The sequence below is a fragment of the Papaver somniferum genome, chromosome 2, assembly GCF_003573695.1.
Source record: "Papaver somniferum cultivar HN1 chromosome 2, ASM357369v1, whole genome shotgun sequence".
Lineage (NCBI taxonomy): Eukaryota > Viridiplantae > Streptophyta > Magnoliopsida > Ranunculales > Papaveraceae > Papaver > Papaver somniferum.
The window spans coordinates 88,241,248-88,313,336 of NC_039359.1; the positions used below are offsets into that span (position 1 = coordinate 88,241,248).

The window sequence follows — 72,089 nt, forward strand, 5'->3', positions numbered from 1 at the left end:
ATCCTATAAACACACAAGCCAGTGACCGTGGTTCTAGCTTGTTAGAGACATAGGGATGAAGAAATGGATAGCAAAGACATCTGAAAACCTTTAAAAACGAACAATCAGGGGTTTTGTTATATACTATCTCTAATTTTGACTTTGATTCATTTTGATATGCAGGGAGTCTATTAATAAGGTAACATGAAGTTGTAAAAGCCTCCACCCAGTAGGATTTTGGCATTGAAGCATGAAAAATGAGAGCTAGGCCTGACTTTGTGATGTGTCTGATGTGCCTTTCAACAATACCATTTTGTGCAGATGTGTGAGGACAAGAGAACCTATGTAAAACTCCTGAACTATTAAGAAAGGAAGTGAACTTTTTGAATTCTCCAGCATTATCTGATTGAACCACTTTCATCTTGTGATTTGTTTGATTTTCTCTTAACTTCTTGAACTGGATAAAAACATATAGAGCATCTTACTTTTTAACAAGAGGATAAATCCATGTATAATGGGAGTAAACATCTAGGAGAAGAAGATAATAACGATAACCATTTTTTGAAACATGTGGTGAAACCCACAAATCAGACGCAACTAAGCTCAAAGGCTTATCAAATGTAGTACTGCTAATAGGAAATGAAAGTTTATGACTCTTTCTTATACGACAAGAATGACAGAAATCGAACTTCTTATTCGAAATAGGAAGGGAAAGATTTTTAATAACACGAAAAACAGTGCGTAGCATTGGATGACCTAATCGTTGATGCCATAATGGTACTGTATTTGACATTAGAGCAGCTGGTGTTGTACGTTTAATCTCTCGGACATCATCAAACACGTAGAGCCCATTCCTAATTATGCCTTGCAACAGAGTTGTCCCTGTGTGGATTTCCTTCACAACAAAATAGGTTGAATGAAATTCAAAGAATACGTTATTATCTTTACAGAATTTAGATACTGAAAGTAAATTAGTTTGTATTCTTAAAACATGAAGGATATTATTAAGATGAAAGGACTAATTGTTGTGAATAAAAGAGGCATTACCAACGTTTTCGATGTGAAGTGCCAAACCATTGCCTATACGCACTTGTTCAGTGCCATCATACTCATGCCGAATACTGAGATTATTTAGATTGGCAGTAAAGTGATGAGTTTCACCTGTGTCAGTCACCTAATTATTGTCAACAGGACCACCAGGTAAGGTAAGATATTCAGATGGTTGTCTTCTTTGTGTTGTATTATCTTCTTTGTTACGAAACCAGCAGTATTGTGCATCATGGTTTTTGCGTTTGCAAATCTGACAGGGGCCTTCACCTTGTTGGTTGTTTCTAGGCTGACGATTGTTCTGATTTTGCTGACGATTGTTTTGGTTTGTTCTCTGATCTTTCCTTTGAAATGGCCTTGCACTTGATGAAGTAACAACATTATCCAATGGTTGTTGAAGCGCAACTAACTGTTGTTCAAGCCGCATATCATAAGTAAGGAGGTGTTCTTGTAAATTATCCATATTTATCTTTTCTACCGTGCTTAGAGTTGTGACAATGGAATCATAAGCCTGATCCAAGCCATCTAGAATGGCCTGTTACATATTATCTTCAGAGAGAGGATTTCTGATGCTACAAGTGCATCAAACAATCGCTTATTTTTCGAAAAATAATCTTGCATTGAACTGTTACCTTTGAGAAGACTGTGTAGTTGTGTTTCTAGATTCATTTGATGAGCCTTGGTTTTGGGTGAATATCTCTTTTGAAGAGCTTCCTATACTTCTTGTGATATAGATAGGCCTGATACACAACCTAATACACCTTCAGATAAAGAGAAAATAATCCATCCGAAGAGTATTTGGTCTTGTTCCTCATATTTTGCATATGCGGGGTTAGCAACTGGAGGCGCACCTACTTGAGTATCATGTATTGTTTGTGGCGGTTATCTAATGCACCATGAACATAACCTTGTAGTTTGTACCCTTTGAGAATCAGTTTACACTGAGTTGTCCACAACAGATATGTTGTGTTATTAAGTTTAACACTAATCAGATGGTTTATATGGATTTGATGAAGGGTTGAGGTTTCAGCAATGGTGAAAAGGTAGAAGAAAAGAGAAAAGCATGGGTTGTGGATCTTCTGACTCGATACAAAGAGAAAGCTAGAAGATTTGGTGAAATGTTTCACACTTCATTTGGTGGAAGATAAGCTCTTTGTATACAGATTATTGTACCCTAAAATAGGGTTTGATTTGGATTAAAAGAAAATAACAATTATGCGAAAATTGAGCCATTGACATAGGCATGGAAGTGATTGAATCTTGAAAGATGTATCATTGAAGGATCAGCGACAATTAAGCCATTGACATAGGATTGGCAGCTGTATCCTTAACAGGGAGAGTTTAGAACACTGTGCCTATGATGAATATTACTTAGGGTGACCAATCTATTCTTAGAGTGGCCAGGCCCTAGACCATAGTTTATATTTCATAAAATAAATAGCAGGGTTAGCACCTTGAGAAAGATTAACATACGCCGCCTTGACTATAAAGATCCCTTTCTTGTCTCCTAATCGAGATAGTTGATCCTCTTGATTGGGAATGAAAACAAACGATTCCAACAAAGGTAACATAACTGAAAGTTCAAAAATATATGTATCTTAAATCCATCTTCTATGATTAAAACCCAGGTCCAAATTAAATCCATTTTCAATAGCACGACGATCTGCGAGAATTTAAGTATTTTTGGTGCTGGAACATCGGTAAAGGTCAGGGCATTGGGAAGAAGGGGATCTTGAATGCACCATTTATCTTCCTATAGACAAACTATATCACCTTTACGATGTTGAATTGACAGAGGTTGCTAAAAAATTCTTCAGCAGTTGAGTAGATATTCCTCCACGGGCTAACACCATGATTCCTCTTAGGCTTTTCTCTAATCAAATCAACCACACCTCATGCTTGTCTTTAATCACTCTAGACCATAGCGTTGTGGGTTTATTACCAAGTCTGCACCACCATTTTTGGAGAAGAGAGCAATTTAAATGCTTTAAACTTCTAATACCCTAATTCACCAACCTTTAGAGGTTTACAAACATTTATCCATCCTACCTAATGATATTCTTAGATTCAACAAATTCATCTCATAAAAGATTTCTAATAACCTTCTCAATATAGGTTATGACTTTAGCCTGAGCCATGAACAATTCAAATAATAGATTGGGATATTTTGAAGAACATTTTTTATAAGAGTAAGCTTACCGTCTCTAAGGAGAGTTTTTCGCTTCCAGGAGGATGATATAGCCTTACAAAGTTTCACAATTTTGTCTCATTTTATAGCAGAATTGGCTTATATCCTAATGGAATGCCAAGGTACTATGTATGAAAAATATCACAAGAACAACCCATTATATCAGCCATCCCCTCAAGATCCTAAAAATTGCCAACACCAAACAGGTTACACTTAGTAAAATTAGTCTTAAGACCTGAGATACACTGAAACTAGTGAAGGATATACTTCAAATTCCTAACTTGCTTAATATTGTCATCTAGGAAGATCAATGTCTTTTCAGCAAATTAGAGATGATTGACTTCGATAGCATTAGCAGATGAAGAATATAGAAAACTCCCCAGCAAACAAATCATTTTATCTTTGGAAAACATCATCATCAACACTTTAGAACAATCTGGACAAAGAGAAACAAAGATAAGGGGTCACCTTAGCGTAACTCTTTCTCCGAAGTAAACTTACCAAGTGCAGAGCCACACGGAAAGAGGAACCTTAGCAATACACCCATAAATCCATTTTTTTATACGACCAAAACCCAATTTTTGAAGAACCTCTATAAGGAAAGAATTGTTAACATTATCAAAGGCCTTTTGTAGATCTATTTTACACACAATCCCAGGTGAACCAAGTTTAAGTTTAATCGAGACATTCGTTAGAAACCAGAATGCTATCTAGGATTTGTCTATCTTTAATAAAAGTCGATTTCTGATTAGAGATAAGTTTAGGGAGCATTACTTAGATACGTTCTTCTAATTTTTTTTGATATGCCTTTGTAAATATTTTTAGTCAAACTGATAGGCTTCAAGTCTTTAATCTCCTCGACCACTTTGTTATTTGGGACTTACGCAAGATAGGTGGACTTTAAGAACCAATAAATCTTCTCTGAGTTCTCTAAATTTTTCACTTATCTCATGATATCATCCTTCATAAAGCTCCAACATTTTAAGATAACACCAACTTGAAAACCATCAGGCCCCGAGGCCCTATTCTGACCCAGTAGGGATGATACAATTTCATCTTCAAGAACAGGTTTTTCTAGAGATTGGAATCCTCTAAAGAAAAGCACTTGAAATTCGTATCCCAACAGAAGTGTTAGAAGTATCAGATATCTTGAATCTAGACCTAAAATGATCAAAGATACAATTTTTAATTAATTAGGAGCGTATCCTCCACCCAAACAGAATCAACTTTTAGGATGTTGAAGGTATTTGTTCTTCTTCTTCTAATCTTAGCAATTTTATTTTCATATCATCCAATTTTCCACTTTCAAGCATCAAATTATCATGAGTAATAATTTCTGAATCAGTAATTTATTCATCACCAATTTACTGGTCTAACCATTGAACTATGAGGTAATTTTTGCTCAAAATTCTTGTAATAACGTCTTAGCTAAGATAATATCCTAAGAACCTAAAAAACATTAGCCAAAGAGATCCACCATTTTTTGAGGAGATCAATGAAGCATGGTTCCAACAACCGCATACTCTTACAGGCGCTCCTCGATCCTCTAAATCACAAGTCAAACTGATAGGATTATGTTCGGAGAAAAGCCATCCTAAATTTTCTAGAATAATACCTGGAAAGTGATCATCCTACAGGTTTTCTTAATACATCCGTGCATGAGTGCTAAGATATCGGTTTATATTGGTTACTCATTAGTAGGGCTGGAAACGGACTTCCGAAATCCGACATCCGTTTCCGAAAATTCGACTTCCTATAGGATTTAATCGGATATATCAAAACCGGATATATTATCGGATATTCCCTCTTAACCCTATCGGAATTGGATGAGGGTCATTCCGTTAGGTTAATATTTGACATCTGATAGCCTAGAGGTGTACTTGTAATTTCCAACCCCCAAGTATTAGATGTCGAGATTCAACCTGATTCTATCAGTTCGGTAACTTCTATTCATTAGTCTTAGCAGGAGAGGGAGAAATAAAAATAGATCGAGAGAGTCAGTTCAATTAAATCGAGAGAGAGGGAGTTAGTGATAGATAGAGAAAAGATGAGATCGTTTAGGTTTTGATTCTTAGCAGGGGTGTCAACGAATTTTGGTATCTACTGTAAGTTATTGGTCTCAAGCAATAAGTAACTGGAAGGGCAAAATCTAGGTCTGGGAGTTGGCTGAAATTGAAGTGGTGATTAAATTCAGGTGTTGTTGGCTAGGGCATGAAGAAGATTGGGTTTTCGTCAGTGGTGGTGGATGGTTTGAATTAATGGTTATATACAGGGAAATGAAGCAACGACAATGGTGGTTGTACAAATTGGAAGTGAATGAAGATGGGTTAAATTAGGGATTCTAAACATAAATTCGAATTGGGTTCTAGTCGAATTTGTGTATGAGCTCGTTGATTCATGTTGAGTGTTGGCTTAATTGGTCTTATATGGAGATGTTTGATTCAAGATGATGCAATGATAATAGATTTATGGTGTTGGTTCATCTTGATGTTTGAATTGTGCATAACCCATTTGCAGAACTGGTGTGGAGGAGATAATTGAATTAAGGGTTTAATGTTGTTGTTGAGGTTGAGTTCTTGTGTGGGGTTTTGGATGTTGAATGCTCGATCGAATTTGGGGTTAACTGAAAGTTAGATTAAGATATGTGCTTCAATTATTCTTGGTGGTTGAAATCTACAACAACTTTTTGTAAGAGTGGTTCAAACTCATTTTGATTAGAAGTTCAAAATCGAGACGAAGAAGGGTTCCATATGTTGGCTGATTTCATACACTTTTTTTTTTCTAGTTATTTTTTACGAGAAACAAACCGGATTTTATTGGAATAATATTTGATACGATAGCTTATACTTAAACTTATCGATATGGAATTTTTGTATTCCGCCGAATATTATAGGATACCGGATATCCGATAACTCTTAACCTTAACGTCATCGGTATTGCCAATATCCGGCGAATATTTATCTGTTGCCAACCCTACTCATCAGATTATCCTTGTGGTTATGTTAATTTGTATTTTGGTTCTTACATATGCGGTGGGATTCTTCCGGACGGTTACACATCTGATTCTTATGCTGAAAGGGGAAGATTATTTGACAGTTGAGGCTGCTAGGAACTTAATTAATTGGTGAGTGCAACAGTAATCCTTGACCTGCTCACTATTGTGGGGAACGAGCATATCCAATCTCTAATTCAGGATGGCAACCCAATCTCTCACTTTTTTTTTCTCTCTCAGTCGAGTGCCGGTAATTCTAAACCTAATCCCATTTTTTTCTCCTACTAGGTAATTTTTTATGTAAACATTTTATGATCCTAAAAAAGATGTTATGGTGATTTCTTACCTTGGTTCTAACTGTCATGCTTCTTTTGAATTCATCAAAAAGTTCAGTATGTCTATGCAATTGGGTCTTCCACGGTTTGGTTCGAGTGTATGGAGGTGGAGTCTCTCTGGCTCTTGAGAATTGATTGTTTGTTCTTGGTTGAGTATTATTTTTATTTGTTAATCATGTTAAACATCATTTCTTGGAATGTTAAGAGTTTGAAAAACTCTAAAAGAACAGGGGTTGTGAAAAGATGGATTTGTGTGCATAATCCAAACCTTATCGTGTTTCAGGAGAATCTCCTAGAATCTTGTTCTGATTATCTAGTTAGCCGAATTTGAGTGTTGGATCTCATAAATGGTTGGCCCTACACTCTATTGGGTGTTTAGGAGGTTTTCCAGTCATTTGGAATTCAAACAAGCTTATAATGGAGACTCATATAATAGGTACTTTCAGTGTTAGTATTCAATTTAAAAATCTAATTGATAATTTTGTATGGTTATTTTATGGGGTTTATGGTTATTCTGATGTTCCTGAAAGGAAAAGACTTTGGAAGGAGTTGAGTCTTATGAATACGATTTGGAACCTTCCTTGGTGCATATGGGAGATTTCAATGAAGTGAGGTTGACGGATGAAAGAAAATGATGCACTAATATTTCTTCAGGTGTGAATGATTTTGGTGCTTCTATGATTCCAATAAATTGATTGATATCCCTATTTATGGCGCTAAACATACTTGGATTAAGAATGGCTCTCTTTCCTGTTGAACTAAACATACATTCGAACCAAACCGTGGAAGACCCAATTGCATAGACATACCGACCTTTTTGATGAATTCAAAAGAAGCATGACATTTAGAATCAAGGTAAGAAATCACCACAACATCTTTTTCAGGATCAGAAAATGTTTACATACAAAATTACCTAGTAGGAGAAAAAAAAAAGGGGGATTAGGTCTAGAATTACCGGCACTCGACTGGGAGAAAAAGTAGAAGTGATAATTGAGATCATCAGACTGGGTTGCCATCCCGAATTAGAGATTGGATATGACCTTTCTCCACAACAGTGAGCAGAGAAAGTATCATTGTTGTACTCACCAATTAAGTTCCTAGCAGCCTCAACTGTCAAATAATCTTCCCCTTTCAGCAGAAGAATCGGATGTGCAACCGTCCGGAAGAATCCCACCACATATGTAAGAACCAAAATACAAATTAACAGAACCACAAGGAGAATCTAATGAGTAACCATTATAAACCGATATCTTAGCACTCATGCACGGATGCATTAAGAAAACCTGTAGGAATTCAACCTAGCCCCAATAAATTAAAGATAAGCCAATTTCGATACTGCTTAAGTTGAAATCTATGATTTTTCCTTCTATTATGACTTCATTCTATTCTAAGGGTCTAGTTTTAGCTTTATAAATAAAACTTGAGCTAATCGAGTCAGATTAACCCCGTGACTGAATAGGTTTATACTGCAGATTAGCTTTATCAGAAACCACGTATGAATTTGACATCCTTTATCAATGACTGAGTCCTCAAGTGAATTAGCAGAATTCCCAAAAATGACAAAGTTATTATGAAATTCCCGGAGTACTCATTATTCCTGATCATCGACATCTAAATCAAGTTTCCAATATTTTATCCGATGAAGCCCATTCCAGATAGAAGAAATTGTTCCTACGTTCTCTCAAATAAACACTGAACAGAAGCAATTTAAAATTAACTCCAACAACTTTAAAAACCGAGTCGACGGGTTCATGAAAGTTAAGCTTCATAACACAAAGGTGATTTCCATTTTTAGTGTCCTCTAATACCTCCAACAGACTCTCACATTTTTCAACAACAGTTTCAAAGGTATTTTGGTTCCACAGAGAAAAACGAACTCCTCTCACCATAATCCAGCAAGATTGAACCTTTATTACATCCTCATCAGAAAGAAAATTAATCTTAAATGACCAAGGCAGAAAGATAAAAGTAATACCATTACCCAAACAACTTTTGAAAATATCTCATTTCCCATCTCAGTGTTCTGAACTTTGAACATTTCTTTTGAATTGGGGAATGACTGAAGAAAGAATTCCTCATTTTTCTCTAAACTCCTACCGGGATGTTTCCCCACAAGCTCACATGGAACCAATTCAAAATCAGCTGATAATACCACCATAAGGTCCAAGTTTCTTTCTCAGTAGGAATGTAACCCAACTCCACTTGGTATAGTTTCGTATTAGGCCACAAAAACTGGAGGTTTGGTCCAAAAATAGGAGAAGGTGACGATTGAGACTTAATCTGAGAAATGCCTTAGACCGGAAAAAGTTGATTGATAATTGAAGTAAATTGATTTCATCCCTCACCATGGTTTCTCGATAAAAAATAAATTTCCACAATATTTCCCCTTGAATTAGGACCTAATAATTTCATGTATTCATCATTATTATTTCTCCCTCTTGTAACGGTTAGCCACTCATTCACATATGAAAATTGCCAAACTTGTGATTTCTATTAGAGCACCGCTCGGTCGAATTCGAAAGCGTTGGTATCTCAAGCTTGTTGTCAAGTTTAGTTGCCAAAACTATAAGTATTGATTTCTAGTCGACTTATATCTAAGTCTCGGATTAGGATAGTAAGTGTAGTTGAGCATTAGACTTCACGGCATTCATCGACTGAAGACGAAGAGCTACTAAGGGGAGCTTGTGGAACTTCAGCAACAAAAGGTATGTGGAGACTTGAACTCATCTATCACTCAAAATTATATCTACTCTATCTCATATTTGAGACAAGATTCGTATAGCTATATAGACTTCGATTATATACATTTGATATTTCGAGATGAGTTTAACTCGCTTACATATTCCTCGAAATATGTGTTGGTAAGCTTTTGCTTCAACCAAGTTCATTTATATTCTTGACGAAAGTCAAAAGTTGATCATGTGAAAATTCCCTGGTAACATCTTACATGATTTGTGTGAGACAGTCATTTGATGTAGACTCGGAATATTTCGTATTTATCATTCGATCACTTGAAAATTGCTTTGAAGCTAATAGTTTATTGGAGACAACTATTTTCAATGATTGAAATGGTAGTTTAGAACAAATAAACATGATTGGATATAGCACAATATGCGTACTTGTTTGCTAAACTGTTGCATGTTATTCCAAGTCCGAGAACCATAGTATGCATACCCATTTTCGTACTGGTTGGTTGATGAAAGTCCGGGAACTTAGTATGCATACTCGTATGTGTACTGGCGTAAAGTTCATGTCCGTAAATTCAACTGAGTTTGGAGGTATGCGTACCAGTTCGCATACTGGCGCACCCAAACTAAGTACGGCTACTTAGGTATGCTTACCCGTTTGCATACTTGAGTAGTTTATGTTCTAAAATCGGTTTTTTCATGAACCAATACATTTATATATTAAGGAATGCAATCTTTTTCAAACCGTGGCTATAATATTCATGAATTGATTCGAGTGAATGAAAATCGATTTTGCTTCAATTATGTCTTGTATACTTCTATGAGAATATAATCAATTGAAAAACTCTAGAACTAGTTTCATTTGAGTCATTTGAACTAGTTATGGTTAAGATGAATAAGGTTGATATGAAAGTGTTCATATGGCTAACTTCGTTTAACTATTGTTGATCCAGCAAGGTTAACATGTTTAGGTACGGTTACTCATATCTAAATGAAGTCACTTTTGATTTGTGTGTAACAAGCTAAGTTCGATCTAACGGTTGAAAGATATTAGCTTGAGTCTAATCAGGTTTTCATCTAACAGTGAATATTGGATGCTTTGTTACCAAGGTAGCATTCATAACAAACCCTGATTTGAAGACTATATAAGGGAGAAATCTAGCAACTGGGAAATCTAATCCCCACACCTCCTGTGTGATACTAGTTGCGACTAGAGTCGATTCTCCTTTAACCTTAGGTTTTTCCAAAACCCTGTAGTTTAACGACTTGAAGACTTTATTGGGATTGTGAAGCCAGACCCAACTATTCTCTCTGTAGTTGCGTGTTCTGATCTTGTTGTATTCTATCATATTGAGTGCTATCTTCTCTAAGAGTTGCTCGAAATTTAATCTCCAATAGGAAAGATAAAAAGTAGTTACAAACATCTTCGTCTCATCGTTTGTGATTCCACAATATCTTGTTTCGCTACCATACGATTAAGATTATTGTGAGGTGAATGATGTTACTAGGCTGTTCTTCGGGAATATTAGTCTGGTGTATCAATTGGTTCATGTTCACCTTGATTTATCAAAAGACGGAACAAAACTCATAGGTATTTCTGTGGGAGACAGATTTATCTATTCAATGTACTTTTTTGTGTGAGACAGATTGGTTTATCAAGTCTTCGACTTTGGCCCGTAGCAACTCTTAGTTGTGGGTGAGATCATCTAAGGGAATCAAGTGCGCAGAGTCCTGCTGGGATTCAGAGGCGTAAGGAACGCGACTATACCTTGATCAGTGTGAGATTGGTTAGGGCTCAACAAGTTTGGAGTTAACTTGGAATAGGATAGTGTCTGTAGTGGCTTAATACAGTGTGGTGTTCAAATCTGGACTAGGTCCCGGGGTTTTTCTGCATTTGCGGTTTCCTCGTTAACAAAATTTCTGGTGTCTGTGTTATTTCTTTTCCGCATTATATTTGTTTATATAATAAAAATATCAGAGGGTGTGCGTAAGTTCAATCAATTGTGAATCCAACCTTTGGTTGTTGATTAAATTGATTGACACTTGGATATTGGTTTTTGATACTGCCCAAGTTGTTTCTTGTAATAATCAAGCTCACGGATTTCTATCTATTTGATTTGCTGATTACATTAAGAAACAAAGATATAACTCTTGGATATATTTCTTGATTGAGCTTGCTTTATTAGTTGGTTCTCTCAGAATTATATTGGAGTTTTCCCATACAGATTGCCTAAACGAAATATTGGGTGATGTTGTTAGACTCCCGCTTTTTCAATTTCGACCTTGTTTTTAAAATGTCCGATAACAATCCCCTTTGAAACCAAGACGAAAACTTATGATTGATTCATAAGGTACATAATCTATCTCCCTTTGCTTCAGTAATTTGAAACTTTCTAGACTTACTTCCATAACCCTTTGAAAACGAAAAACTCTTGGCTTCGATCCAACAACACAACCCCATTTTTGTTTAATAAGGAACTAGAATTACTTGAACACACAAACTTCTTGCTCTTAATCGTCTTCCATCCATCAAAATCCTCCTGAGAAATCGAACTGCTCTTCATCTTCGATGAAAAAAAAAACAAATTGAGTTGACACCTAGTTGATCGCTCGATTCATGCTCCTTCTCTCTCCTCTCATGTATAAGCGCCGAGTTGAAGGGTCCTTTTACTTCTTTAAAAAAACATCATTCTTTTTCTATATTAAAAATATGAAAAGCAAAATATTACTCTACATAATTTTCCATTACGGTATCAAATTAACTAATATTGCTTTCGAGGCAAAGAGTTCTACACTTATTAGGCCAAATTACACGAAAAGAATGAATTAAAATACATTTGATCTGGTTCCTATTGTTGCCCAAGTAAATTAAAGGAAAACATGACATTTTAATAAAATAAAGGAAAAGATGATTCAATATGACAATAGTACCTTTCTTTACGGAGGCAGATAAAATTAAGATACTGGAGATTCCAATTGCCTACCATTTTATCGTGCATGCCCCTTCTCTCAGGTGAAGGTGCAAACATATTTTTATCGATTCTGCTACAAGTTGGATGCGATTTTGTACTTGACAGTGCAGATGCACTGTACACTTTAGACAAATGTTATCTCACACGACTTTGCGAGATGGCTTTCCGCAAAAGCGGCTTCTTTACTGTTGAATGATTTAATCAACGGTTAGATTTACGTACAGAAAAGGACTCATCATTTTCAAAAAAGGACCCACCACTTTCAGAATATGACCCATTCTTTCTCCTAAAGAATTCAAAACTGTTAGATCTGAGTTTTAACATGATCTAACGAAAAGAAGCCGCTTGAACGGGATAGCTTCCCGCAAGGTCATGCGGAATAGCACTGCTATACACTTTATACCACGCAATACTTAGATGTATACGAGAAATAATGCAAAGGAATGGGATCCACAAATTAGTGATAAAAATTTTCTTCTATTTTATTCTCCAAAAGTTTGTACCATCCCTCCGGAACTCCCTTAAAACCGCATTGACACTAAAACACCCAAAAATGAGACCCCTTATTTTTCCCAGTGGGGCGGTCCGGCATTTGTTGCGTCTATGCGGTTTTAAAATTGAACCAAATGTTTATTCTCTACAAGAAAGTTGTTAAAATGATCTTGGTGCACATGTCAGATACAAAGATTTCGAGTAAAAGAAAAGGCATTTGAGGTTATAATCCAATTCCTAGGATAATATTTCCATTGGCTCACGAAACAGATTTTGGTTACCTGATAATTTTAATTGATTTTGAGTCCCCGAAAAAAATATGAGGGTCACTTGGCAGATTTTGTGTCATAGCAGGATACTTTCGGTTGCCCGGTAAAATCTAGATCGCACACCATGCTTTGATCATGATGGCTTATCTTTTTATCATTGTGCATACTTTGGGATGAAAAACCAAGATTTAAGTTTTGCACTTAGGAATTTTGGCCAGATTGGGATATACCTAATGAGACAAGATATGATCATTTTGAAATAAAACACAAAACCCCTTAGCCACATATTTTTAAAAATGGCTAAAATGCCCTTGTTTAATTAGCACAAACAAACTTGTTTAAATTAAGTAATTTAGTTAGATTAATTAGTTGAATTAAAAGTTATGAAATCTAGTTTTGGTTGGATTGAACTCATGGATTTTGACGGAAGATTTTTGAAAAACAAATTTTTGGTTTTGATATTTTTTTTGTATCGGAAATGAAACCACACTAGCCAAACACTTCTAAGAAGAAGATTGCACATCTGCAAATTACAGAAGAAATCAACACTTTCAGAAACAGAGATATGAAAAGTCAGCATGCTCGATCAACCTAGAAGATAACGACTTTCCCTAGACGGCAAGGTATTAATTCCATAACCTGTCGGCTACTCTCTAGTCGTCAAGGTCGAAAATGGCCAAACACTGACGACTAAAAATCTTACACACATAGAGAAATGTTTATTTTAACTATCATTAGTCGTCATGGTCGCTATTGCACAAAGAGACGACCAACACAAAGTTGTAAAGGTAGTTTCCCCAACCATGCCGACTAATAGCTCAAATGTACATATAAAAACTGTTTATGCTAGTTATTGGTCGGCAAGGTTCAAGTTTTCAAAACATGATGACCTTAATTACTACAACACTAGTCGGCAAAGTATATAGATGAATACCGTGACGACCCTATAAATGTATTTTCAGAGATGAAAATTCGTCACGATATTCATCCCAAAAAGATGACGATCAAAACAAAACTTGAAATCGTCAAGGTCGATGAAGAAATACCTTAACGACTATATAACTGCAAATCAACAATTCCAATTTTTCTGACCTTATTTTGACAATCAAACAACAATATAAAGTATTGGTCCTTAGGTTGGGAAGGAGAATGCACTCATTTGAGTTCGATAAAAATAAGGGGCTACGTTTTAATCGACGAGTTTTTCTTGAGATGAAATGATGGAAAAGGAAAAGAAAATGATGGAAGATTAGAAGTATTGGTTTTTAGGTTGGGAAGGTGAGTAAATTGTATTTCTTAAGTTGGGAAGACAAAGAATTTGGTGAAGGTATTTAGGTAAATTTATCCCATTTGGACACCCCTTAACTCTACAAAAAAGTCCATTTAAAATTGGATATACTCCAATCCGATCAGGTTAGGAATGAGGGAGTGCTTGCATTTTTACTTTATTTTTGAAGCATAGAGTGCTTGCATTTAATATTAAGTCAAAATAATCACCTCCCAGTTGGATGATAATTTACAAAATTGAAAAGTCCCCTAAATGTGTCTTTGCTTGAGCCAAGAGAATAATCGTTTGTTTAATCTTTAAATCTACCTCCTCTACGGTGTACGGACCTTTATACATGAAAGCGACCACTTCGCTCCTTCCACAACTTCCAAATTACTGCTTTCGGGACGTTTGAACTGATATTTTTTCTGTGTTCCACTATGGTTCCAGGCCCAGCCATTCAATTAAAGCTTTCACATCACATGGAGCTACCTAACTTGGACCATAGTGTCAATGAAATGGAATATACTGTTGGGCTTGTTTTTCTTTGTCTATTGTTGTACTTTCTTTATATCAGTAAGTTTCTATTAGGCGTGTGCAACGGACGGACGGTTGCGGATTAGGGGTCACCCGCAACCAAACCGTCAAAGTTACGGATTTGGAAAATTGAATCGTAACCGATCCAATCACCCGCTGATTTGACATCCACGGATTAGCGGGTGATGCGGACCGGATACGGATTAACCGTGGATTTAGAAATTTTTTTAAAAAAAGTCTGTCTATCTGTCAAAATCCCTTCGTATGGGTAATTGATCTCTCTATTTATGTTAACTCACTGTCTCACTCCCATGATAATAAATTAATAACAATGAAGCAAATACCAAAGTTTTGTTGCACAACATTATGAGTACAATATATACTTACTAGGTAGTAATCTTAATTAACACTGCAACTGATAAGCGTAGTGATCTTTAATTATTTGATGTAGCACCTTGTTTTTGAAAACGAATTTAATTTCCTCTATGAATTGACAAACAACAGGATAAATTTCCTGGATTAGTGCTTTAGCAGGATTCTTGTCCACATTAGACCACCTTTGGCGGATAATTAACAACTATCTTGTTTTGTGTTTATATTCAGTATCAAGAGGAGGGCACAACTTCTTTTTCCAGTAGTTCTCACAACGCGCGGAGTGGATCACATGCAAGCATCGAGAAGCTTCAAAACCTTCAGTTTCTTCAAGAAGATTATGCAGATCTTGAAATGTTCTCTGAAGAGGACGAACCTCTTATTCCTAGTAAATTAAATTAGAGATATCGAATCTAATCTAAAATCTAAAACTCAATTTTTGCGGGTGCGGGTGAATCCGCGGATTTCAAAGTCCAACCGCAACCAAACCGCTAAACCTTGCGGATTTGAAAACTCAACCGTGTCCGATCCATAAACTCTTGTGAATTGGTTTTCACCCGTAATTTTGCGGACGGTTACGGATGAAAACCGCGGTTTCGGTTTTTCTGCACACCCCTAGTTTCTACCCATTGAGAGGATATACATACCATGGCCTCAAAACTCCAATTTAGTGGCAAAAGATGCTTATTTAGAAACCTGTTTTGAGGCATACTCAAATGTTTTAAGACATACATCTGTCTAAATTCGGCTGAAAAATTATCAGCCAAACCTTGAGTTATCAGCCGAACTTAGATAAAAACATAGGTTATCAGCCGAATCTTGAGTATGCCTCAAAATATGTTTCCTTATCTAGCCGTTGTTGATTTTCTAGCTAGTAAGTCAAAATTTATCTGCATCAAGAAAAACACCATTACAGTACATATACCAGAAAGTGTGGCGTTTCAAGTAGCAGAACCTAAGAGAATATCGCATAACTGATGAGCTGCAATATTGCTGTAGTTTAATTCACTGAAATGAAAAATTACTAAATCTGTGGCTGCTGCATACACTTGATTAGTTGGATTTATATGCATGTTGAGATAAGTTCGATAAGAAAAGACAATATCAACTTGGACCATGTACTGTACATTACTCCGATCCAGACACATTATTGTGCTAAGTGGGGACTGGGGTCGTAACTGTTGAAGGTTCTCTGGTTGCCCTTGACGACATCATTGCAGTACTTGAATTTGAATTTTCTTCTTCTTTGCTCTATAAATTGAGCCTAAAATCACACACTTAATTTCCTCATTCTTCTCTTGTTGAGTGAGCTTAGTGAGTTAAATTACTACGCAGACACTTTGAAATGGGTGCGAGTAACAGGAAATTCATTTTGCTGGGATTTCTTTTTGCTGTTGTTCTTCTCGTCTCTTCGGAGGTCTTGGCTGTGAAGGACTTGCCTGAAAAAGCACGTAAGTTTTTCTGCAATTGAATTTTTTTATATCATTTTAAGCTCGACTAATAATAATAATACCCTTTATATGCAAAATTGTTATTAGTGTCAGAGGAAAAAATATTAGGTACCAGTAGTGGTGGAGGACTCGACGTTGAGCTTCAGGTTGGCGGGAACGAGGTTGAGGTTGAGCTTGGCAAGGATGGAGCTGAGGTTGAGGTTGAGGCCGGTGGGCAAGATGTAGTTGAGATTGAGGTTGGCGGGTAAAGTGGAGGAAATGATCAAGGTCCCAATCCATAAATATTGTATCTATTAAAAAAATAACAAAGAAATCACTCTGCTGTGTATCAAGTCCTTCGATTTCTTATCGTATTCCAGTGTTAATTTGTTTGATATTTCTTATGTACTTACTGTGCACTCGAAAAATTTCGAGATAATTATTGTAAGAGTATCCTCATTTGAATCTTTTGTACTCAGTCTTTCCGGTGCGAAACAATGAACCGGCAAACAAATTGTTGTTACTACTGGGTGACTAGACTTATATAACCACTCTAGGAGACGGGTAGATGTCTTTTCTTCCATATAAAGTCTTACTTCCGATCACTTCCCTCTTGCAGCAGAAGCCAGCAACAACTGATTTAATTTCCGACATAATTTCACTCGGTAGATGATGGGTAAAGGCCTTGCTTTCTGTTTTTGGTAGAAATTAAAGCCACCACAAAGATCTTTTTTCTCTGAAGTGAGAGAGAGAGAGTTGTTGAGATGCAAACCAAAACCACATGATCCTTATCTGCAAGACTTGTACCCAGCTATGACCATATCTATAAGTATTTCAATTTACCAACTGAACTATCCAAGAAAAAGATGTATGTGGGCATTATGCACGTTGAATATTTTACTCCATCGAATTAAAATTACATGAAACCACATGTAAAGATTTCTGTTCTCACCATTTTGCGGCATTTAATCCTCGTTTTATAAATACACTATAACCTCTGTGTAACAATAGTCTGTAAAGGAATAACCTCCATATAAAAATAAAAAATAATGGCTTCGACTCGGTTTAATTTTTGTGAAAATCACCTCTATGTAAGAATAAGCTTTATATAAGAATAATTTTATATGGTCCTAATAATATTCTGAAATAGAGGTTTTACTGTTGTTGATGGAAGATTTTTGACAAGGGAGAAAATTGTAATATTGCCTCTGCCCAGCTGCAGAAACATAAAGCAAAATATGCATAAATTCCTGACCCGGCATTGAAATTATAGATTCGTACTTCTACGTTATATTCCGCAAGAGAATTGAGAATGTGTATCCATCTAATGTCTATATTGGCCTTGAATATACCTGCAATATTTTAGAGGTTCACTCGGCTGAAGTCTCATTATTTTATGCACGGCCCATATGAATTGTCATGTATTAATCAGTGTATACTAATAGTACAAATTATAAATATTCAGAATGAGCTACTATAACATTTTGAATAAAAGTCCTATTAGAAGCATACCGTATTAGGATATGTTCTATACGATGCAAACAAAGTGTTAATGCCAATTTCACTTGCCATGGCCAAGCTGTCAGGCCAAATAGCTAAGATAAGTTGTTTAATCAACATGGCCAACGTCACGGGATAACACGGGCCGTGTCCCATAACCAGGCCAACATGGCCAACGTTCTGGGACATGGGCCGCATCCCATAGCCAGGCCAACATGGCCAACGACCAACTTGGCCCGCGTCCCAAGCCACCAACTTGGATGTCCCGTGCCATAACTTGGCTAGCTATCAACATGGCCGTCCCACGCCACAACTTGGCTAGCTATCAACTTGGCCGTGCTCCGCGCCACGACTTGACTAGCTATCAACTTGGCTGTGCCCCACACCACGACTTGACTAGCTATCAACTTGGTCATGTCATGTGCCACGACTTGACTAGCTATCAACTTGGTCGTGCCCCCACGCTACAACTTCACTAAATATCAACTTGGTCGTGCCGCGTGCCACAACTTGGCTAGCTATCAAAAATGGATAGTGTCCCATGCCACCAAATGCCACAAGACAACGTTAGATGGTGTCTCGCGCCACCAAACGTCCCAATCCACCTTAGCCAACTGTTGATGGTGGATTTTTGACAAACGCTAAAATCGTAAAATCATAATTTTATACAAAGATTCTGATATAAAAATATATGAAAAACAGAGGTAGGTTTACGACAAGGTTTTCCCATCCATGTATAGTATTTTCGGCTGGGAGTTCATCATTTCTCAGCTGAATAAGTGTCGGTTGCGACTAGGATGCGATGTTTTCCAAAACAAAACTGCATAAAGATCCCATATTTTTAATGGATGCCTTCTAAATTTAATCAACAAAATCCTTTAAAGAAAAGGTTATCATGAGTTCATCATTTCTCAGCCGAATAATGTCGGTTGTGGCTGAGATGTAATGTTTTCCCAACCAAAACTGCTAAAAAAACCTAGATTTTTAATGGATGTTTTTCAAATTGATTCAACAAAATCCTCTAAATATAAGGTTATTCTGAGTTTAAGGATATGCTTCATTATATTTGGTGGTTGATTTTCAAAAAGGTAAAAAGAAAAAAAAATCCCCAAAAATGGCCAAACACTGAGGTGTAAAGATATATAACTGTCGTTTTAGAGCTAATCTGATCAAGTGAGTTAATGTCTGCTAATGTTGCAGTCACGACCATGTCGGCTGGCACATCATAGAAATCTAGAGGTGTAAAGATTATCATTCTAGCCGTGTATTGTTTATCTACACTTACACCTCCGTAGCTTGCCTATTACGAAATTCCTTTAGCTAAAAATAACTAAACACTTCCACCCAAAAAAAAAATGCTAAAAATAAATAAACACAGGTGCATATTCAATCGGTATCTCAGTCTGTAATCTAATCCCAGCAACACCGCAATGAAACATGTATGTACTTCTAATCTCCAAAATCAGTAATATACCAAAAATCCGGGTGTACTGTATTACAAAATCAATGCAAGACCAACCAAATCAAAAGGGAATACAATGGTAGACAAACCTTGATCATGAATCTTGCTCTCTGATTTTTCTTCTCACCCACGAGACGTTCGACTACAAACCTAGTAGAATTGTAAGCTTTCCGATGACAGCCACCAAAAAAAAAAAATACAATTTATATTATCTATTAATTACGTTCTTTTTTTCTAAGAAAAACTAATTAATGCAACAACCGCATACAGAGCAATTCGAATATGGGTATGTAAAATTCATATTTTAGAGCAAGCCTTACGGTGGAACCCATCCATTTTCCATATTCCACGCCACCTCAACATTTGGAATCGTGGATGGAAGCACAAGTGTAATGGTGGAATTGTAAAAACGCTATTCTTAATTGAACTAAAAAACGCAATTAAGAATTGAGCTTTTTTTTTTCAGCCGTTAGATTTCAACAACTCATTTTAAATCTACGGATAAAAAAAAACGTAATTTTTAATTGCGTTTTTTAGCTCCATTCTTAATTGCGTTTAACGCTATTCTTATTGGCGTTCAGATGGATTCCACGAAACCGTGAAACCTTGCTTGATTTTCTGTGGAAGACCCCAACTTGGAAGCCAATAGACTTGACATTCCATGGTTTTTCCACACTTGGAATAGTTTGGATTCCACCATAAGACTTGCTCTTAGGATTTAGGCATGAAAGTTCGTGCCACGATAATCTCTAACTGAGTGTATAGCCTTTCAGAATACGTATATGGAATCATTAAAGCCTCTTAGCTTAGTTTTTAATATTATACATATTTCATCATTTATACAAAGCAATTCTAGTATTCACTTCTGTATATAATCGAGAATGATTGGACGGCTCCTAGATAGATTTACCCCTAGTATATAGCAATAATACACTTATTAGGCCAAATTACACGAAAATAATGAAATAAAATACACTTTATTTGGCTACTGTTGTTGCTCGAGTAAAATTAAATGAAAACATGATTCAATACGACAACAAAACCTTTCTTAATGATGGCGGATAAAATGCAACGCTGGGGCCCTAGAAAATAATTAGGGGTCTCAGCCATTTTATTCCCACCCCAAAAATCTATTTCCATCCCAAAATATAGTGATAATACTATTTTACCCTTCACTAAACCTAAAACTCAAAATTCTATTAACCCTTAACTCTAAACCCCTACTCATTTTCATTTTTAAACCCAAAATTTTGTTAATCTCCCTTAATTTGATTTTAACTTTTTTTTCTTTCCAAATTTCTTGTTTGCATTTTTTTTTTTGAGACTCGCATGAAAAGTCATTAGGTAGTGACTTTTTCAATAACGACTCTTAACAGTCGTTAAACTTTCAAAAACGACCCTAAGAGTCGTTACTTTTTAAAAGTTGTTTCTTGACGACTCTAAACAGTCGTTAATGCTTATAAAAGAGTCGTTATCTTCTTCAAAGAGCCATTAATGGCGGAAATACATTAAAGAAGTTAACGACTCTTTTATAAACATTAACGACAGTTTAGAGTCGTCAAGAAAAACTTTTAAAAAGTAACGACTCTTCGAGTCGTTTTTGAAAGTTTAACGACTGTTAAGAGTCATTATTAAAAAACGTCACTAACTTAACGACATTGCTTGCCAGTCTCAGAAAAATTGCAAACAAAAATTTTGAAGACAAAAAAAAGGTAAAATCAAATTAAGTGAGATTAACACTAATTAAATAAGGATAAATTAACGGTTACCTAAAATATTTGGATAACGCATATTAAAATTAAGTTTGTGTGACCTTTTTCATCTTCTAGTGTGAGCCCCTAATTAGTTTTCAGGGCCCCAATTAAGCTTTCACATTAAATGAAGAAACTGGAACTCCAATTGCCTCACCCTTCTACCGTGCATTCCCCTTCTCTCAAGAAGAACGTGAAGGTATAAACTTGCTATTCCCGATTCTGTTTCAAGTGGGATGTGATTACTTTTGTACTATTTAGTGGGATATGCACTGTACATTTTCCATTCAACATTATACCATGCAATCCTTGAATGTATATGGGAAATGATGTCAAGGAGCGGGATCCACAAAATAGTGACAAAATCTTCTTTCTATTTTATCTCTACTAGAAAATTGTTAAAATGGTCTTGGTGCACATGTAAGATACAAAGATTCTGAGTCATACAACACATTTGGTATTATATTTCAATTCTTTGGATAATATTCACAAAATTGGTTAAAAAGATCAAAATTAATAATTCCCTGATGAAAATGACATTTAGATTTTAATATTTTTTAAATGGACAAAAATATAAAAATAACAATGATGTAAACAGTTTCATCCTACCCATTTTTAAATACTCTTTCTTATTTTTAATTTACATCGGGATGCATCCAGTTTTATCATTGCTATTTTTTTAAGTTTAAGTCCGGATGAATCCAATTTCATCCTTGCTATCTTTTTGGTGTCCATTTCACCCATAATAATTTTTACTCGTCCATTTGAACCATGTTTTGAAAATATTTGGACAAATAACTCATTTTGCGGATAAATTTAGATTGGCTCACGAAACATATTTTTGTTACATGGTAACTTTTATTGATTTTGAGTCCCAGAAAATAATATGAGGGTCACTCTACAGATTTTGTGTCATTATAGTATATTTTTAGTCACGTACCCAATGAAATCTGGATCACAAAGCATGTCTTAACCAGGATGGTTTATCTTTTTATCACTTTGCTTACTTTCGGATGCAAACTAAGATTTAGGTTTTTTGCACTTAGGGATGGAAGAAGGCTTGTTTGTTTTTTTTATATTTTATTTTGAAGCATAGAGTGATTGCATTTATTATTACATCAAGATAATCACCTGAATGATAGTTCAAAAAATTGGAAAGTCCCCTAAGCGCTAAATGTATTTTTGCTTGGGCCCCAGAGAATAATCGTTTAATCTTCAAAATTAGCTCCTCTGCCGACCTTTATACATGAAAGCGACTATTCCGCTCCTTCCACAACTTCCAAATTACTGCTTATAGGACCTTTGGACCGATATTTATCCTGTCTTCCACTACGGTTCCGGCCATTAAATTGAAGCTTTCACTTCACATGGAGCTACCCAACTTAGACTGATACTGATGGTGTGACAGAAGATACTATGAGTTTGTTGGACTTGTTATACTTTCTTTGCATCAGTAAGTTTCTCCGATGAAAGTTATCTTCTTTGCAGATTAAAAATGAAAATGAACCCATGAAGACGGTATATATACCGTGTCTTAAAAAGAAATCTATTACTAGGGTTTCAACTTTTGGGTTCTGGGGCTTCAAAGGATTATACTATCCAAAATTTGGATATGAGAAGACCTTATCCGTTCGAAAAGTCAAAAATACCCTTAATAATAAGAAAAATCTTAAATCAATTATCTTCTCGTTCTCTTCTCTTCTCGTTTATCAATCATGATGAAGATGATGATCATAATTTCATCATGATGATCATAACAAAAATCTAAAACTATTATCTTATCCTTCGCCTTCTCTTCTCGTTCACAAATCATGATGAAGATGACGACCATAATTCCATCATGGTGATGATGATCATAAAAAACGAAAAACTTTAAACTATTATCTTCTCCTTCTTTTCTCATTCATAAATTATGATGAAGATGATGATTATAATTTCATCATGATGAAAATGATTATAAAAAAAAAACCACTTTTTGTTTTTCCTTTTGGTTGGCTAAAAAATCCGATTCGAGCAATTTCGGATAAAAAAGAACAGTTTCTGAAGTTGTTTACGGCTGGGAATTCTTATATTTCCAACCGTGAATCTAAATTACTGCTAATTTTTCCCAACCAAAAAGAATTACGGCTAGGTTTTCCAAGTCGTAAGTACCTCAAATGACTGGTTTTCTTAGTTGTAAGCTATTCTGATAATCACAAAATTTAGAAAAAACAGAGGTTGAACAACGGCTAGGTTTTCCTTGTTATATGTAAAACTTAGGGCTAGTTCATCCCAGACATATCTAAGGCGTGTGGCTGGGACCCAACCATAAGTGGTTCTGATATAAAAATATATGAAAAATAGAGGTAGGTTTACGACAAGGTTTTCCCATCCATATACAGTATTTTCGGCTAGGAGTTCATCATTTCTCAGCTGAATAAGTGTTTGTTGCGGCTGGGATGCGATGTTTTCCCAACCAAAATTGCAAAAAGAACCTATATTTTTAATGGATGCCTTCCAAATTGAATCAACAAAATCCTTTCAAGATAAGGTTATCATGAGTTCATCATTTCTCATCCGAATAATGTCGGTTGCGGCTGAGATGTGATGTTTTCCCAACCAAAACTGCTAAGAAAAACATATATTTTTAATGGATGTTTTCCAAATTGATTCAACAAAATCCTCTAAATATAAGGTTATCGTGAGTTTAAGGATATGCTTCATTATATTTGGTGATTGATTTTCAAAAAGATAAAAAGAAAAAAAATCCTCAAAATCCTCCTACTTAATCAACAAAAGAAATTAAAACAAGAATATTTTCAATAAAAAAAAAAGTTCTGATTTTATAAAATTAGTGTAATGATTAATCCTAATCTATACAATAACTGTAATTAATTTAAGTAATCACCTTAACTAATACTGATCTAATGAAAGGTAAATTAGCCATTATTAACAATAATAGGATAAGGGGTTATGTACTTTACTATTTCATAACCCCTGTTTGTCCTTTAGGTAGCCCTAAAAACGCATGGGGTGCATCCCCAATAATAGAGTTCTTTCAAAACACCAACTTAGTGGCAAAAGATGCTCATTTACCCGTTGGTGATTTTCTGTTGGAACAATTGCCGAAATCCGCCTGCAAAACAATCACAAAGAAAAACCAAAGAAATAATGTTATGGCTGAGTCACGACCAGGCCGCTCTCTTTAAGACGTTTCGCGGTTCTGCCCAAAATTGTGCAAACAGTTCCTCCATGTCGCGTCATCCCTAGGATAAAACAGCCGAGTAAATCTCTTTCACAATCACTCTTGCACTTTGAGAGTATGTGATACTTATACACTTCTAATTCTTGCTCAAAATCAAAATTATAGAAAACAAGTGATAATCATACACTAGTTTTCTTTCTCTCTAAATTCTGATTTTTTTCTTTTGAAAACTTCAAAAACATTAAAAGAAAAATCTCTCTAATTATTTCCAACCAAAAATGTGTTTTTGTACTCATGAATTTCAATAATTAATGCATTTTATTTTCACATAATTAACACCATTAACTTTCTCTAAATAAAAACGGTCAAAATTAATGATAGAAATAAATTTCTTTTATGAAAATCATTAAGACTATTAAAAACAATATTACCAAAAACAATAAATGAAAATTAATTTTGTTTTAAAACATATATTTCCAACAATCCCCCACTTATATTTTTTTTAAAAATTGAGCAAGATCCATATAGTGATGTGCATTAATAAAGGTATCTTTCGATTTTGAACCTTTACATAGTGCTAGACTCTCTCAAAATTTAACCATAGAGTGAACATAAGTCTTTGAACTCTAGGAGATAAGAATATTATCTAGCATACACACAACTTACTAGTGTAAAGTCTAAAGCCAACACATTACGGCCCTGTGCTTGAATCCCGATTTAATGAATGATCTAGAGAACTGCCCATATTCTCATAGAAAGCGGCCACACTTTCACATCTATATAGGTGATTTTATCAAGAGTACTCCTGTAGCTATGTACCCACTCTAAATAGAGTATAAGCATCATTAAGAGTTTTAAAAATAAAAAATTCAACCTTTACTCGCTTCAGGATATCATGTTGTGGGATGACTTCTCAAAAGCATGATTCTCTATATACATATTATCCGTGACTTAGTCCCATTTGAACCTACATTTTGGGATCTCCATTCATAGGTAGGGACTACCTTTTGAACCTACATCTGGAATCTTGAGTTATAGGTTGGGTGTCCATCACGAACATATATTTCCATATCATTTATGAATCGTTAATCCCTTTGAACCTATTTCTAGGTGGGTATCCATCACAAATGACTCAATTCTCAATGGGCATCAACATCATCCCATAAGATGTATTCACACCTTCTTATTAATCCTTTCGTCAAAGGATCAACGATAACTTTTTTCAGACCATATATAATCCACTCTCATAGCATAGAAAAATGCTTTCTATCACCTTATATGTCGACTCTACCGTTGTAATTAACGGTTCTCAACTCTTGCAATAGCCGCGGTACTATCACATTGGATTAATATGTTTGTTCTTCCTCTATCTAGTAGAGGCCTGAATCACTCAATCCCTTGGAGGATTCATTTGAGAGGATATATCAATCAACATCGCAATAATATCCTTAAAGGATTGCGGTAAACATTTTTAGATAATGTATTTGTAGGTTTAAGGTTCTTTTCAGACACCTCATAACCTTCTCAATGTTTTACTAATTATCCATACATGGATTTTAGTAAATCTGCATATATGTAACCCCCACTATAGAAGTAACATACATATAGTCCATCACGTAGCAAAAAAGCTATGCCATGCTACCATACTCATTTTTATTTCTAGTTCAATCACACACATTTACAAGCACCACAATACTAGAATCAAATCAGTGAAAACTAGTTTATAAAGATTTTTTTTTCTTTACAAATATTTTTTTCAATGCAATGGAATATCCAAAACAAATATTGATTCAGTTCAAAATTTACACTATCTTCACGCAAGTCTTTCATGTCAAATAGTAAACTAAACATGTCTTCAGTTTCATGAACAACATATGAGTTATAACGCAAATTCAACGAGACCCTTTTGCATATATAACATACAGTCTTTTGCGTTTGTCGCCCTAATCAATTTTGAAACTATTTGAATTTACCAAGTAATCAAATTTCTCATTCAATTGTTTAAGAGCTTGTTTCATAATATATATGATGATGACTTATCTAAGTTATATATCAATTCTGTTCTTGTAAAAACGGCACAATTTTCATGCTTGGTCTACATAGATTCTCATCTTTAATACATTCCATATATTTTTCTACATATGATACACACCAAATCACGCATCGTAGAAACAACATCACCAATCAAGAATGTAAATCCAGCGACATGAAAGCAAGTACTAAAATTAATTACCCTTTCTCTATTTTTTAAACTAAAATATTTGGTTCTTAAAACCGTTTTCCAAAGATTAAAATTATGAGGAGCTAAGTGTCTCAAACAAGATAATAATAATGACTAAATTTCGTTTTAGTCTTACTACTTACACATCAATTCTTAATGATCTTGTGATCTCCATTTCTAGCTATCTCTTTAATCTAAGTTTAGCATTCAAACATACATAGGGTAAAGAACCCCCACTAATTCTTGACCAAAGGAAATTTCAAATCAACATCAAAATATCTAAAATTGAGAAGTTACTTATGCAAATTGCATTTCTACTTACGTTCATTCAAAAATTTCTACAGACTTCGATAGACGTCGGATTTCGGTGTTTAATATCAATTAAAAAACTAGAAATTTCCTCATTCATACAAAAATTAGAAATAACTTTTCTTAAGTGCAAATAATTTCTCTAAATTCATATTTGACGCATTATGTGTTCTTGCTCATTACTAATAAAGTAATTATCCAATTTCAAAATCCTTCTGGCACAATATAGAGGACGATCAAACAAACATTTTTCATGAAGACATCATTTCATTATTCACTACTCAAAAGATCAATTTTAGTCACCAAGTTAGACTTCTTGAAACACCAAAAATATCTTATAAAATTCTCAAACATTTTATTTCATCCGATGATTTTGTAAACTAGTAAGATTGGGAGTTTACATGCTTTGAAGACTTAGGTAAAATTTGATACAAGTCACTTAAAAAATTCTTAAAATTTTTAGAGGAAAACACAGCATGCTCACTAACTCAAAAAATTTCATAAAAGCAAGATAAATTCTCATATTTCAATAATTCCAAAGTATCAGTCATATCATATAAATTGTACAATATTTGGTTCAAACATTCCATTGATAACATTTTTATTGTAGTAGTGCAATGATCAAGTTCAACAAAAATTTTAACCTCAATCTAGTTAAAAACAAGATAGACGGAAACTAGATTCTTTCTCATTTTGGTGGTATGAACATCTTTAACAAGATAGTTCTACCCGAAGCAAATTTTTGAGACCATGCCAATACCAAAAATCCTAGAGATGTGAGTATAAATCAACACCACTTTCTTTCAAACGATTCGGTTCAACTTTTGAACCATAACCTATCAATAAAAATATGGTGTGAAACACCAATATATATCACCTCTCACTGTATCCAAATTTAGCATTAACTTAGCTTGAAAATCATTGTTAATAATATTTGATATTCTTGCAATGGCATGTTGTAAGACTTTGTTTAAATAAAGCATATCAAATAACTTCATGATTAAAATTATGTTCATTTCTTGGTGAGAGTTGGTATTCATATTTGTTTTGACTAGGTTTCTTATTCTTTCGGTTTTAGTTTGGTGTCAAATTCTATCTCATAAGTTCCAAACTTGTATGAGTGCTCATATATTGTCATAAACAATAATTCTCAATATCTAGTTTCCATACAACTCATTCTAAGATTGAAAAATCAATTTATTTCAATCCAGAATGCAATTATTTGACCACCACAATAACTACAAATAGTTCATCAACCTCATTTTATTTGAAAGCTCAATTGGTTATAAACCACTGTCCACTCTTTCTACACCAACAAAGAAATCAGCAAAATCATTGCTCCATATATCGATTAATCTTCAGTATTTACTCGCAATTTTTTGTTTTCATTGGGAAACAAAAACTTGCTCATGTAAGTGAAATTATCACCTGTCACAATCATCTAAATGTGAGTATTTATAACCCAAAATAGGTAAGGCATGCACTTGTAAAGTTACTTAATCAAATAAAAATTAGTACTCCAAGAATCAAACAAAAAAGAAGTTTTATAGTTATAACGTCATAGATTATAACTTTATACTAAGCATATTGTCAAACATTTGCCGTGCACTAGTTTGATTTCAATAACGATCTTATATTTTCATTCCCAAAACAAAAGTAAAGTAATAAAATCAAACATGATTTTTATTCTAAGTTCTTACATCTCTAATCTCTAAACTCAAGCATCACATCTCATAATTTTTAGACAAACAACGATTTTGAAATCACCACATCTCTCAAAATAAAATTTCAAATGGAAAATTTCAAAATGGGGTTTCAATATAAGTACCTGATCTATATTATATTTTTTATGTTACACGAATTATAATTATCTACACAAAGATTGGGAAAAATGAATTCAATCATAACTAAATTTCTGCCCGTCAGAATTTTTTAGATGCGTTATGCAGTTTTTTAAAATACTTTAAAAATATATTTCGGTCTCCAAAAATTCTGAAATTTGACATGGATGATCCTCATGATGTCTAATATATATGGTTAAAATTTCTAGACCCAATTAATTTTCGTGTATGAGATAAAAATAAAAGTCTACATCATGTTAAAAACATTTGTTTATCATCAATAACATTTTTCTATGTTAGGTATTCATGATGAAAAATATTATCCATATTACAACCATAATCCACCAAAATCATAAATAAAATTTAACTTTATTTATCTAGCAACCTAAAATTTCCAAGCATCATATTAAATTGTTAAAGAAAAATTATACCATTCATATAATTCTATAAAACAAATTAAAGTAGAGATACTTATCGCGTTTCAGCAATCGTTTTCTTTTGATATCCATGGCAGAATAAATCGTCTTAAAATTGTTGGAACAATTTTCGAAATCCGCCTGCAAAACAATCACAAAGAAAAACCAAAGAAATAATGTTATGGCTGAGTCACGACCAGGTCGCTCTCTTTAAGACGTTTCGCGGCTCTGCCCAACATTGTGCAAACAGTTCTTCCATGTCGCGTCATCCCCAGGATAAAACATCCGAGTAAATCTCTTTCACAATCACTCTTGCACTTTGAGAGTATGTGATACTTGTACACTTCTAATTCTTGCTCAAAATCAAAATTATAGAAAACAAGTGATAATCATACACTAGTTTCTTCCTCTCTAAATTCTCATTTTTTTCTTTTGAAAACTTCAAAAACATTAAAAGAAAAATCTCTCTAATTATTTACAACCAAAAATACGCCTTTGTATTCATGAATTTCAATAGTTAATGCATTTTATTATCACATAATTAACACCATTAACTTTTTCTAAATAAAAATTCTCAAAATTAATGATAGAATAAATTTCTTTTATGAAGATCATTAAGACTATTAAAAATAATATTACTAAAAACAATAAATAAAAATTAATTTTGTTTTAAAACATATATTTCCAACATTTTCTAGCAAGTAATTAAGTCAAAATTTATCTGCATCAAGAAGGTGTGGCGTTCCAATATTTTTTAAGCACACGTTGAGATAAGCTCGATAAGAAATGACAATATTTTTGTTGGGTGCAATAATCAAAAACAAGGAAAAATCAAATAAGCAAAAGTTATTGATACTTAGCTCCTTTATAAAGGAAGTGATCGATTTGATGAAACGAATGAGCTCCTTATATCTCCGCAACAGCAACAAGGCAAAACTTTGGAAAAACAGAGTGAGTCACGTGTTCAACACGTTGCCCTTAAGACATTAGCTCCCGGATACACTCAAGAGTGATGCTATATCCCTCACAGGACGGATATCTCCAGGATAAAACACCCTACTACACCTACTACTAGCATATGTAGTAGATGCTCAACTTGAGCTTGGCAACTCCGAAAAAACCGTTAAGGAAAATCGCGAACTCTTAAGAAACGCTATAAAATATTTTCCCTTAGGGGTCCCTCTAAAATATAGACCAACCCATTTCCCATAGATTTTACAAAAGTAGTGAATTTCTTTATATAATGGAATAAAACAATTTAAGAAGAAAAACTTCCCGATATGGGACTAAAAGGTTTATATAGTTTCTTAAAACTACTAAAAATTGAAAACTCCACGATGTGGGACTAAAAAGTTTCATTCACAAAATAAAACAATAAATTATAATTTTTTATTAAAACTTTAAAAAATTATTTTTTTGTTAATCGTTTTCCAACAATCCCCCATATGAATGAAAACTCAATAAAACATGAAAACACAGATAGATCTTGGTAAATCAACATCCCAACCTCACGATCCAAACATACTGATCGTGCAAGTGTTGAAATCATACTATTCATTTCTACGTCCTCTCCCTCACACAAAAGTGTGTTGACCCCAGGGTCATACTATGGATTGCATAAATCATAATAGTATTGAGATCTTTCATCTTTAGTTCTCACATGGTGAGACTATAGGTATCTTTCACCAAAGTGAAAAAGCATGAACTAGTGAACCCTTAGTGACCTTTAGGTCCTAAGTTCCAGGAATACCAAAACCATCAAAACCAAAATCACATAAAAGCGCAGGAAATACCATTTTAGGCAGAGGTGTCCATGAGGTCTTGAACCTTTGCTTAGTGAGATATTACCGGAATTACTTGCTAGAGACATTGAACTATGTCTTAAACTGCTAGCATTTGATGTAATTCGTGATAACAACCACGGGTGATATCTCCAAGATTGCTGCCAAGCTCGTGCCGTTTTGTCCAATTTGGCCCTGGACATATCCTGTTTCTCAGAATGCTCTAGAGAATCAAAGCTCATATTCTCATAGGAAGCGGCCCACTTCCTCATTCCGATAGGTGAGTTTCCATAAAGAGTGTTACTGCTACACCCCATTTCAATCTTAAATTGAAACTATAGAACTCATTAAGACTTCTTAAAAGTCATCCTTCACATGCAGTCACACTATCACGTCTATACCATAGGGAAGGGACAACGAATAAAATTCTCTGTAGTGTTTACCTTTACCCACCACAAATTAGTTGTCTCATTCGAAACATTGATCTTGGGATCTCCAGTCAGCAAGGTTGAGTATCCTTCATGGCAAGTTTAATTTATGAGCTTAAGCCCCTTCCCCCTCGATGCATTTCTAACTATCTCTTGGGATAAACCTTTCGTCAAAGATTGCGCGATATTCTCCTTGGACTTTATCCAATCAATGGAAATAATGCCGATTGAGATTAGTTATTTCCAGCTTTAGCTATTATATCTTGGCTAACACAATGTATAGATATAGCTGGCACAGGCCTATGCCAGAGAGGAATGTCTTCTAAAAAATATCTTAGGCACTCGGCCCCCTCTCGTGCTTTATCTAACTCAATACTCTCAGATTCCATAATGAATTGAGCAATATATGTTTGTTTTTAAATCTTCCAAAAACAAACCCTGATGCTAAAGTGAAACATATCCACTCGTAGACTTAGACTCCTCTGAGTTAACTATCCAGTTTACGTCACAAAGTCCCTCAAGGACAGCAAGATACCTTTGATAAATCAAATAAAAGGTAATAGAGTATTTTAGGTACCATAATACTCTACTCAGTGCATCTGAATGCTATTGCTCTGGACTACTATTATATCTACTTAACTTACTCACAATATAGGCAATGTCTGGACTCTTACAGTTCATTAAATTCATCAGACATCCTATAACTCTTGAGTATTCAAGTTAAGATACTCCATTACCCTTTTTTCTTGAGTCTACATGAATAATCGTACGGAGTACAAGCAGGCTTACAATCACACTGATTGTATCTCTTAAGCACAATTCAAAATAATGAGAATGACTAAGACTACATATGTTAGATTATTTTCTAATCCTCATCCCTAAGATTACATCAACAGGGCCTAAGTCTTTCAAGTCAACGTTCTCATTCAGCGCATGTTTTTAGTGGAATTAATCACATCTATGTTTGTATCAAGTATAAGCATATCATCAACATACAAGCATACAATCACACAGGCATCCTTAACAAGTTGTACTTGTAATATACTTGTCAGATTCATTAACTTAAATCCACTACACATTATCACATGATCAAATTTTCCATGTCACTGTTTACGTGCTTATTTTATAAACCATACAAAATTTTGTTCAACTTACAAACTTTGTCATCATAACCTTTCACTACAAAGTCCTCAGGTTGGTCTATGTAAATTTCTTTATCTAATTCACGATTTTAGAAAAGCTGTCTTAACATCCATCTGATGTATCTCTAATTTGTTTATGAACAATAACAATTAGCATCTCAACGAAGTAAATCTCGTCACATGTGAATAAGAATCAAGGAAATATACACCTTCTTTTAGTTTATAGCCTTTAGCTACCAACTTAGCCTAATATTTTTCTACAGTTCCATATACCTAATGTTTCCTCTTAAAGACTCATTTACATCTCATGGTCTTACTCTCTGGAGGTAAACTATAAACCTCCCAAGTCAGGTTCCGACGGACTGAGTCCATTTCACTAAATGAAGCTTCTTACCAGAATGGGGTTTCAGTAGATATCAAGGCTTCTTTACAAGTCCAGGGCTTAGACTAAGCTAGGCATGTTATGAAGTCGGCTTCATAAGAAGTCTCAAGTCTAATTGTTTTACTTCTCTTAGGCTCAACCTTAACTTCATCTTCCTTTAAGATAAGTTCTGACTATTTGAAAATAAATCTAGGGGATCAACAACACATCTCTAATGAGGTACAGGTTTAAGAATAAACATGTTCAAAGAACTCAGCATCCCTAGATTATGTAATAGTATTCAACAAAGTCAGAAAAATCACACCAAAGTATGAAAAATCAGAACACAACCAAAAATCTATATGTAGAAGTATACTCAGCATACCTTATATGAAGACACAATCAACATTTTTGGTTTCTATCTAGTTCTTTTAGGAAGAGGAATGAAACTTAGTCAAACACCCCCACACTTTGACGCATTCATAAGAAGGTCATCTACCTTCCATAAATCATATGGAGTTTCATCTGATCCTTAAGGGTACTATATTCAGGATATACTAGTTAACAGGACTGCCTCCCCCACAAGGCCGCAGGTAATCCTGAACTAATCAACATGCAATTATCATCTTCTTAAGGATACATTGTTATGTTCAAGGCTTCTAATTGGTTTTGAACTTCAAGTTTATACATCTTAAGGCTTCTAAGGCATCATCCTTATCCCTAAGCAAGTATACAAGACAGTACCTCGTACAATCATCTACGGAAGTTATAAACCATCTTTTACCAGTGTTTTGGGTTGAACTCATGTCACTAGGCCTAACTGAATTAATTCTAAGGCTTAGAATTACTTGAACATTTGTGCTAAAAGGTTTTAAAGCATGATCTTCACAGATTTCACTTTTGTGTTCAAAGTCCAAACTAAATTTGGGTAGCAGCCTATGCTCCAGTTAAGCATTGACTTATAAGTTTACGGTTACAAGCTTACCACATAAAACAATCAATCACATAAAGAAAGCACAAGAATCAACTATGTTCATCATCAGATTTTTCCTTAACTTATATAGACCCTAAGTCCTATAACTCTTGCTAAAAAATAACTCCTTGTTACAACAAGTTTTCCAGATTAATTAAGATCTTCAATCTTTTTCCATCTCAATAGAACAAGATACAAGATTCTTCATATGCTGGAACATGAAAACTTCATTCATGTGAGAGTATTACAGATATGAGCTTCTGCTCGACCTTTTCCTTTTATGCAACCTCTATTGCAGATGAGTTACTCAAAAGAGTTTCTCGACATCCCTATCCTCTGATAGGAGGTGAACAGGTCTCTGTTTCAACAAACATCTTGGTGGCTCCAGAGTCCACCTGGTCTCTCACATTGGTTGTTAAAATAACTTCCGACATCATGTAACTCGTTCTAATTTGTTTCAACTAAATTAGCATTAACTTTCTATTAAGGTTTTATGTTGTCTACACTTTACTACCGTATGGCCGGAATTTTACAAACATAACAATCACCCTTAATTAAAGTAACGTCGGATTCAGTTTTACGAAACATACCTTTCTTATGAAGACTACGGTTAGAGTTGTGTTTGATATTCCGCCTTTGTCAGCTTTGGAAGACTTGTGTTCATCCACATGCGCCTGGTAGCCATGTTCCTTTTCAATTTCATGTCACAATCTTCGTTTATACTCTGACCACGGACACGGTAATTTCCCAATCACCTAATACACCACATCTCACAAACCTTAGTTCCGAAACGGAAGATAAAATATGAGTTTTGAAGATAATATCTAGATTTACAAACTTCGTTTGAACCACCATATCAAAAAACTCATGATTACCCCATAAAAAATACTTTAGTTAACAACAAAAGTTTGTCCGTCAGAATTTTTCAGGAACATTTGTCTGTTTTGTAAAATATCAAAAAAATACTTTTACAACTCCAAAAATTCTGAAATTTTACGTGGGTAACTATCAGGATGTCTACTACGTTGTGCCAAAAGGGTTCATCGAAATTCCTTCTAGGTTAAGATATAATATCGAAACTCTACAGCTGACCAAAAAATTATTTTTGTTTTTCACTCCACAATTAACATCCATGATTCACAAACCAACCAACCATTTTCGATTATTACAAATTATAGTGTCTTAAGATTGTTGGGTGCAATAATCAAAAACAAGGAAAAATCAAATAAGCTTAAGATTGTTGGGTGCAATAATCAAAAACAAGGAAAAATCAAATAAGCAAAAGATTGATACTTAGCTCCTTTATAATGGAAGTGATCGATTTGATGAAACGAATGAGCTCCCTATATCTCCGCAACAACAACAAGGAAAAACTTTGGAAAAACAGAGTGAGTCACGTGTTCAACACGTTGCCCTTAAGACATTAGCTCCCGGCTACACTCAAGAGTGATGTTATAGCCCTCACAGGACGGATATCTCCAGGATAAAACACCCTACTACACCTACTACTAGCATATGTAGTAGATGCTCAACTTGAGCTTGACAACTCCGAAAAAACCGTTAAGGAAAATCGCGAACTCTTGAGAAACGCTATAAAATATTTTCCCTTAGGGATCCCTCTAAAATATAGAGCAACCCCTTTCTCATAGATTTTACAAAAGTAGTAATTTCTTTATATAATGGAATAAAACAATTTAAGAAGAAAAACTCCCCGATGTGGGACTAAAAGGTTTATATAGTTTCTTAAAACTACTAAAAATTGAAAACTCCACGATGTGGGACTAAAAAGTTTCATTCACAAAATATAACAATAAATTATAATTTTTATTAAAACTTTAAAAAATTATATTTTGTTAATCGTTTTCCAACAATTTTTTTTGGACCACGTACTGTACATTACTCCCATCCGACACTCCGTAATCCTCGGTGGGGTCGTAACTATTGAACATTCACTGATTGCCCTTGGCGAAATCATTTGCGGTACTTGAAGTTGAATTTTCTTCTACTTTGCCCTGTAAATTAAGCCTAAAATCACACTACTTTGCTCATTCTTCTCTTGTTGAGTGAGCTTAATTAGTGAATTACTATTTTGGCAGTGTCCTTAATTAAATTTGAGGGCACTAGTACGCAGAAACTTTGAAATGAGTGCGAATTACAGGAAATTCATTTTATTGGGACTTGTTTTTGCTGTTGTTCTTCTCATCTCTTTTGAGGTCTTGGCTGTTAAGGACTTGCCTGGAAAAGCACGTAAGTTTTTATGCAATTGACATTTTATTTTTATTTTATGCTCTCTTAATACACTTTTATTTTTGTCAGTGTCAGAAAAAAAAAATTGGGTACGACGAGTAGTGATGGATTTCATGGGGTTGAGGTTGACCTTGAGGGTTTCGGGTACGCGGACGAGGTTGAGGGTGAGGCCTGCGCGGACGAGGTTGAGGGTGAGGCCGGTGGGCTAGAAGATGTAGTTGAGATTGAGGTTGGCGGGTAAAGTGGAGGACATGACCAAGGTACCCCAATCTATAAATATTGCATCTAGTATTGCCATTTTGTATCATCTTATTAAGGAGTAACAATGAAATTACTGTGCTGTGTAATAAGTCCTTCGATTTCTTACGGTATTTGAGTGTTTGTTTGATACATATTTCTTATGTACTTATTGTGCAATCGAAAAATTTCGAGATTATTATTATTGTAAGAGTATCCTCTTTTGAATCTTTTGTACTCGGTGAATAGACTTATATAACCAGTCTAGGAGTGGATGTCTTTCCTTCCATATGAAGTCTCACTTCTGATCACTTCTCTCCTGCAGCAGAAGCCAGCAACAACTAAATTAATTTCCGACATAACTTCACTTGGTAGATGATGGGTAAAAAGGCCTTGCTTTCTGTTTTTGGTAGAAATTAAAGCCACCACAAAGATCTTTTTTCTGTGAAGTGAAAGAGAGTTATTGAGATGCAAACCAAAAAACCACATGAGCCTTATCTGCAAGACTTGTACCCAAGTGGAAATGTCACAACTTGACTTGGCCATGCTAGCCTATGACCATATATATATATATCTAGGAATATTTCATGTACCAACTGTGTCTAAGAAAAAGATGTACGTGGGCATTGTGCATGTTGAATATTTTATTCTATTAAATTAATCTGGCTAAATTGAGATCTATAACTACATGACAAAATATGGTCATTAAGAAATAATTCATAGAAACTCTTTATCCACTATTTATGTTAATGCCTAATATGTCCCTGTGAAATTAGTGCTAATTCGGATAATTAAATGATGTTTAATCAAGTTAATTTCAGGATTAACTTTCATTAATGCATAATCAATACGGGTAAAAAAAATAAATTCAAAAGACTCGATCCAGAATCGGTTTATGTTAGTGTTTTTGTAAACCGATTCTGGGTTGAGTTATGCCAAATGACGATGTAAACCCAGAATCGGAGTTTAATCAATACCCACATAAACCGATTTCTGGAATCGGTGTTTATATATGTACATGTAATCCGATTATGTCATACTTTCATAAACAAAATATTCATTACATGGTTTAGGAAATTAGCGCACTACATACATATATAGGATTCAGTATGGGAATTCTAGAATTTGACACATCAAATGCTCGTCAATGAACCTCCGAGCACGCCGGTACAACGTCGTATATTCTTTGTGGTGAATGAACTTAGTTTCTCCATTACGAAATCTCCATAGCCCATTGAAACGCTCCAGCTGAAATTCAATTAATTCTTAAATGTTAGTATGTGAACTTTTGACATAGGTATGAAAATGATCGCATTACTCACTTTTTCCCTAAGAGGAGCTCGTGGATGATAGTCGTACACCATATTTCTAACTTTTACGTACTCTCGCATTGCACCTTTAATGTATTGGAATCGAAATGCCAAGTCTCTCCACCGGTACGCCCGTAAAAGAACTCTTTAACTCTCTTCCAAAGCATTGAATAGATTTCATTCGGACGTTAACGGAACGTATTAGCAAACGATTTGACGAGACACAAATCTTCATATGGTTACCATTCCATTTTCTAGGCTAAGTGTGTGAAATGGGAGTGGATAAAAGAGGTTGTCCTTATACAAATAAGGACTCAACGGCTATTTTTTTTGAATTCAATTCCCACAATCGGATTTTATATATGACCACATAGACTAATTGTGTCCTTGCAAAATCATATAAAATATGCCTCTCACAAATCGGGCTTTTGTAATGCAATGTAAACCGATTCCTGAAGTTACAGAACTTTTCTTCATAGCAATCGGATTACATATATGTACATGTAATCCGATTCTTAAAGTTACAGAACTTTTCTTCATAGCAATCGGATTACATATATGTACATGTAATCCGATTCTAAAGTTACAGAACTTTTCTTCATAGCAATCGGATTACATATATGTACATGTAATCCGATTCTCAAAGTTACAGAACTTTTCTTCATAGTAATCAGATTACATATATGTACATGTAATCTGATTCTTAAAGTTACAGAACTTTTCTTCATACCAATCGGATTACATGTATGTACATGTAATCCGATTCTGAAACTGAACCTCTGTGAAACTGTCAGAATCGGGTTAGATATAAGTACATGTAAACCGATTCTGATTGAAAAAATGCCAGAATCTTGCATTTTTTTCACACACATCTTAGTTGGTTATTTTATCGCGTCTTGGACAAACACATACAATTTTCAGAAGAAGCCAGATTAAGTCATTTATAAACTAGGAGTATAACCAAACATAATTCGACAATAAGTTTAAGACAAGACATAAGTTTTGCCTCCATAATTATCCATCCTTAGAGACATAAACATGAATATAACCATTCATTCATGAACATCCCACCACGACCACGTCCACCGCGTCCTCTTTTACCAGGTTTGGCGCTGATCGATGCACCTTCAGTCATCTTTTTTGGGGGGGCTCTCTTCCTCTTCTTCTTTGGATCCTCCTCATCCTCTTCCTCCTCCTCCAGCTCCCCAAACATTGCACCAGCTTCTACATCTTCGAGACTGTTCAATTCATTAATCAATTTTTTATTGACCTTCACATTTGTCCCTTCCTTGATTTGTAGCTTTGCTTGGGTTATCAAGTACCTGACTCGGCTTCTCTGTTTCCATTTTAAAGATAAACATTCAACAAAAAATGCTAATAACATTAACAAAACCGTAATTGAGTAACAATATGCACCAGGCATTCGAGAGCCGTATCTTTGTCCTATATCTTGGGCCTCTCATCTACTCGTATCACTCGAGTATGTAAAATATTGAGGTACCACGGCATGTAATCCGGAATTGCCTTGTCATCTGTTCGAGATGGACCATTCAAAGGATATCTATGAAACGCTCTGTCTTCCCAATAATCACATGATGGTAAAGGCTTGTGAACAATGTCAATATCGTTATCATATGATTTGGTTTTCGTCTCATTGATTTTGAACATCTTATGCTCCTTTGGGATTTTTTGTACGTAACCGCATTGTCTTGCGACTCTCGAAGGGTTGTACATTACATATCCTCTTGGGTGAAACAACATCCCAAAATAATCATTTTGCTCTCGGCACCCAACCTTCTATCCTCTTCCTTTTCCTTTACCCATATCCTCTTTGTAAGGATCAAAAACAACATCTTTCGTTGTCAAGTTGTCCAACTGGCATCTCAAATTCAGATAATCCTTTTTTTGGTACTTCGGATTACTTTTGTAGGTGTACTTGTATCCATAATACTCGTGGATACATTCCTTGTTCTCAAAAGCCCCTCGAGCAAATATTGGGAAGTGAAACTATATCCACGCCTGCAGAATATCCATATTCCCTCACATTTGGTTCCTTTTAGCCCTAGAAGCCTTTCTCAACTCGTTCAACGAGTGTGCAAGGATGGAAGTGCCCCAAGAGTATTCGTGAATCTTGTTAAATGGTTGCAACATCTGGATAAAGTTGGCGCTCATACGAGCGCCGGAAACTTCGGGGAAGATAACAGCTCCCAGGACGTAGAGGACATACGCATTGGCCGTGGAGATGATACGTTCCTGCGCCACCTCTTTTCCCTCAGCACGAAGCTTCTTTGTTCCCATGAAGTTGTCCCTCAGCTTCGATAGATGGAATATCCTCTGCTTTAAATTTCCTACCAGCATCTCTGACTTGGTCCTCTCCTCATCCCACTGGAACACATACTTGGTTAACGCGTAAATATTGTCCCACTCAAGCTCTTGTGCGTACCATTTGGACTTCACGGCTTTCCCTTCTATGCTTAGCCCGGTAATGAACTTCGCATAATGTGGAGTTATCGTCAGTTCTCCAAACGGAAGATGCAAAGTATCCGTTTCCCCGTAATATCTCTCGGCAAAGGCGGAACAAAGAGGTCTGTCGTAACCAAGGTCCAAATTCTCGATCGCAGGTATCAACCCCATAGAATTGAATAGATCGACTACTTCCGGAACTTCTCCAACGGTTGATTCTATTCCTTCCAGTAGCCATTGCCTCATCATACTCACTGACGTTTCTGGCTTCATAAGACGAACGACATCCTTGTGATCCTATAAAACAAAACAATCCTGATGGAAAACAATCAAACACTACACGGATAATAATGTTTATGTTACATAGCATAAGGTTTAGGTACTTATTATTGTATGGAAAACGACGACGGCCCAACTGTCATTGTACCCCCATAACATCTGTCCTCCATCACCGGGTGACCCGTAAACAGGATCCTTAGGTCCGCGAAGAAACATCTTCTCCGGGTCAGGCATGTGGTCACCTTTCTTCTTCTTTGGGACATCTTTCTTCTTACCTTGCTCTTGAACGTCCCCTCCTTGTACTTGTTCTTGAACTTCTCTTATCTCTTCATCAACTTGCTTCTCACTTTCATCCTCACCTTCTTCTTCATCACTTTCACTCTCATCACTTTCTTCTTCACCGCCTTCATCCTCACATTTTTCTTCATCATTTTCACTCTCATCACTTTCTTCTTCACCACCTTCTTTGCCACCAATTTCTTCTTCATCGATCTCCTTCCCACCACTTTTTTCCTCATTAACTTCCTCATCACTTTGTTCAGTAGGTGTATCGGAATCAAATTCTTCGTGTGTTGGTTGCTCCAGTTGAGGTGGTGGGTCATTGATGCTGATCCCTTTGGCTTTACTCCCCGTGTCCCTTCGGTTGGAAGCATTCAAATTTTGACCGCATTTTTGACGAGGTTCCAAAGGCTTAGGAGTAGCAAGGTCATGTTTCTTCTTATATTTCTTTTCGTCTTGTTTTTTTTGCTTTTCCTTGTTTGGCCTGTAGAATACAGAGTTAAGCGACAAACAATAGTGGAATAGAATGTATTTTTATTAAGTCAAGGTAAATAATCGGTTTACTCGATATACATATAAACTCCGATTCATAACATAATAAAATTAACAATCGGATTTTTAAAGTGCTAATGTAAACCAATTCCAGAAATCGGTTTTCTCGATATACATATAAAATATGATTCTTTACTAAACAATCGGTTTTTGTGAACGCATATGTAATCCGATTCTAAAAAAAAAGTTACAGAAGGAACGACTATAAGAATCGGGGTATTTATACATTAACATACTCCGATTCTTATTCACATGCAGCACAATGGTGTATGTGATTAAGAACATAAACCGTTTTCAAATAGAATCAGGTTACATCTATACTAACATAATCTGATTCCCTAAAACCCAGATAATTTTGAATTCAAAAATTTCGATTTCTAAGGGATTGCATGTTACTAAAACCTAGTTTAGAGGATTGGGTTGATAGAAAAGTACTTGATTCGACCCATTTCCTCTTGTTGTTGTTCGATTAGAGATGGTTCTTCTCGAGCAAACATTTTCTTTTTCGGTTTGTTTCCAATTGCTTTAAAAATTCCGGGATTACAGTTGTTTGAGGGTGAAAACAGTTTCTGCTGATTTTGGTAATTTTGTGTGTGTGGGTGAGAAACGAGTCTAAACCCTAAATAATGTACTACAAGGGAGTACTTTGATTCGAGAGATCAATCTGTACAAATCCAGCCTAAACCAATAAATGGCCGTTCCAGACTTGCTTCGGCCACAAAGTGAAGGAGATGGGTTGGTCTTAGGGAGGGAAGCGAAGAGAGTGTTGAGACCAGAATAGTTAATTCTAGAAGAGTAATTGTTTGACGACTTGTATCAGAAAGTGAAGCGCTAGCATATTGTAAAGCTAACAAGTGATTTCTGAGTGTTGTATGCTCCTGACCAAAACTTTTTTTTGGTGGAAATAGGTGAGACCTATTTATACAAGTCGCAACGAAACGTACCCTGGTCTCGTAAGAAGTGGAAACGGTTGAGTAAATGGAAGAAAGCGGTAACGGGTAACGCCTTGAATTGATGTTTCCATAATGAAGGAAACGTTTCACCATTACTTCTTGTATTCACTAACCCCCTCACTCTTATGACACTGTCTTGTAACGGGCGTAGTGTACGCCGCACGTTGTAAACCGCCAGACCAATACCTTGATGAGCATCCCCTAGTTTGTGACATGTTTTGATGTCTCGAGTATCTTCGTGGAAAACGAGTATCATGTTTCTATGTGTGGCAAGTTAAGATTAAGAGGCTTGCCGGTTCGGTGGCGACCTTCGACGGTCGAGATTTGCATTTCAAGAGGAAGGGTAGCCATTGATTATGGCTACCTTCCAATGGCAGCTAGCGGAGTAGATGCGGCATGGCTTGCACATGTTCTGGGCGTGACCAAGAATTGGCACCATAACCAAGAGATTGCCACAAGTCGTTTGGTGGCAAGCTTGTACGGCTGAGATCTGCATCTCAGGAGGAAGGGTATCCGTCGATCGTTGCTACCTTTCGTTTTCCATCCTGCGGCATGGTGGCATGGCCGGCATGGCTCGTGCATGCTCTTGGCACGGAAAAATTAGGATTTTGGCACCGTGTCCAAGAATTGACACCGTATCTGGTAGGCTTTGAAAGGGGACAGAAAATAAGAGCAAGAGGAATCCTACTTGTTAACCGCAAGTGCACGGTGTCGATTGTAGCTAGTGCAAGAACGGGTCATTTCCACAGGGACTAGGGTGTGTAAAGTTGAAGATTCCTAAGCTAAGATTATACTAAACAGTGACAGTAAACAAGAATGTGAAAACTAACAGTGAATTGAACTAACAGAATTAAACAAGACACTAACAGGACATGAAACAGCAACCTAAATGAAGATGAAAGAAGTTGTGGATTAGGAAGATAAGTGAAATAAGGGGTTTGATTTCACCCTAGTTCATGCTATGCATTCTCTTATTGAAATGTTAAACACAACTATAGTTCTTTCCAAAGTACTAGTTGTCTTTTTAAGGTACAACTAGTCAAAGGTATGTGAATTCAGCATGAAGTTGCAGCTTAAACTAAGTTCAAGTGTTCCTAAACTTGTTTAACATTCTAAGGCTTTTGTCAAATTATTACACAGCAGGGCTAGGGCAAATGAGACTATCCTAAGAACAAATCATAAGAACAAAACATAACATAAACATGAACATGAGCTTGATGTAAATTGTAACAATCACACAATCAAATTCAATACATGTTGGAGTTCTGAACAGGTAAAATTAACAATGCATTTGAATTGAGAATCATGGAATTGAAAAGATTGATAACCCTCAAAGCTAACAGTTCATGGAAATAACAAAACTAAACTATTCTACTGATGCTCTGGCTAATCCAGGCATACCTTCTACAACACCCAAGCCTTCTATTTATACCCAATTTCAATTCCCCCAAAATACCTAATTTCTAAAATTAGGGTTTACAAATTAAATCAAAAATTCTTACCAACTACTTCTGATATCCACTCAATTAGCTTGACCCACGCTTCCTCTTCCTCTTCTGCTCACTCTTCTGGTACAATTTCCCTAGCTCGAGCTATTCCATCATTTTCTCTCCTAGGGTTTCAGGAACTGTGAAGAGGAGAAAGTGATAGAATAGTAGGCTAGAATGATGGGGGATTAGGTGGTAGTGATGGGTTCTAGTGTTTGGGGATTTGACGGCTCGTGGAGGGGAGTGGTGGTGGTTGAGGCGACGGAGAGGGTGGAGTTGGCAGGAGCATAGCTCGACTGCTCGAAGGAGGAAGATGAGAATTTGGGTAAGGTGCGTTTGGCTGAAGGGTATAGGTGTTAGGTGTTTGGGTATTGAGCGGATGCATCAAGTCTCGATGATTCGCAAAGCTGAGCCGTGGGATGCGAAAATGATAGATTGATCTAACGGCTACAAGTGAAGAGGATGGTATCGACCGTCGGATGCCTGATACAACGAAACTGACGGCTCAAGATGGAATTAGGTGTTGTAGTGTTAGACAGGAGCTTCAGACTTTGATGTACTGGCGATGCTGCGACCATGGGATGCTGAGATGATCCAATCTGACGGCTAGAAAGGGAAACGGGTATGGATATAGGAAATGGATTTGGGTGAGGGTTTTGGGCCTTGGGTATGCCAAGCCCATATCTTCTTTAAGAACAATTCTTCCTCTTCAAGCCCACTTCTAGCCTTTTGGTCTTGTGCACAACATTCTTCGCGGCTTCCTTGCGTGATTCCTCCCGGATTTTCACTACTTTTCTGCTCTTTTCCGCTCCGCAATTCATCTAACTTTATTTATTACCTAAAAATGCAAAATTAATTAAGAAAAATATTTATTCTTGAAAACAATGAAAATACAGAATATGGGATAAAATGTAGAATTAACGCACAAAAGATGAGTTAGATGCCAAGAAAAATATATAGAAATATGCACTTTTTAGCACTCATCAAATACCCCCAAACCTGAATTTTACTTGTCCTCAAGTAAAACAAAACTAAGGAAATCCTACCTATACCACTGTCGCTGGTCTCTCGAATGCATTTAGCATATGCACTAAGCCTTTTAAACCACTAAGTGTCCCTAGTGGACGAGTGAAGTCTCGTGAAGGTTTGCTTAGAACGTACCTACAAAGTTCTAGGTCAAAATATAAGCTCAGATTCCATCAAATGTGACATGTGCAAGTCAGTTTAAGCTCACAGCAAAATGGAGATGTCAATCTAGCTATCTAAGGCACAATCCTAGCACTGATAACAAAAAAAGACATGTGATAAGAGTGTAAAGTGTATCTACACATGTGTCTAGAATGACCTGAAGTTATGACTACTAACCACCAAGAGATAGTTTTTAGGCTAAGAACCGAATTCTAAGCCAAGCTAGCTGTCCGGCTTTACGAGAATTGTGAATGTTCACCCAATGAGTTGGTGATATTTCAGTTTACCCGTGTTATACATCGATGGCTGCACCCTCCTTGCTTATTACAAGACTATTTACAACAAAAAGATGACTCTTATTTACATTGATTACTCTCTTTTATTTTTGGAACAAGAGAGAAGTATTGTCTTTAACATGACAAAACATGGAATAAATAAATACTTGATTTTTTTTTTTTTTTGAAGAAATAACTTTGATCTTTACAACATAATGACACTTTTGATACATGAACAAAAAGAAAAACATAATTACATGACTCTTAGCAAGAGGTGGCCCTTATCGAATGCATCCGGTCAAATTCTATGGTTGCTTTTCTTAACGTATCCTCCAACTTCTATCCCAGCCAACCAAAGAACAAGCTAGTCAAGTCTCATTCAGTATTCTAAAGTGATTGGCAACCTAACTTCCTATCAAACACCTTGAAGATCGAGGCTATACATGTATTGGTAGATCGTGCACGTGCAAGTTTCTTATCACATGTGAATTGTGCTAGAATCAGGGTGTCTAAATATCTAGACTAAGAATCCTTATGTATTACATATTTGCACAAGAGTCAACATTTCAAGGTAAATGAGCTCCATTTTTTATGATTTTTTAATTTTTAATTTTTTAATTTTTTTTTTTAATTTTTTTGGAATTTTTAAATTTTTTCAAAAAGAGTTCAAAAAGAAGGAGTTCTTGTTTTCAATTATGGCATGTGATCGTGGTATCTACTCTATACCCCCAAACCTAAACTAAACATTGTCCTCAATGTTTCAAAAGATGTAAAGAATTATAATACAACATATGGAGAGGATTATGCTGAGTAGAGAAAAAGGAAAGAGAATACCCGATTTCGGCGAAAGCAAGATTAGAACTCCGTTATTCAAGGCAAAAATCCAACATTTTTTTTTTTTAGCCGAGATCATATTGGATTAGCACTATATATACAAAAGAAACAAAAGATTTAACTAAGAAACTATCTACTAGACTCTATACAAGAAAATTTGGTTTTTAATGGGATTGGACTTTTTGGGAAAAATTTGGTTTTGTCGGGAGACATTTGGTTTTGATGGGAAAAAGAAAATTTTTGGTTTTTAGGGAAAAAATTGGAAAAATTTGGTTTTTATGGGAGAAAAACATTTGGTTTTTAATGGGATAAGGAGACCAAGCCCACTGTTGGGTTTTGCGAAGCCCAGCTACGTTTTTGAAAAACAGGCCCACTGCTGGTGAGTAAAGCTCACTGTTGGTTTTTGGAATTTTGAAATTTTGGCCCACTCGAACTTTGGTTCAGGCCCACAGTTCAGAAACAAGCCCAGGTAACAATTTGAAATTTGGGCTCTTAAATAGCCAAAGGTCGAGGCCCAACTGGGCTTTGAAAGCGTTTTCTGTTTTTGGGTCAAGCCCACAGTGTAAATGTTTAGTTTTCAAATGGATGTTAAGCCCACAGTCCCAGATTTTAGTTGGGCTTTGGCTAGCTACTAACTAAAATATGAGGCCCAACTGGGCTTTCAAAAGTTCAGTTTTCTTTAATTAAAACAGCAGGCCCAAATCAATCTAAAACCAAAAGCCCACAAGAAATTAAACAAACAAGCCCACAAGAAATTAATTACAAACCCAACAGAAAATATAAGCCCAAATGTTGGGTTTAATATTACAAGCCCACAAGAAAAATGGAAGCCCACAGTTTGGGTTCTCTTAATGGGTTTAGGCTTACCTGTGAAGCACATCCCAGCTGTTCAGTTTGGTTGCAAAAGCCCAGTTGGGATTTGGATCATCCTAAGCTTTGGCTTCAACACTCAAGGCCCAGTTGGGCTTGGTTCAATTTCCTCTCCTTCTGCAGCTTCAGTAGCAGCAGGAGCACCAGTTCAGGTTCAAAATGGTGAAGCTCAAATATGACAAAGCAAGCAAGCAAGGGCTTTGCAACAGCAGGTAGCAGCTTCACCAGCAATCAAGGCTCAGCAGCTTCACCAGTTCAGGGATTTGCACCAGCAGCAGGGGCTTAACAGCAGCAGAAGGGGCTTAGCAGCAGCAACAGTACAGTTCAGCAGCTCAGCAGGAGAGCAGGAGTACAGCAAGCAAAGGAGCAGCAGCTCCACAGCAACAGCAGCACCACAAGTTCAGCACCACAAGTCACCTGCTGGCTCAAAGAAGAGATGATCAGTCTCTTTGAAGCAAATGGGTGGAGCAAAGAAACAATGAGGGATAACAACAATGATATACAAACCAAGATGCAATATGCAAGATGCTGATGCAAGTTATACTAAGATGCAATATGCTGATGCAATATGCTGATGCAATACAAAACAGTTAAGTTACACTAAGATGCTGAAAAACAAAGTTACAGGGCAGTAACAATTTCAACCACACAGCAGCCAAGTTCCCGGCAGCGGCGCCAAAAACTTGGTAGGCTTTGAAAGGGGACAGAAAATAAGAGCAAGAGGAAGCCTACTTGTTAACCGCAAGTGCACGGTGTCGATTGTAGCTAGTGCAAGAACGGGTCATTTCCACAGGGACTAGGGTGTGTAAACTTGAAGATTCCTAAGCTAATATTATACTAAACAGTGACAGTAAACAAGAATGTGAAAACTAACAGTGAATTGAACTAACAGAATTAAACAAGACACTAACATGACATGAAACAGCAAACTAAATGAAGATGAAAGAAGTTGTGGATTAAGAAGATCAGTGAAATAAGGGGTTTGATTTCACCCTAGTTCATGCTATGCATTCTCTTATTGAAATGTTAAACACAACTATAGTTCTTTCCAAAGTACTAGTTGTCTTTTTAAGGTACAACTAGTCAAAGGTATGTGAATTCAGCATGAAGTTGCAGCTTAAAATAAGTTCAAGTGTTCCTAAACTTGTTTAACATTCTAAGGCTTTTTTCAAATTATTACACAGCAGGGCTAGGGCAAATGAGACTATCCTAAGAACAAATCATAAGAACAAAACATAACATAAACATGAACATGAGCTTGATGTAAATTGTAACAATCACACAATCAAATTCAATACATGTTGGAGTTCTGAACAACTAAAATTAACAATGCATTTGAATTGAGAATCATGGAATTGAAAAGATTGATAACCCTCAAAGCTAACAGTTCATGGAAATAACAAAACTAAACTATTCTACTGATGCTCTGGCTAATCCAGGCATACCTTCTACAACACCCAAGCCTTCTATTTATACCCAATTTCAATTCCCCCAAAATACCTAATTTCTAAAATTAGGGTTTACAAATTAAATCAAAAATTCTTACCAACTACTTCTGATATCCACTCAATTAGCTTGACCCACGCTTCCTCTTCCTCTTCTGCTCACTCTTCTGGTACAATTTCCCTAGCTCGAGCTATTCCATCATTTTCTTTCCTAGGGTTTCAGGAACTGTGAAGAGGAGAAAGTGATAGAATAGTAGGCTAGAATGATGGGGGATTAGGTGGTAGTGATGGGTTCTAGTGTTTGGTGATTTGACGGCTCGTGGAGGGGAGTGGTGGTGGTTGAGGCGACGGAGAGGGTGGAGTTGGCAGGAGCAGAGCTCGACTGCTCGAAGGAGGAAGATGAGAATTTGGGTAAGGTGCGTTTGGCTGAAGGGTATAGGTGTTAGGTGTTTGGGTGTTGAGCGGATGCATCAAGTCTCGATGATTCGCAAAGCTGAGCCGTGGGATGCGAAAATGATAGATTGATCTAACGGCTACAAGTGAAGAGGATGGTATCGACCGTCGGATGCCTGATACAACGAAACTGACGGCTCAAGATGGAATTAGGTGTTGTAGTGTTAGACAGGAGCTTCAGACTTTGATGTACTGGCGATGCTGCGACCATGGGATGCTGAGATGATCCAATCTGACGGCTAGAAAGGGAAACGGGTATGGATATAGGAAATGGATTTGGGTGAGGGTTTTGGGCCTTGGGTATGCCAAGCCCATATCTTCTTTAAGAACAATTCTTCCTCTTCAAGCCCACTTCTAGCCTTTTGGTCTTGTGCACAACATTCTTCGCGGCTTCCTTGCGTGATTCCTCCCGGATTTTCACTACTTTTATGCTCTTTTCCGCTCCGCAATTCATCTAACTTTATTTATTACCTAAAAATGCAAAATTAATTAAGAAAAATATTTATTCTTGAAAACAATGAAAATACAGAATATGGGATAAAATGTAGAATTAACGCACAAAAGATGAGTTAAATTCCAAGAAAAATATATAGAAATATGCACTTTTTAGCACTCATCAAATACCCCCAAACCTGAATTTTACTTGTCCTCAAGTAAAACAAAACTAAGGAAATCCTACCTATACCACTGTCGCTGGTCTCTCGAATGCATTTAGCATATGCACTAAGCCTTTTAAACCACTAAGTGTCCCTAGTGGACGAGTGAAGTCTCGTGAAGGTTTGATTAGAACGTACCTACAAAGTTCTAGGTCAAAATATAAGCTCAGATTCCATCAAATGTGACATGTGCAAGTCAGTTTAAGCTTACAGCAAAATGGAGATGTCAATCTAGCTATCTAAGGCACAATCCTAGCACTGATAACAAAAAAAGACATGTGATAAGAGTGTAAAGTGTATCTACACATGTGTCTAGAATGACCTGAAGTTATGAATACTAACCACCAAGAGATAGTTTTTAGGCTAAGAACCGAATTCTAAGCCAAGCTAGCTGTCCGGCTTTACGAGAATTGTGAATGTTCACCCAATGAGTTGGTGATATTTCAGTTTACCCGCGTTATACATCGATGGATGCACCCTCCTTGCTTATTACAAGACTATTTACAACAAAAGATGACTCTTTACATGACTCTTATTTACATTGATTACTCTCTTTTATTTTTGGAACAAGAGAGAACTATTGTCTTTAACATGACAAAACATGGAATAAATACTTGATTTTTTTATTTTTATTTTTATTTATTTTTTTGTAAGAAATAACTTTGAACTTTACAACATAGTGACACTTTTGATACATGAACAAAAAGAAAAACATAATTACATGACTCTTAGCAAGAGGTGGCCCTTATCGAATGCGTTCGGTCAAATTCTATGGTTGCTTTTCTTAACGTATCCTCCAACTTCTATCCCAACCAACCAAAGAACAAGCTAGTCAAGTCTCATTCAGTATTCTAAAGTGATTGGCAATCTAACTTCCTATCAAACACCTTGAAGATCGAGGCTATACATGTATTGGTAGATCGTGCGCGTGCAAGTTTCTTATCACATGTGAATTGTGCTAGAATCAGGGTGCCTAAATATCTAGACTAAGACTCCTAAAATTTACATATTTGCACAAGAGTCAACATTTCAAGGTAAATGAGCTCCATTTTTATTTTATTTTTTTCATTTTTTTTTTTCAAAAAGGAAGAGTTTAAAAAGAAGGAGTTCTTGTTTTCAATTATGGCATGTGATCGTGGTATCTACTCTATACCCCCAAACCTAAACTAAACATTGTCCTCAATGTTTCAAAAGATGTAAAGAATTATAATACAACATATGGAGAGGATTATGCTGAGTAGAGAAAAAGGAAAGAGAATACCCGATTTCGGCGAAAGCAAGATTAGAACTCCGTTATTCAAGGCAAAAATCCAACATTTTTTTTTTAGCCGAGATCATATTGGATTAGCACTATATATACAAAAGAAACAAAAGATTTAACTAAGAAACTATCTACTAGACTCTATACAAGAAAATTTGGTTTTTAATGGGATTGGACTTTTTGGGAAAAATTTGGTTTTGTCGGGAGACATTTGGTTTTGATGGGAAAAAGAAAATTTTTGGTTTTTAGGGAAAAAATTGGAAAAATTTGGTTTTTATGGGAGAAAAACATTTGGTTTTTAATGGGATAAGGAGACCAAGCCCACTGTTGGGTTTTGCGAAGCCCAGCTACGTTTTTGAAAAACAGGCACATTGATTACTCTCTTTTATTTTTGGAACAAGAGAGAACTATTGTCTTTAACATGACAAAACATGGAATAAATACTTGATTTTTTTATTTTTATTTTTATTTATTTTTTTGTAAGAAATAACTTTGAACTTTACAACATAGTGACACTTTTGATACATGAACAAAAAGAAAAACATAATTACATGACTCTTAGCAAGAGGTGGCCCTTATCGAATGCGTTCGGTCAAATTCTATGGTTGCTTTTCTTAACGTATCCTCCAACTTCTATCCCAACCAACCAAAGAACAAGCTAGTCAAGTCTCATTCAGTATTCTAAAGTGATTGGCAATCTAACTTCCTATCAAACACCTTGAAGATCGAGGCTATACATGTATTGGTAGATCGTGCGCGTGCAAGTTTCTTATCACATGTGAATTGTGCTAGAATCAGGGTGCCTAAATATCTAGACTAAGACTCCTAAAATTTACATATTTGCACAAGAGTCAACATTTCAAGGTAAATGAGCTCCATTTTTATTTTATTTTTTTCATTTTTTTTTTTCAAAAAGGAAGAGTTTAAAAAGAAGGAGTTCTTGTTTTCAATTATGGCATGTGATCGTGGTATCTACTCTATACCCCCAAACCTAAACTAAACATTGTCCTCAATGTTTCAAAAGATGTAAAGAATTATAATACAACATATGGAGAGGATTATGCTGAGTAGAGAAAAAGGAAAGAGAATACCCGATTTCGGCGAAAGCAAGATTAGAACTCCGTTATTCAAGGCAAAAATCCAACATTTTTTTTTTAGCCGAGATCATATTGGATTAGCACTATATATACAAAAGAAACAAAAGATTTAACTAAGAAACTATCTACTAGACTCTATACAAGAAAATTTGGTTTTTAATGGGATTGGACTTTTTGGGAAAAATTTGGTTTTGTCGGGAGACATTTGGTTTTGATGGGAAAAAGAAAATTTTTGGTTTTTAGGGAAAAAATTGGAAAAATTTGGTTTTTATGGGAGAAAAACATTTGGTTTTTAATGGGATAAGGAGACCAAGCCCACTGTTGGGTTTTGCGAAGCCCAGCTACGTTTTTGAAAAACAGGCCCACTGCTGGTGAGTAAAGCTCACTGTTGGTTTTTGGAATTTTGAAATTTTGGCCCACTCGAACTTTGGTTCAGGCCCACAGTTCAGAAACAAGCCCAGGTAACAATTTGAAATTTGGGCTCTTAAATAGCCAAAGGTCGAGGCCCAACTGGGCTTTGAAAACGTTTTCTGTTTTTGGGTCAAGCCCACAGTGTAAATGTTTAGTTTTCAAATGGATGTTAAGCCCACAGTCCCAGATTTTAGTTGGGCTTTGGCTAGCTACTAACTAAAATATGAGGCCCAACTGGGCTTTCAAAAGTTCAGTTTTCTTTAATTAAAACAGCAGGCCCAAATCAATCTAAAACCAAAAGCCCACAAGAAATTAAACAAACAAGCCCACAAGAAATTAATTACAAACCCAACAGAAAATATAAGCCCAAATGTTGGGTTTAATATTACAAGCCCACAAGAAAAATGGAAGCCCACAGTTTGGGTTCTCTTAATGGGTTTAGGCTTACCTGTGAAGCACAGCCCAGCTGTTCAGTTTGGTTGCAAAAGCCCAGTTGGGATTTGGATCATCCTAAGCTTTGGCTTCAACACTCAAGGCCCAGTTGGGCTTGGTTCAATTTCCTTTCCTTCTGCAGCTTCAGTAGCAGCAGGAGCACCAGTTCAGGTTCAAAATGGTGAAGCTCAAATATGACAAAGCAAGCAAGCAAGGGCTTTGCAACAGCAGGTAGCAGCTTCACCAGCAATCAAGGCTCAGCAGCTTCACCAGTTCAGGGATTTGCACCAGCAGCAGGGGCTTAACAGCAGCAGAAGGGGCTTAGCAGCAGCAGCAGTACAGTTCAGCAGCTCAGCAGGAGAGCAGGAGTACAGCAAGCAAAGGAGCAGCAGCTCCACAGCAACAGCAGCACCACAAGTCACCTGCTGGCTCAAAGAAGAGATGATCAGTCTCTTTGAAGCAAATGGGTGGAGCAAAGAAACAATGAGGGATAACAACAATGATATACAAACCAAGATGCAATATGCAAGATGCTGATGCAAGTTATACTAAGATGCAATATGCTGATGCAATATGCTGATGCAATACAAAACAGTTAAGTTACACTAAGATGCTGAAAAACAAAGTTACAGGGCAGTAACAATTTCAACCACACATCAGCCAAGTTCCCGGCAGCGGCGCCAAAAACTTGGTAGGCTTTGAAAGGGGACAGAAAATAAGAGCAAGAGGAAGCCTACTTGTTAACCGCAAGTGCACGGTGTCGATTGTAGCTAGTGCAAGAACGGGTCATTTCCACAGGGACTAGGGTGTGTAAAGTTGAAGATTCCTAAGCTAATATTATACTAAACAGTGACAGTAAACAAGAATGTGAAAACTAACAGTGAATTGAACTAACAGAATTAAACAAGACACTAACATGACATGAAACAACAAACTAAATGAAGATGAAAGAAGTTGTGGATTAAGAAGATCAGTGAAATAAGGGGTTTGATTTCACCCTAGTTCATGCTATGCATTCTCTTATTGAAATGTTAAACACAACTTTAGTTCTTTCCAAAGTACTAGTTGTCTTTTTAAGGTACAACTAGTCAAAGGTATGTGAATTCAGCATGAAGTTGCAGCTTAAAATAAGTTCAAGTGTTCCTAAACTTGTTTAACATTCTAAGGCTTTTTTCAAATTATTACACAGCAGGGCTAGGGCAAATGAGACTATCCTAAGAACAAATCATAAGAACAAAACATAACATAAACATGAACATGAGCTTGATGTAAATTGTAACAATCACACAATCAAATTCAATACATGTTGGAGTTCTGAACAACTAAAATTAACAATGCATTTGAATTGATAATCATGGAATTGAAAAGATTGATAACCCTCAAAGCTAACAGTTCATGGAAATAACAAAACTAAACTATTCTACTGATGCTCTGGCTAATCCAGGCATACCTTCTACAACACCCAAGCCTTCTATTTATACCCAATTTCAATTCCCCCAAAATACCTAATTTCTAAAATTAGGGTTTACAAATTAAATCAAAAATTCTTACCAACTACTTCTGATATCCACTCAATTAGCTTGACCCACGCTTCCTCTTCCTCTTCTGCTCACTCTTCTGGTATAATTTCCCTAGCTCGAGCTATTCCATCATTTTCTCTCCTAGGGTTTCAGGAACTGTGAAGAGGAGAAAGTGATAGAATAGTAGGCTAGAATGATGGGGGATTAGGTGGTAGTGATGGGTTCTAGTGTTTGGTGATTTGACGGCTCGTGGAGGGGAGTGGTGGTGGTTGAGGCGACGGAGAGGGTGGAGTTGGCAGGAGCAGAGCTCGACTGCTCGAAGGAGGAAGATGAGAATTTGGGTAAGGTGCGTTTGGCTGAAGGGTATAGGTGTTAGGTGTTTGGGTGTTGAGCGGATGCATCAAGTCTCGATGATTCGCAAAGCTGAGCCGTGGGATGCGGAAATGATAGATTGATCTAACGGCTACAAGTGAAGAGGATGGTATTGACCGTCGGATGCCTGATACAACGAAACTGACGGCTCAAGATGGAATTAGGTGCTGTAGTGTTAGACAGGAGCTTCAGACTTTGATGTACTGGCGATGCTGCGACCATAGGATGCTGAGATGATCCAATCTGACGGCTAGAAAGGGAAACGGGTATGGATATAGGAAATGGATTTGGGTGAGGGTTTTGGGCCTTGGGTATGCCAAGCCCATATCTTCTTTAAGAACAATTCTTCCTCTTCAAGCCCACTTCTAGCCTTTTGGTCTTGTGCACAACATTCTTCGCGGCTTCCTTGCGTGATTCCTCCCGGCTTTTCACTACTTTTCTGCTCTTTTCCGCTCCGCAATTCATCTAACTTTATTTATTACCTAAAAATGCAAAATTAATTAAGAAAAATATTTATTCTTGAAAACAATGAAAATACAGAATATGGGATAAAATGTAGAATTAACGCACAAAAGATGAGTTAAATGCCAAGAAAAATATATAGAAATATGCACTTTTTAGCACTCATCAGTATCCAAGAGATTGCCACAAATTTTTCTGGTTTGGTGGCAAGCTTGTACAGATGATATTTGCATCTCAGAAGGAAGGGTAGTCATCGATTGTTGCAACCCTTTATTTTGCAGCCAGCGACATGGAGGCATGGCTTTGGCATGTTTTAGGCGCGGCCAAATTAGGGTTTTGGCATAAACCATGGAATTTGGCATTGGGCCATAAGTTGCCATACGTTTGGTGGCGAACTTGTACGGCTGAGATTTGCATCTCAGAAGGAAGGGTATCCGTCAATTGTTGCAACCCTTTGTTTGGCAGCCAGCGGCTCGGAGGCATGGCCGGCATGGCTTTGGCATGTTTTAGGCGTGGCCAAATTAGGGTTTTGGCATAAACTGTGGAATTTGGCATTGGTCCAGAAGTTGCCATGTGTTTGGTGGCGAACTTGTACGGCTGAGATTTGCATCTCAGAAGGAAGGGTAGTCGTCGATTGTTGCAACCCTTCATTTGGCAGCCAGCGGCATGGAGGCATGGCCGGCATGGCTTTGGCATAGTGGCGTGGATGGCATGCCATTGGCACGACGGTGCGGATGACATGGATGACATGTCATTGGCACGACGGTGCGGCTAGCATGGTTGGCATGCCTTCGGCGTCGGGTGTGGCTGGCATGGTTGGTATGCCATTGGACGGGTGGTACGGCTGGCATGGTCGGCATGCCATTGGAACGGTGGTACGGCTGACATGGTTGGCATGCCCTCAGTGTCGCGGTGTGGATGGCATGGTTGGTATGCCATTGGCAAGGTGGTACGGCTGACATGGTTGGCATGCCTTTGGCATAGAGGTGTGGCTGGCATGGTTGGCATGCCATTGGCACGGTGGCGTGTCTAGAATGGTTGGCATGCCATTGGCACGGTGGCACGGCTAGCATGGTTGGCATGATTTTGGCGTAGAGATGTGGCTGGCATGGTTGGTATGCCACTGGCACGGCGGCATGGTTGGCATGGTCGGCATGCCATTGGCACGGTGGTACGACTGGCATGGTTTGTGACTGGCATGGTTGGCATGCCATTAGCACGGTGATGTGGCTGGCATGGTCGGCATGCCATTGGCACGGTGGTACGGATGGCATGGTTGGCATGCCATTGGCGTAAAGGTGTGGCTGGCATGGTTGGTATGCCATTGGCACGGTGGCGTGGATGGCATGGTCGGCATTCCATTGGCATGTTGGTATGGATGGCATGGTTGGCATGCCATTGGCGTAGAGGTGTGGCTGGCATGGCCGGCATTCCTTTGGCACAGCGATGTGGATATTAAGGTTTGGTATGTCGAAACCCTAATTAGCATATATAGCATGCGCGGTTGGTGTGTGCGGAGATGATGCTAGTCAATATCATGGGTTCTGCCGTGGAACATAAGATATATATAAAAAAAAGGTACCCTGGTAAATTTCACGTATACATATTGAATGGATCAATAAATGCGCTAGTGGAGGTATTGGTACTCTCGGCTTCGTTTTCTTATAGAGTGACGTCACATTACACTAAGGTTTTACGATTTTAACCCTAAGCTAAAAACCACCATCAACATTAAGTCCCCTGCTTAGCTCGGAACAGGGGCATTGTTGCGGGGTAAGCATGAGATGGTGACAGACAAGGACAAAATCGAAACGGGAAGTCATGAAGAGATGGTCAGGAAGATCCGGCTAACCTTTTTTCGGAGGTAAGGAAAACCTGCGACTCTCGTGTTGGCGGCTTTGCGCAAATTTGGCTCGGAGTGGACCCGCTTGCAGTGCTTGGCATAAAGTGAGCCACCGGCGTTGCTTGTCTTGGAATGGATCCACTGGTGTCGGATTGGCTTGGAATGAGCAGTTATCGTTGTATTTCTTGGAATGGAGTCGCTGGCGTCGGATTGGCTTGGAATGAGCCGCTGGCGTTGTATTGGCTTGGAATGAGCCGCTAGCGTTGTATTGGCTTGGAATGAGCCGCTAGCGCTGGCTTGTCTTAAAACGGAGTCGTTGGCATAGGCTCGGCGTGATATGGAGCTGCTGGCTTGTCTTCGCACAGAATGGGTCTACTGGCGTAGGCTTGGCGTGATATGGAGCCGCTGGCGTAGGATTGGCATGGGATTTTGTTGGCTCTCGCTCGGTATGAGGACTGTTGGTGCAATCGTCTATGGGTGGAGAAGTTGCGTTGGAAGGACGCAAGCTGCTAGCGCTGGAAGGATGCAAGCTGCTAGCGCTGGAAAGGACGCAAGTTGTTAGCGCTGGAAAGGATGCAAGCTGTTAGCGCTGGAAAGGATGCAAGCTGCTGGCGCTGGAAGGACGCAAGCTGCTAGTGCTGGAAAGGATGCAAGCTGCTGGCGCTGGAAAGATTCAAGCTGTTAGCGCTGGAAGGACGAAAGTTGTGAGCCCTGGAAAGGATACAAGCTGTTGGCGCTGGAAGGACGCAGGCTGTTAGCGCTGGAAAGGATGCAAGTTGCTGGCGCTGGAAGGACGCAAGCTGCTCGCGCTGGAAAGGATGCAAGCTGCTGGCATTGGAAAGATGTAGGTTGCTGGCGCTGGAAGGGATGCAGGCTGCTAGCGCTGGAAGGAACGCAGGATGCTGGCGCTGGAACTTCGGCTACCAAACGGTAGTGATGGCGCTGGAACTTCTGCTATCAAACGGTGGTGATAGCGCCTGGAGACTTTTTCTAAATTAGGGTTTGGCATGCCGAAACCCTAATTAGCGCCCTTTACTAAAATCGTTGTAGAATTCTCGTACGAACTCGGATTTTGATGGTCCACACCTCCATTCTGATCGGAAAATAATTTCCTATCTCCCTAGGAGGGAATATTTAGGTTTTGAGCTCGTTTAGGAGGTGAAAACAACCCGAAAGTAAAACTCAGGAAGAATTCAGGAGGGATGTTGCGGTCCCGCGGAATGATGGCAACTGGCTTCAGTTCCGTGGAAGGATGACGACTGGCTTCAGCTCCATGGAAATATGAAAACTAGCTTCGGTTCCGTGGAAGGATGAGACTGGCTTCAGTTCCGTGGAAGGATGACGACTGGCTTCAGTTCCGTGGAAAGATGACGACTGGCTTTAGTTCCATGGAAAGATGACGATTGGCTTCAGTTCCGTTGAAAGATGACGACTGGCTTCAGTTCCATGGAAGGATGACGACTGGCTTCAGTTCCATAGAAGAATGGGAACTGGTATCGGAACTTCCGCTACCAAACGGTGGTGATGGTACCTAGATTTTTTTCTAAATTAGGGTTTGACATGCCGAAACCCGAATTGGCGCCCCTTACTAAAATCGTTGTAGAAATCTCGTACGAACTCGTATTTTGACGGTCCGCCCCTCCATTCTTATTGGAAAAGAATTCCCTATCTCCCTACGCAGTAATGTTTAGGTTTTGGGCTCGTTTAGGAGGTGAAAACAGCCCGACAGTAAAACTCAGGAAGAAATCAGGAGGGATGTTGCGGACCTGAGGTAGCATAGTCGCGCCCAATCATCTATTCCCGTTCATGGAGCAAGAAGGAATCTTTATTTTGTGAAAACTATAAAAATTTCGTCCGCATGAAAAGAGGTATCGACCCTCTTCTGTTTTCTGTTGCCCGTCCGGATCCGTGCTTTCGTCTGTAGTGTATCTCCAGTGGATTCCAAAATTTAATAAACTCCATTGCATTCTTGGGACGGATGGCTGAAACATATGCTCGGAAACGATCATATCAAGGATAATTTTGGATATCGTGGTTGCGTTGTCGGTCCATCTCTGACTTTAGGTTGTTCAGTGCTTGGACCTTCTGATCGCGATGACAATATGTTGTGGATGCTTGTACGATCGAAATATTCCGGAGCCACTGGATGAAATAGATGAGTTGGTAGGCTTTTTGTTGTCGATGTGATGCTATCAAGTCTTCAAGGATTTTGTTCCAAGCGACATCCTTCGAACCATCTTCTGAATCTTGGACTATCGTATGGAATGGGATGCGGTGAGAAGTCCTCAGTTATACTTCCGTTAGATCCGATGACACGGCCGAATATGTGAATGTATCTTTGTGGCGTGCTTTTGGAGTCTGGTTGAGGGGAGTGAAATCGTCCCATGCTGGTAGTCCCCATGTGTAGCCTACTTTCATTGCATTGCGTTGAATCCATGTCCACGGGATTCGATACAAGCTCATTGTACTCTTCTGGATGTGACGCTGGGATGCTCAGAATATCAGATGGACGAAATATTCTCATGAATCTTTGATGGTCGTCGGGATGGAATGTGATGAGCAGTCCCCAGTCGCACTTTTCTTCGGTTTCTTAAGTTGTTTCCTCTTAAGAAGGCTTGGGATCCACCGCGGCCTCGTAAAGTGTTGCAGGCGTCTTCTGGACAGAGAGGTGATGGTACTCTTACGTTATATCCTTGAAGAGTAGATGACCTTGTCGTGGCTATGACCTTTTGGTTGACCGTGTCTTCTGATCTTTGACAGTGAAGGGATTCCGTGTAGATTCCCAGTCCCCAAGTGGTTTACATGTTTCCATCTTCGTAGTGATTGTTTCCATGGTGAAGCTCTGGCTGGTATCACGAGCATCTATAGTTCTTGGAAGCAGATGTGACCATAAGGCACTACATCGTCGTGGGAACAAAATAGGTTGGTTGGATGCGTGAGCGGGAAAACCTTCTATGACCACGAGCTTTGACGGGGTGGATAAAAAGGCGGCCACGACTAAGGAAATTGGCTGGATGCGATCATGATCCTTGACATGGGGAGTGTGGTGGCACGATCCTTGGCAGGAAGGAGTGGCGGCCACGACACGATCCTTAAAAGAAGGAGTGGCGGCTACGGCATGATTCTTGGCACGAGGAGCGGCAGACACGGGAAAGAACCTTGGCAGGAAGGAGGCGTTGAAGCGGCTTCGGTTCTTGTTGAAACTTATAGAACAAAACATTGAAGCTTCGTCTTCGGATCCCGGAGCATCTTATGAAGAGAACGCTGAAGCGGAGCGGCTGCTGGAGCGTGCATTGAAGCGGAGCGACTGCTTAAGCGAATGTTGAAGCGGATGATAGACGCATTTATGTGTCTATTTTGATCTAAATTGTATATATTGTTAGTGCTCGATTCTGTACTTATTTGGTTATTTTATGTCTTTGTAGGTGTTTTTGGAGAAATAAGCTTGTGCGGGAAAATTGGCTCGAAAAGTGGTATTTGCGCTCGTGGGAGAAAATTACTATACAGACCCCCGTTGTGGATAAGGGGAAACCAGATGATAAGGGGAACTCCACCGCTATTTGCACCCCAGAAATTCTATTTCCACTCCACGGCTAATGGCACACCTACCCTGGATAAGGGGAAACCATCTTCAACATTTCAAAAACCAAGTTTTGGCGGGAAATATCTTGGCAGCCGAACAGATTTTGGGGTTCAAGATTTGGATGGTTTTTAATGAGACTCAACTGCTGATTTTGATTGGGATTGATCTGTTAGGCCAAAATATGCTTGATATGCGTGATATAGTCGACCAACTTGGGCTGGATTGTTCATATGAAGCAACCATATTTGACGGGAAAAATGGTTAGTCAACAACGTTGTTTCTGAATTGGAGATTGATGAGATTTTGTTGGAGTTTGAATCAGAAGTGGACTGGGAACGACGTGTAAAGATAAAACAGGACTGGTATGTGGTTCAGATTCGATTAAATTGGAGTGCTTAATTGGTTCTCGTGAAAACAGAATAAGAGGATCTATAGTCGGGTTCTGTTGATTGGCGTGGAGGAGTTACGTGAAGTATTAAGAGTGTATCGATGGCAAGGGTCCTATCCTACCGTCAGGAACGAGTTTGGTAAGAATTTTAACAACTCAGCAGACGTGTAGAAAGAAAAGAAGTAAATATAGGAAGATTTTGATACATCTCGACAAACCAGGGACGGTGAGTAAGTTTTGGTTTGTTTCTGGTAAATTCGTGGAAGTTTAGGGAAGAATATCTCCTCTGGATTTTAGGGATTCGATCCCGTGATATAAAAGAAGAGTTTGTACAAGATGTGTAATCGATTTTATCCAGTTTGGGAGTGTATCTACGGCTGCATACGCGTAAACAAGAAAAGAGAAGTCTGAAACTTACGAGGGAGGAGAAGAGAAATTATTGAAGATATTCTCGTGATATGTTTCACCTGTTATGTATAAATAGGATCTTTGGGACTCAACAAGGGGGGGGTCGAGAGTTGGGGGGAGCCAACAGAAGGCTTCAGAGATCAGCAGGAGAAGTTGCAGAGAAGGAGTTTTTGCTGGTAAGAAGAAGAAGCTGCAGAGCATAAGACACACAGAAAAAGTCGCAGAGAAATATCGTTGTTCAACAGCAGTACAAACATATCGTTTATAAACAGCAGTTACATTAGGTTTTTAGCCAATATTCTTCTTTGTAACAGCGACGTTTGTAACATCATTACAGCGTTGCAAATCTCTGTGTTATACAATTTCTCCAATAAAACACCTTTTTGAGCTATGGATTATTATTTTGAGCATGTTTTTGATATGAGGAGCTAAACCCCAACACTGGGATGACGGAGAAAGTCATATTTCATGCGTGTGGTAATTATGTTTAATTCTTTTTATGACTTTTTGTATTAATTTAATCGTTTTATGATTTTTCTTAATTAGTTGTGAAGTCGTATGATGATGTATGCTTGGTCTAAGTGTTTTTGATGCATCATGCTAGTGATTTACAGTTAATCTTTTTAAAATCTAACCTGGCAAAGAATTAGAGCCAATAAATAAGAGCTATAATTGTCTAAGAATTGATTTTTGAACCACATAATATGAGGTTTGGTGGAATCCTGAGTCTCAGTAATCTCTCGACATTGTGACAAACCTTGTGTATATATTTTCTTTATTTTTATTGTTTTCTATTATTAAGTCTGAAATCGAGTCTACACAAGTCCGAGTTGAACAAACTTTATTTACCACTATAAAACCACATCAATTTTTGGCGCCGCCGACGCGGACTTGTATTTAGATTTGTTTTAGGTTTCTTTTTATTATTTTTGTTCTTTTTCTATGTGTTTTGGTATTTTTCGATTCTTTTCAGATTTGGAGCGAAGCTAAAAGTGCTATAAAAGGAAAGCATCGCCAGAGAAGGAAAGAAAACAGGAATCTGAAAGGAGTGGAGAAAAAGATTTTGTATATAGTTATTTTGTTTTTAGAAACTGTAAATAGGATTTTATTTTTGTAGTTTTTCTTTTCCTTTTTGGACATTTTTATTTTTTTGGACTTGGACATTTTTATTTTTAAACCCTAAGGAAGGGTTAAAATTAAATATAAACTGTTTGCAGGGAAGGACGATAGTTACGATACTGTCTCGGCCCCTCAGGTTCGTACACTGACATTGGAGTCGGTGGCCTGAGTCGACTTCAACGGTTCATCGCCCGTCTGGTACGGGAGGTAAGACTCTATCCACCCACGAATCCCATGTCAGTGGGTTTTATTTTGTGTGACAACTCACACCGCTGCAATAGAATGCCGAACTGGTATTACAATAGCCAATACAACGAATATGGGACTGAGTTTCAAAATGGACGTTACTACTTTTACCATAGTGTGAATAGTGTTTGGGAACATCAGCCTTTTGAAGGTTATGGTCCATACCATGGTGAGCCCAATTACTATCCATACGCCCACCGGTCGTACGATTCTTCTCTACTAGAGTCTGCATGTAAGTTAGCTGAGTCGACACAAAAGTTACTTGAGTCGACACATAGTTCAGCTGAGATGAATAACTTAGTTATGAATAAAAACAATGCAACGTGTGAACCTTCTTAACTAGATAAAATCAGGAAGTCATGTGAGTCGACTCAGAAAATGTTGTTAGAGGCCCAGGAAAGAACTACTCAAGATAGTCTTAATTTCCAATATAGTGTTTCCAATAGTACCCTTGGAAATGAGGATAGTTATTTGCATAATCAAGATGACGAGGATATAATTGGTAACACTACTTGTTGTTTAGATGAGGTTCAACCATTTTCATGTTATTATAATGATTATGATGAGGATAGTGTTAATGAAGAATTTGAAATAAATAGGCATAGTGATCAGGAATTTGCTACTCCAACTGAGCTTAATAATATTATTATTTCTAGTTCAAATCCAAATAATTTTAATAATTATTCACCTATTCAAAAGGACGAGGATTTGACTAGAGATACCCCCGTTTTATACGATGTAATATTTCCTTTTGATTACGAAGCTAATATTGGTTTAGAGGAACGAGTATATTTTGAGTCTAGTGATTTAGAAACAATAGACTTAGAAAAAGAAAATGAACTCGTCGAGATGAGTGAGGATGTACCTGACTTAGAAGAATCAATTGACCATTTTCATGAATTAGATGACCTTGAAATTAGGGAAGTTGTGACTAGTCTTTCTAGAGACACTGGAAACTCTAAGTTTGGGGGTGATTATCATTTTCCATGTGATTTAACTCTTAGAAAGGTCCCTCACTTGGGACTTGACATATGTGCCTCAACCATTTTACAAGATTATCTTTATACACGTATTCCTGAACCTAGTGATGTCCACAAGAAATTTAAGTTATTAGAAACCCATCCTCTGGTTGATGTGGTTTACCCAGGATATGATACCCAGATTGACTTTGTTTTCCCACCAAATATTTTTCTTCCAAATGTGGGAATGTTTGATTTTCAAATGTGTCGAATGTTAAGTTTTGAGACTAAACCTAATTACTTTAGGACATTAGGGTCGACATACTTGTTTAAGGAAGATCACCACTCTCATTGTGGTCAGCTGTGTAAGTCAAATCCGATTGACTTAGAGGATCCTCAATTATTCAGGTTATTATTATGTGCTTCTAAGTTTTTTTGAGTTTTTCCAGACTCTAGAACCTGAAATTTGGATCTAACCTATGAGTAAATGCAACCTATGAAAATATTTTATTTGGACCCAGTTATAAATCCTGAACCTGAACCACAACTAGATGTAGTTGTCTTACACAGGAAACTAGACAAGGGTGTGCTTTATTTGTTCATTTTCTTGGCATGTTGCAGATTCCTTTTACTTGTGATAACTCTATTTGGTTTTGATGACCCACAAATATTTCGGCTATTACTTTATGATTCTATGAGGTGACTAATCCTTTCTTAGTCTGGCTGAAGACGTTAAACTTAGCACTTCTTGGGAGGTAACCCATTCTCATGCAACACGGTAATATCTTTCCTTATCTCTTTTGCTTCAAATGGTAACAGTTTCTCCTTGTTCATGCTTTTAATTTGATCTTTAGAACATTGAGGACAATGTTAGATTTAAGTTTGGGGGTATAGGAGAAACTTTTTAGTTGCATAATTAAACTCCAGAGCCTAGAAATTTATCCTTATTAAGGATGGCACTACCCAATCTAAGTGGATGGAAGCATTTTGGTTGTAGGAGTTGAGGGACCAATCTGATTAGATGGAAACATCTAAAGAGTCTATTCATAAAAGCACAGAGATCAGGTGTTAGAAATAACATGATAGTTTCACCATATCTCGTTGAGTCCTTTTCACTTCTGTTTTTATTTTGTTTTGTTTTTAAACTATGTTTCTCTAAGTGATTAGGTGGGGCTCACGATTCAAGTTGTTACCAATGTTAGGGTGAATTAGAGTGATTGAGATACAAAAAAAAAGAGTTAAAAAAAAGAGTAAAAAAAAAATAGAGTTGAAAAAAAAAAGTTGAAAAAGAAAAAAAAAAGAAAGAAACTGAGACCAGACCATCAGACCAACTGGAATAAATTCAATAAAGTCGACCACTGGAACCCTTGTATATGCCAGTTGTGTTGACCTAGAGTTAGGATTATCGAACACTGGTACCCTTGTATATGCCAGTGTGTTGATATTAGTCAGACTAGTATCTCAGTCCATTAGGATAGGTTCATTTTGGCGGAGGCCTTCAGACAGATATGAGAAACACCGTTCACCTAGTAAACATCAAAACCATCTATGTTTTTCTATATCCATCTTCTTGATCTATCCATGTGATTAGTTTTGACTCCGGATATTGATGTCCATAGTGCGACTATCTGAGTAGAGCTCTGTCACTTCATATGAATTTTAGTATGCTTGAGTGCGAACTCGTGTACAACAATTGGAATTTTGCATCAGGGTACTTCCTCCTGTAGTCAATAAGTATGCCAACCAAGGAGATTCTTTAGTGCCTTCCAAGGTTCTGTGTAGATAGCTAAGGTCTGGTGTATAAAGGTTTTGTGGGTATACCTCTGGTAAGCCCTCCGAAGACAACACTCCGCCACTAGGGACACCTAGGGGTTCAAAGGATTATTGCATACGCTAAATGCAATTGATGATGCCTGCGACAGTGAGTTAGGATTTTATTTTCTAGATTTGATTTGCTCGAGGACTAGAAAATAATAAGTTTGGGGGTATTTGATAGACGCATTTATGTGTCTATTTTGATCTCAATTGTATATATTGTTAACGCTCGATTCTGTACTTATTTGGTTATTTTATGTCTTTATAGGTGTTTTTGGAGAAATAAGCTTGTGCGGGAAAATTGGCTCGAAAAGTGGTATTTGCGCTCGTGGGAGAAAATTACTATACGGACCCCCGTTGTGGGTAAGGGGCGACCAGATGATAAGGGGCACTCCACCGCTATTTGCACCCCAGAAACTCTATTTCCACTCCACGACTAATAGCACCCCTACCATGGATAAGGGGTAACCATCTTCAACATTTCAAAAACCAAGTTTTGGCGGGAAATATCTTGGTAGCCGAACAGATTTTAGGGTTCGAGATTTGGATGGTTTTTAATGAGACTCAACTGCTGATTTTGATTGGGATTGATCTGTTAGGCCAAAACATGCTTGATATGCGTGATATAGTCGACCAACTTGGGCAGGATTGTTCATATGAAGCAACCATATTTGACGGGAAAAATGGTTAGTCAACAACGTTGTTTCTGAATTGGATATTGATGATATTTTGTTGGAGTTTGAATCAGAAGTGGACTGGGAACGACGTGTAAAGATAAAACAGGAATGGTATGTGGTTCAGATTCTCGTGAAAACATAATAAGAGGATCTATAGTCGGGTTCTGTTGATTGGCGTGGAGGAGTTACGCGAAGTATTAAGAGTGTATCGATGGCAAGGGTCCTATCCTACCGTCAGGAACGAGTTTGGTAATAATTTTAACAACTTAGCAGACGTGTAGAAAGAAAAGAAGTAAATATAGGAAGATTTTGATACATCTTGACAAACCAGGGACGGTGAGTAAGTTTTGGTTTGTTTCTGGTAAATTCGTGGAAGTTTAGGAAAAAATATCTCCTATGGATTTTAGGGATTCGATCCCGTGATATCAAAGAAGAGTTTGTACAAGATGTATAATCGATTCTATCCAGTTTGGGAGTGTATCGACGGCTGCATACGCGTAAACAAGAAAAGAGAAGTCTGAAACTTACGAGGGAGGAGAAGAGAAATTATTGAAGATATTCTCGTGATATGTTTCACCTGTTGTACATAAATAGGATCTTTGGGACTCAACAAGGGGAGGTCGAGAGTTGTGGGGATCCAACAGAAGGCTACAGAGATCAGCAGGAGAAGTTGCAGAGAAGGAGTTTCTGCTGGTATAGAAGAAGAAGCTGCAGAGCATAAGACACACAGAAAAAGTCGCAAAGAAATATCGTTGTTCAACAGCAGTACAAACATATAGTTTATAAACAGCAGTTACATTAGGTTTTTAGCCAATATTCTTCTTTGTAACAGCGACGTCTGTAACATCATTATAGCGTTGCAAATCTCTGTGTTATACAATTTCTCCAATAAAACACCTTTTTGAGCTATGGATTATTATTTTGAGCATGTTTTTGATATGAGGAGCTAAACCCCAACACTGGGATGACGGAGAAAGCCATATTTCATGCGTTTGGTAATTATATTTAATTCTTTTTATGACTTTTTGCATTAATTTAATCGTTTTATAATTTTTCTTAATTAGTTTGGAAGTCGTATGATGATGTATGCTTGGTCTAAGTGCTTTTGATGCATCATGCTAGTGATTTACAGTTAATCTTTTTAAAATCTACCCTGGCAAAGAATTAGAGTCAATAAACAAGAACTATAATTGTCGAAGAATTGATTTTTGAACCACATGATATGAGGTTTGGTGGAATCCCGAGTCTCAGTAATCTCTCGACATTGTGACAAACCTTGTGTATATATTTTCTTTATTTTTATTGTTTTCTATTATTAAGTCTGAAATCGAGTCTACACAAGTAAGAGTTGAACGAACTTTATTTACCACTGTAAAACCACATCAGCGGAGCTGATGCTGGAGGACGTTGAAGCGGAGCAGCTGCTGAAGCGAACGTTGAAGCGGTTCCTTATCTTCAATTGACGACATGTGCAATGTGATTGGCCACACCGTCTCCGAGGATGTAATCTCAAGATGGAAGTTCCATCGTGACATGTGCGTAGACCACAAGTTCAACGCTCTCCCTGGTTTGTTGAGGGTTTTACTGAGATCCAAAATTTGCAGGCCGAGGCGATCGAAGGCCCTTCTATGGATATGATCAAACAACAAGAAACGAAAATTGAAAGGTTGTCCAAAAGGTTAAAGCTGAAACGGGCGGCTCTCCAAAGAACGAAGGAGGCTTTCTCTAAGAAGAGCAAGCCATTGTTGAATGGCTTCCCTTGAATGTACTTATGTCTTCTGAACTTCTTTTGCTTAGGTTTTATTTTTTTTTGAAAGGCAAACGAAACGCCTAGTTTATGGTTTGGTTTTCTGGATTTTTTGGGTTGATAGATAATTTTTTCATATGAGGGTTTTGGATTATTCTTTGGGATGAATTATTTTAGAATAATGTTGTTTTGATTATGACAGTAAATATCATAGAAATTCCAGGAGAGTCATGGAACCGTGAATGTTGTATGACAGTGGAAAGTATAGGATGAAATTTGACAAGACTTACTTGCTTTTAAGGTCCCCCCCAACAAAATGGATCTGAGGGCGTAAGTCCGCATTTTATTAGAAACGTCGTGTTTCTCGCGAGAAGTCCCCAGTAATTCCCCTTCGTGTGATAATTGATAACTGAGCTGTTTGGTGACTGAGCCATTGATCCCAGGGCGGATTATTTTCTTCTACCATCTTAGAAGTCCCCAGTCACTCCTTGCCGTGTGAAAACTGGTAACTGGGCTGCCTGGTAACTGAGTCGTTGATCCCTGAGCGGATCATTTGCTTCTACCACCTTGATATCTGGGTTGAAGAATGAAATCGGTAATTGGAAATTGATATTGTAATCGAGAGATTAATCTCCCACTGTGGTCGCCAATTGTTTGAGGGTGAAAACAGTTTTTGCTGATTTTGGTAATTTCTTGTGTGTGGGTGAGAAACGAGTCTAAACCCTAAACAATGTACTGCAAGGGATTACTTTAATTCGAGAGATCAATCTGTACAAATCCGACCTAAACCAAGAAATGTTCGTTCAAGACTTTCTTCGGTCATAAAGTGAAGGAGAAGGGTTGGTCTTAGGGAGGGAAGCGAAGAGAGTGTTAAGACCAGAATAGTTGATTCTAGATGAGTAGTTGTTTGACGACTTGTATCAGAAAGTGACAAGTGATTTCTGAGTGTTGTATGCTCTTGACCAAAACTTTTTTTTGGTGGAAATAGGTGAGACCTATTTATACAAGTCGCAACGAAACGTACCCTGGTCTCATAATAAGTGGAAATGGTTGAGTAAATGGAAGAAAGCGGTAACGTGTAACGCCTAGAATTGATGTTTCCATAATGAAGGAAACGTTTCACCATTACTTCTTGTATTTACTAACCACCTCACTCTTATGACACTTTCCTGTAACGGGCGTAGTGTACGTCGCACGCTGTAAACCGCCAGGCCAATACCCTGATGAGCATCCCCCAGTTTGTGACATGTTTTAATGTCTCGAGTGTTTTCGTGGAAAACGAGTAGCATGTTGCTACGTGTGGCAAGTTAAGATTGAGAGGCTTGACGATTCATTGGCGACCTTCGACGACCAAGATTTTCATTTCAATAGGAAGGGTAGCCATTGATCATGGCTACCTTCCACTGGCAGCTAGCGGAGTGGCTGCGACATGGCTTGCGCATGTTCTGGGCGTGGCCAATTAGGGTTTGGTGCCGTGACCAAGAATTGGTGTCGTATCCAAGAGATTGCCACAAGTCGTTTGGTGGCAAGCTTGTACGGCTGAGATATGCATTTCAGAAGGAAGGGTAGCCGTCGATCATTGCTACCTTTCGTTTGGCATCCAGCGGCATGGTTGCATGTCCGGCATGGCTCGTGCATGCTCTTGGCACGTCCAAATTAGTGTTTTGGCACCGTGGCCAAGAATTGGCACCGTAGCCAAGAGATTCCCACAAATTTGTTTGGTTTGGTGGCAAGTTTGTACGGCTGAGATTTGCATCTCAGAAGGAAGGGTAGTTGTCGATTGTTGCAACCCTTCGTTTGGCAGCCAGCGGCATGGAGGCATTGTCGGCATGGCTCTGGCATGTTTTAGGCGTGGCCAAATTAGGGTTTTAGCATAAACCATGGAATTTGGCATTGGGCCAGAAGTTTCCATGCGTTTGGTGGCAACTTGTACGGCTGAGATTTGCATCTCAAAAGGAAGGGTAGCCGTCGATTGTTTCAACCCTTCGTTTGGCAGCCAGCGGCATGGAGGCATGGCCGGCATGGCTCTGGCATGTTTTAGGCGTGGCCAAATTAGGGTTTTGGCATAAACCATGGAATTTGGCATTGGGCCAGAAGTTTCCATGCGTTTGGTGGCAACTTGTACGGCTGAGATTTGCATCTCAAAAGGAAGGGTAGCCGTCGATTGTTTCAACCCTTCGTTTGGCAGCCAGCGGCATGGAGGCATGGCCGGCATGGCTTTGACATGTCTTAGGCGCGGCCAAATTAGGGTTTTGGCATAAAACATGGAATTTAGCATTGGTCCAGAAGTTGCCATGCGTTTGGTGGCGAACTTGTACGGCTGAGATTTGCATCTCAAAAGGAAAGGTAGCCGTCGATTTTTGCAACCCTTTGTTTGGCAACTAGCGACATGGAGGCATGGCTTTGGAATAGTGGCGTGGCTGGCATGGCTGACATGCCATTGACACGACGGTACGGCTGGCATGGTTGGCATGCCCTTGGCGTCGCGGTATGGCTGGCATGGTTGGTATGCCATTGGCACGGTGGTACGGCTGGCATGGTCGGCATGGTTGGTATGCCATTGACGCGGTGGTACGGATGGCATGGTCGGCATGCCATTGGAACGGCGGTACGGCTGGCATGGTGTGCATTACCTCGGCGTCGCAGTGTGGCTGGCATTGTTGGTATGCCATTGGCATGGTGGTACGGCTAGCATGGTTGGCATGCCTTTGGCGTAGAGGTGTGGATGGCATGGTTGGCATGCCATTGGCACGGTGGCGTGGCTGGCATGGTTGGTATGCCATTGGCACGGTGGCACGGATGACATGGTTGGAATGCCTTTGGCATAGAGGTGTGGCTGGCATGGTCGGCCTGCCATTGGCACGGTGGTACGGCTGCGGCATGGTTGGCATGCCAATGGCGTAGAGGTGTGGATAGCATGGTTGGTATGCCATTGGCACGTCGGTGTGGCTGGCATGGTCGGCATGCCATTGGCACGGTGGTACGACTGGCATGGTTGGCATGCCATTGCCGTAGAGGTGTGGCTGGCATGGTTGGTATGTCATTGGCACGGCGGCGTGGCTGGCATGGTTGGCATGCCATTGGCACGGTGGTACGGCTGGCATGGTTGGTATGCCGTCGGCGTAGTAGTGTGGCTGACATGGTTGGTATTCCATTGGCACGGTGGTGTGGATGGCATGGTCGGCATGCCGTTGGCACGGTGGTATGGCTGGCATGGTTGGCATGCCATTGATGTAGAGGTGTGGTTGGCATGGTTGGTATGTCATTGGCACGGCAACGTGGCTAGCATGGTTGGCATGCCATTGGTACGGTGGTACGGCTGGCATTCCATTGGCGTAAAGGTGTGGCTGGCATGGTTGGCATGCCTTTGGCACAGCAATGTGGAGATTAAGGTTTGGTATGTCGAAACCCTAATTAGCATATATAGCATGCGCGGTTGGTGTATGCGGATATGATGCTAGTCAATATCATGGGTTTTGGCGTGGAACATAAGATATATATATATATATATATATATATATATATATATATATATATATATATAAAAGGTACCCTGGTAAATTTCACGTATACATATTGAATGACTCAATAAATGTGCTAGTGGATATATTGGTACTCTCGGCTTCGTTTTCTTATAGAGTGACGTCACGTTAGACTAAGGTTTTACGATTTTAACCCTAAGCTAAAAACCACTATCAACAACAGTCACTAGGATAAGTGATTCCAGTGGCTTGTTTGTATATTGATGGTTTGGACATTTTATAGAAGAAAGAAAACGATTAATCGTTTTTGGATCGTCGATAATCGACGATTTTTGGTTCCAAAAAAATAAAAAAAGAGGGAGTGAGCAGAGGAGATGAAGAAACGGGTTTTAGGTTAGAAATTAAAACTGATTTTCGTTAGGTTTATTATTAAGGATTGATGGGGGTAATTTAGTAATATTAATATTTTTTGAAGGTAATTTTGGTAGTTTCAATAAATTTAGACACCTCTTATCATTGTGTATTAGGTAGATGAAGTAATCTATAGACCCCAATTAAGTGGCATAGGTCCCAATTTAGCCAGGTAAATTAGAATTATATGAAACAACAAGTAAAGATTAAGATTTCTGTTCTCACCATTTTCCCGCCTTAGTCCTTATTTTATAATACAATACAACCTCAATATAAGAACGAGGGAGTTTCTGGTTCTGGTTCTGGAGGATCCACTCACATGGTTATACACACTATCTTGCATCGTTGGCGATATTTTTGCATGTAAAACCTAAATCATAACGAATTTAAAG

The 72,089-nt window shown here is 37.7% G+C and overlaps 1 protein-coding gene across 1 annotated transcript; it reads right to left on the reverse strand.

Moving 5' to 3' along the window:
* Positions 1 to 39,770: 39,770 nt before the first annotated feature.
* Positions 39,771 to 41,800, reverse strand: LOC113351575. Its single transcript, XM_026595533.1, has 4 exons — positions 41,739 to 41,800; positions 40,943 to 41,235; positions 40,596 to 40,831; positions 39,771 to 40,490 (listed from the first exon to the last, which is right to left on the reverse strand). Exons 1-4 carry the CDS (start codon positions 41,798 to 41,800, stop codon positions 39,771 to 39,773), a joined length of 1,311 nt encoding a protein of 436 aa, XP_026451318.1.
* Between the last annotated feature and the right edge of the window lie 30,289 nt (positions 41,801 to 72,089).

What these genes read in the sequence shown, in the direction of transcription:
- LOC113351575 (XM_026595533.1), bottom strand. Translation starts at nt 41,800, where the DNA reads ATGTTTGCTCGAGAAGAACCATCTCTAATCGAACAACAACAAGAGGAA. An exon ending in GAGGAAATGGGTCGAATCAA is followed by an intron (nt 41,236 to 41,738) that starts GTACTTTTCTAT and finishes TGTATTCTACAG; the next exon opens with GCCAAACAAGGAAAAGCAAA. An exon ending in CGATGAAGAAGAAATTGGTG is followed by an intron (nt 40,832 to 40,942) that starts GCAAAGAAGGTG and finishes ATGAAGAAGAAG; the next exon opens with GTGAGGATGAAAGTGAGAAG.